Source organism: Apium graveolens, unplaced genomic scaffold (assembly GCF_009905375.1).
Source record: "Apium graveolens cultivar Ventura unplaced genomic scaffold, ASM990537v1 ctg3578, whole genome shotgun sequence".
NCBI lineage: Eukaryota > Viridiplantae > Streptophyta > Magnoliopsida > Apiales > Apiaceae > Apium > Apium graveolens.
In genome coordinates, this window is record NW_027418165.1 from 1 (window position 1) to 59,209 (window position 59,209).

General features: G+C 34.4%; 4 protein-coding genes across 27 annotated transcripts; 1 reads left to right on the forward strand and 3 right to left on the reverse strand.

Annotated features, from left to right (window-relative positions):
- Window positions 1-1,813: 1,813 nt before the first annotated feature.
- On the reverse strand, window positions 1,814-9,732 carry LOC141701205 (uncharacterized). Of its 2 annotated transcripts, none has more exons than XM_074504875.1 (8): window positions 9,576-9,732; window positions 9,181-9,480; window positions 6,028-6,311; window positions 5,608-5,736; window positions 4,817-4,939; window positions 2,762-2,869; window positions 2,259-2,437; window positions 1,814-2,161 (listed from the first exon to the last, which is right to left on the reverse strand). In XM_074504875.1, exons 1-8 carry the CDS (start codon window positions 9,730-9,732, stop codon window positions 2,038-2,040), a joined length of 1,404 nt encoding a protein of 467 aa, XP_074360976.1. In that variant the 3' UTR covers window positions 1,814-2,037. The 2 variants fall into 2 exon arrangements, with proteins under 2 accessions (XP_074360976.1, XP_074360975.1); XM_074504874.1 differs by lacking the exons at window positions 9,181-9,480; window positions 9,576-9,732 and adding exons at window positions 7,126-7,428; window positions 7,524-7,735.
- Window positions 9,733-9,786: 54 nt separating this feature from the next.
- Window positions 9,787-13,833, reverse strand: LOC141701206 (uncharacterized). 6 transcript variants are annotated; one of them, XM_074504880.1, is made up of 4 exons: window positions 11,615-12,103; window positions 11,217-11,519; window positions 10,127-10,410; window positions 9,787-9,924 (listed from the first exon to the last, which is right to left on the reverse strand). In XM_074504880.1, exons 1-4 carry the CDS (start codon window positions 11,769-11,771, stop codon window positions 9,910-9,912), a joined length of 759 nt encoding a protein of 252 aa, XP_074360981.1. In that variant the 5' UTR covers window positions 11,772-12,103; the 3' UTR covers window positions 9,787-9,909. The 6 variants fall into 6 exon arrangements, with proteins under 6 accessions (XP_074360981.1, XP_074360978.1, XP_074360980.1 ...); XM_074504879.1 differs by lacking the exons at window positions 9,787-9,924; window positions 11,217-11,519; window positions 11,615-12,103 and adding exons at window positions 12,179-12,462; window positions 13,271-13,573; window positions 13,669-13,833 and having other exon boundaries at window positions 10,212-10,410; XM_074504881.1 differs by lacking the exons at window positions 9,787-9,924; window positions 10,127-10,410; window positions 11,217-11,519; window positions 11,615-12,103 and adding exons at window positions 10,621-10,823; window positions 12,179-12,462; window positions 13,271-13,573; window positions 13,669-13,833.
- A 59-nt stretch (window positions 13,834-13,892) lies between these two features.
- On the reverse strand, window positions 13,893-24,436 carry LOC141701208 (uncharacterized). Of its 15 annotated transcripts, none has more exons than XM_074504890.1 (4): window positions 15,724-16,027; window positions 15,325-15,627; window positions 14,233-14,516; window positions 13,893-14,030 (listed from the first exon to the last, which is right to left on the reverse strand). In XM_074504890.1, exons 1-4 carry the CDS (start codon window positions 15,878-15,880, stop codon window positions 13,971-13,973), a joined length of 804 nt encoding a protein of 267 aa, XP_074360991.1. In that variant the 5' UTR covers window positions 15,881-16,027; the 3' UTR covers window positions 13,893-13,970. The 15 variants fall into 15 exon arrangements, with proteins under 15 accessions (XP_074360991.1, XP_074360987.1, XP_074360996.1 ...); XM_074504895.1 differs by lacking the exons at window positions 13,893-14,030; window positions 15,325-15,627; window positions 15,724-16,027 and adding exons at window positions 16,291-16,574; window positions 17,383-17,685; window positions 17,781-18,269 and having other exon boundaries at window positions 14,318-14,516; XM_074504896.1 differs by lacking the exons at window positions 13,893-14,030; window positions 14,233-14,516; window positions 15,724-16,027 and adding exons at window positions 16,291-16,574; window positions 17,383-17,685; window positions 17,781-18,269 and having other exon boundaries at window positions 15,446-15,627.
- Window positions 24,437-53,091: 28,655 nt separating this feature from the next.
- On the forward strand, window positions 53,092-57,897 carry LOC141701210 (acetyl-coenzyme A carboxylase carboxyl transferase subunit alpha, chloroplastic-like). Of its 4 annotated transcripts, none has more exons than XM_074504902.1 (5): window positions 53,092-53,235; window positions 56,075-56,176; window positions 56,979-57,086; window positions 57,193-57,353; window positions 57,654-57,897. In XM_074504902.1, exons 2-5 carry the CDS (start codon window positions 56,174-56,176, stop codon window positions 57,739-57,741), a joined length of 360 nt encoding a protein of 119 aa, XP_074361003.1. In that variant the 5' UTR covers window positions 53,092-53,235; window positions 56,075-56,173; the 3' UTR covers window positions 57,742-57,897. The 4 variants fall into 4 exon arrangements, with proteins under 4 accessions (XP_074361003.1, XP_074361001.1, XP_074361000.1 ...); XM_074504900.1 differs by lacking the exon at window positions 53,092-53,235 and adding an exon at window positions 55,694-55,796; XM_074504899.1 differs by lacking the exon at window positions 53,092-53,235 and adding an exon at window positions 55,712-55,796 and having other exon boundaries at window positions 56,044-56,176.
- The last annotated feature ends 1,312 nt before the right edge of the window (window positions 57,898-59,209 follow it).

Below are 59,209 nucleotides of genomic sequence, written 5' to 3' on the forward strand. Positions count from 1 at the left end.
TAGAGGAATTATGATCATAAATCTGCTGGTATCATTAGTTGAGTGTGATTGTAATGTTAACATTAACTTAATTTGTTCAGCTGCTGGTATCAATGTTTCAGTGTGATCTCTTAATTGTATGTTGAGTGTGATCTCTTAATTTATTAACCCGATTTTTCATGGAAGTTGGAACTCTACGGATCAAGAAAACAAACAACTCTTACGGAACATTAGATTTATGCTCCAGTAAACTAGGAAAGAAAATATTACTTATCTTTCATCACTAAGAGCATCTCTAACGGGGATGAACTCTTAGTTAAAATGTGTCAAACATACTATAAATATATTTTTCAGATATTATTTAAAAAATTATTTGCTCCAACAGTGCATCTTCCTTAGCTAAAAATTTAGCCAATCTCTCTAAGTCAAGGATCCACGTACAAATAGCACTTTCAGTCCAAAATAGAAATTACTAATTAAAGTCGAGGATCCAGTACAATTTACACTTTCAGTTCCAAGTACAAATTTCGTTATTAATAGTACGTGAAGCCTTGTACAAAAAATCTAGAATCGCAGAACTGCGTTCCGAAGCAGAGTAATTTGTTAATGCATTTGCTTGTTTATTGTGATTGCAGTGTTCAAGTATGATCCACCAAGCAATACTACATTTCCTCATAGCGTCTATCTACTACAAAATTATCGGAGTTTCGAGAATTGCGACCTACGACGAGCAAAAAGATTGGCTTCAGTGACACAAGGCAGAGGAAATGGATTTGAGCTGGTGCTGGAGAATTGGAAGCCTTACTACTTTGCTTGTGGTGAACACAATGACATTCATTGCAAAGATGGCCTCATGAAATTCTCTGTTATGCCCCTAAAGGTTTCTACATTGATTTTGCTAAATTTTAGTATTTTGTCAAAGCAATAATGAAAGTTTTGTTCATTTATATTATCCTGCTAAAGTAATAAGTATGATATTTCTACTCATGAGTATTTTACTACGGTTTATTTTCTATGAATTGTTTTAATTTAATGACTGGTTATGCAAGTTTATAAAATGTACAAAGAAGTTCATACTTCATTGATTTGTTATTTCAGAGAAGCTTAAAAGCATATTTGTAAATATAAACTTACAAGTTTATATAAACTTCAGATTTAAAAGCATCAATGTTTAATGCTAAAGTAATAAGTTCATACTTCATTAAATTTTATATTTAATGAGTTAGACCGTAATCAGACATATACTGATTTGTAAGTTTACAAGTCATATTTGTCAAAAAAAAAATCATATTTATTCTTATTTGGTTCATTTATCAACTTTCATGGAATTTCTTTCAAATTAACAATAACAATCAAGTTACAAAGATAAGTAAAAAGAAATTATGTACTAAGCAATATACAAATTATATAAAAACCAAAGTGAATTTGTTTTAACATCCAAACCAGATGCTCAAATACAGGGTCCTCTGTGGACTGCTGAAAGTGCAATACAACACATTTGAGGCAAACACAAATTTCAGTTTGGAACTACTACAATAGTTTTGAAATCGGCCGATTTCTATAACCGAGATATTTACATATATATTACAAATAGAGAAACACAAGGCCATATTGTGTAAATTTAAATCATTAGGCACATGACTAAAAGGAACTTTTTAGTACAGTCCATATTACAGTCCATATTGTGTTACTAAAAGATCAATACTAAGTTTGTAGAAGGGTCCAGAGAACAATCACGGAACTAAGGTAGAACTGTAGAAGTCCAAGAGGAGACGTGATTTCATATTTTTTTAAATAATTATATAAGTAATTTTATCATATAAATATTTCTTCAGGTAATGCACACTTTAAATTTGGTATTTTTAAGTTGTATTTGTTTCTTACAGTTATGATGCTAGCTAGAATAACCCTTTTAATGGGAATTTAAGGATGGAAAAGTTAATAGAAATCCACTTTGATACTCCCTAGCATTTCAGATTGTGCTGCTTGCGCACAATTCAATCACACATCCAACAAAAAACGAGTTGTATGCAGAAATTTGAAGTTTCTTAACGTGATCTATGCATTGTAGTTGTCGAGTCCTAAATCCCTGAGAGCATCCGTAGCAGCAGTTCTGCAGCTTGGATGATTTCTCTTGGCTGTCCGTATGATCTTCTCAATATCAAGACCAAGTAACAGAGTTCTGTACAATGAAAAAGTGGGTTACAGATCCAGTTAATGTGATTAGAATCCATTGACCCAACACAAACACATGAGATATAACATAGGAGGTGACTTGCCTGTTCTCTGGATTCCTAACCACAAGATTACGAATCATGAGACATGCATGTTTCTGAAGCTGAGGTACTTCAGGAAACTTATTCATAACTCGTATTGCAAGGTCTCCAGCTCCAGCTTCAATAGCACGAGTTGCATTATCAGGTGCTCTTAAGGAGAGGGTACATATGATAGACAAAACCTGTACAGAAGTTGATTTATTTGAATTACTTTGCCTTGCTTTAAAGTCACATTACAAGTTGCACAATGTTCTTCATTTTAAGAAACACATGTAAAAAGAACATAAACATCTAACAACATAAAATGTTGTTTCAGATTTCTCGTAATCTTCCATATTTCTATCTTTGTTACACTGACTTGCATAACCGTGGTTATACTAAAATGACTAAACTAGTTCAACATGTATATATTTAAATAACAGTTCATTCGCTTTAATCACAACAAAAATTTATGATTTCCACGTAACCTAAAATACAATGTCAACAATATACGAGAAGTCCTTTACCTCTTGCAGAACAAATGGGTCGTCAGAAAATCTGGTTGATAGTGTTATAAGCTTGTCCATACCTCCCTTCGCGACAATAGTAGTCTTATTTGCATCACTACCTGCCAACTAATCAAGAAATGTGCCATAAGTGCTTATGGCGCTCCAACCAGAACAAAAAATAAAAAAATCTTGCAACATCATCCAGTGTGAGCGTACAACAAATTATCTAACTCCATAGTTCTCAATGGCGAGAGAAAGTATCTTTGTAAGAACAAAAATTTACTAATAATTTTACAAGGAAACAATGATGAAAGATAAACAGTAATTTTAAATTTAATTCTATAATCATACTTGCTGCAAATTCATCAATTGTTTCTAAGCTTATTGGTTACTGTTCTGTTGTACAGCTACAGAGGAAGGAAATAACTATTTAATAATGCATTGTATCCTCTAAGCTGGTCTGGTCTAATAATAAAAATAACAATTTAGAGCATAAAGACTACTAGCACGCTATTCATTCTTATAATGCAAAACGCCTAAAGGCTACAAGTCTGCAACAGTAAAGTCGCATACCTCATTACTGGTGTAATTTGCATCATCTGCTCTCCAACTCAAAAACATCATTAAGGTAATAGCTCCATGACAATACAAAGAAGTGGATTCTAAAATACATGTATATAACCTAGAAGTGAATATGTACAAGGCCACACATATTAATGATCAACAACATAACCATTACACATGTTACTTTACTCGAAGAAGGGGTCATTTTGATTAGTAAGTGTAGTAGTGGAATTATGGTCATCAAGCTGCTGGTACCAGTTGTTGAGTGTGATTACAAATTAAGGGCCCGTTTAGGATTTTTAAAAAATGTAACTTATGACTTAAAGTTGAAAAGTGTCGTATAAGTAATATGAACATCATAACTTATAAGTTATTCAGGTGTTTGGATAATTTTATGTATAAGTTACTTATAAGTTGATAATGTGTTTGGTAAATCGTAACTTAAAAACTACAATTTTTTGAAAGAAAATAAAATGTAAATTACAAAATACATAAATTAATAATTTTAATACATGAATATAAAATAAAAATCTAAAATCTAAAAACAAGTAATAAAATTATACGATTGGAATGAGTTTTGAAATAAAATTAAAATCAAAGATAACTAACCGTCATTCAAAATTTAAATGTACAAATTTCATATCTAAAAAACTTCATCAAATTAATTTTAGAAAATTTAATAATATTAAAAATATTTTATATATCGTGCAAGTTTTAAACTAATGCAAATTTAAAAAGAAGATACTAGGAGACAAAATAAATCATGAGCCATGACAAAATGAAAATCAAGAATGGAAAGGAAATGTTATGATTTCTAACAATCCATTTGTGGCTCAAAATAGATTCCATGTGACCAATCAATTAGTTTGCCAAACAGGTTAGTAAATAGTATAATGGGCTCTGGACTCAAATGAGCCCCAAAAATGATGAGCCAAACATGCACTAAATACTAACTTAATTGTTCATCTGCTGGTATCTATGTTCCAGTAAGACCTCAAATTAATATCTCACTTGATCTGTTTACTCTATACAGCGAGACACAGAAGATATCTGAGAGATCCTCAATATATTTTCTCAATATCTAGAACCAAAAGATAAAAAAAATAAAACAGATCATTAACTTTTGCACCAAAACTACTACTCCCTCTGTCCCATTCATTTCTATATACTTTCCTTTTTGGGATGTCCCATTCAATTCTATACATTTTAAAATTTACCAAATATAGTAAAATTTTTATAATATAAAAATTAACTACAACTACACCTACTCACATCCACTACTTTCCTCCACTACACTAACTTTATACATTAAATATTGATTAACCCCGTTACTTTACCCACTTATCATACTTTTTCTCTCAACATTCCACTTTTTCTTAACCTCCGTGCCCAAATCAAACGTATACTTCTCAATGGGACGGAGGGAGTAGCTATTTTGAATAGCCCAGAGTTATGCATCATACATATACCAAGCAGAAAATTTACATAAACTTTGCTCAGAGTGCGAACCTTATTCAACAGTGAACATAGAGTTTGTGCCACGATTTGGTTCCTCTGTGCACCGCTATCATTGATGCAACAGAGAATTGCATCTATACCACCACTCTCAGCTACAGACCTACATATCTCATCCTACAATTTAAAGCATCCCCAATCAACATACTGTTTAATATGCCAAACATGTATAAGGAACTAGTGAGAGAAGAGAATGACTCCAGATCTATATACCATTATATACTCAGCATAATATTCATAATCACAGCTGTTATGAAAGTTGAACTTTAAAGATCAAGGAAACAAACAACTCATACTTAAACATAAGATTTATGCTCAACTAAATTAGGGGAAAAATTACTTTTCTTTCAACATTAATACCAGGGATCAACCAAAAATAACGTAACAGCAACTTGGAGAAAGAACTAACACTAGGGCATTGGTTTAAAAACCCAAAATAGAATAAATACAGTTCTCATCCTAGGAAATGATGCATAGCCTGATTTCCCAACCAACTATTGGCTGGCGCATGATTATACATGAAACACAAACATTAGAAAAGAGGTAAACCATAAAAAGCACTAATCATATACTATATCTTCTCCAGTATTTAATGTTCAAGATTAATACTTAAGGCTTCACCAGCTGTAAGTTTATTGCAAGTTTTACAAGTCCTAATAAATACGGTCCTAAAAAAAAGCTACATTGGTTAACTTGTCTTTCACCAAACATCATAATAACAAATTAAATAGGATACTCGATCATGATTGACATGAATGATAAGCTGACTCTATATATGAACTCACATTGACGGCAACAGCCTTCAGTGCAATGCTCGCAGATACAAGACTTGGTGAATGGATCCCATCACGAAGAGAACGCACAAGAGCTTCAGCAATCCCGATCTTTGCAAATCTTCTGGCATAACCAAAAACCTATATAATAATAAAACAGGTTTATAACTCATTTTCAGTTATATTTACTATCTATTAGATTTGAAAGAATCAATATGCTGCAACTTTTGCTTTGCTAAAGCATACCCTTTCAGCTTTCATAAAAACTCAAATTCATCATTTAAATGGGGAAAATTACAGCAAATATTAGCTAACGCCTAACTGTAAGGTTTTAAGTTCCAGTTCTTATTTTCTTTAGCAACTGTGAAAAGACATATTGATTTGCAATTTACAACAATGTACAATACTTATTAAAACAACCAATTTACTTACTTGAGAAGCCACGACTCGATTATCATCAGCAGATAATAGAACTCGTATAGCATCATAGAGACTAGAAATAGTCTCATTCTTCTGTTCTTTTAATACTGTGATCATTAGCTCATCAACTTTCAGGTCCATGAATAATTCCTTAAGGACCTCATTACCAGTTGCAGCTGCAGCAATAACTGAAAAACCACTACTCAACATTGTAACATTATCAGTTCCATCATTTAGAATGCGCATCACAACCTCTGGTCCATTGCTATTTCGAAATATTTCAGTACACTGAAGATCTGCAAACAAAAGATTTAAACGTCAATTTGAAGCTCTAATCAAAATAAGATTCAATTTCATGTCAAACCACCTTTGCTTATGACATCCAATGTCATGCAACTATATCATTTCTGGGTCTCCGACACTTTTTCTGTACATATAAATTGTTGATGAGCACATATTGCAACATCGTGCAAGTGTGATAAGTACATTAAAGGTTACGAATCCCCCGCATATTAATCATAAAGACATATAGCACATGTTTGTGATTCTATCAGTCATGTTCATTATCAAAAACAATATGTTAAAAACACTCACCATGACTCCTTTCTAGACGCTTCAAAATACTTTGCAGTAAACAGCTTATCTCTTATCCAAGTTTTCTTCATACTGTAATTATATACCTCTAAAATAACTTCAATTCCATTATAGTATGTCCTAATCACGCATATCTTCATTTTCAGACTAAATAAGAAAAATCGAGACAAAACCTCGTGCAAAATAATGTAGCAAAATTCACAAATAACTTCAATTCCATTATAGTATGTCCTAATCACGCATATCTTCATTTTCAGACTAAATAAGAAAAATCGAGACAAAATCTCGTGCAAAAAAATGTAGCTTATAGTCAACACTCGATACGGAATCCAATAACTTCTTGTTGCTACCTCACTACAACAATAACAACATTGATCAATAATGCAACACGATGAATTTTCCTAAATCCCAAATCCTATTAACCTAACACATCTCGGCAAGTGGTAACTAACAATACACACAAAAACATAAAAAACACAATACAGTTTCCAAACAATACGATAAGTAATACTTTACCATGAAGTAAATAAGCCAAAGCATTCAAACACGAAACCAAGCCCCTTCCGCAACCACTAGGAACTCTCGAACAAATATAACACACTAACTCCAATCCACCATTTCTAGTAGCAATGGCAGCATTCCCCGATCCCTCAACACCACACAACTCCGTCAATTCATTTAAAACTCCAATCACTTCCTCCAAATCAAAATCACTCTTAATTTTAAAATTATCGCAACTCGAATCGATTTCAAACTGTTTTAATTTATTCAAACACTCGATCACTGGATTACTCTCCCCCGGAACACAAGTAACAATACCTACAATATGTAAATAAATAGACACAATTACACACAGATCAGTTCAAAAGTAGCTGAATAGTTCAAAATCAGGATGTGTGTGTATATGTATGTACCAGAGAGATCGACGCCTTGAAGAGTGAGAGTCTCGATAGCGTCTTGTAGTGCTTCGGTGGGGTCCATTCCGAGATCTTCGATGTTTTCTCATCGTTGAAAGTTTGTTGTGAAATTGTACGGCCGGGGACTGTTACTTGTGGACCACCCATCTCTCTCTCTCTCTCTCCCTCCCTATCTCTCTCAAATCTCTCTCTCCACTATCTCTCTCAAATCTCTCTCTCTCCTCCACTATCTCGCTCAAATCTCTCTCTCTCCCTATCTCTCTCAAATCTCTCACTCTTTATATATCTCTCTCTCACTGTTTGAAAAGAGAAATGAACAGAGCCAGAGACGAGAGAGACAGGTGATTGCGCGAGATGGATCTGTTTGATTTGTAGATTTAAAAATCAGGAATTGGGCCGTTCGGGTTGTTTTATATTGGGGATAATTACAGCAAATATTAGCTAACGCCTACTGTAAGGTTTTAAGTTCCGGTTCTTATTTTCTTTAGCAACTGTGAAAAGACATGTTGATTGGCAATTTACAACAATGTACAAAACTTATTAAAACAACCAATTTACTTACTTGAGAAGCCACAGCTCGATTATCATCAGCAGATAATAGAACTCGTATAGCATCGTAGAGAGTAGAAATAGTCTCATTCTTCTGTTCTTTTAATAATGTGATCATTAGCTCATCAACTTTCAGGTCCATGAATAATTCCTTAAGGACCTCATTACCAGTTGCAGCTCCAGCAATAACTGAAAAACCACTACTCAACATTGTAACATTATCAGTTCCATCATTTAGAATGCGCATCACAACCTCTGGTCCATAGCTATTTCGAAATATTTCAGTACACTGAAGATCTGCAAACAAATGATTTACACGTCAATTTGAAGCTCTAATCAAAATAAGATTCGATTTCATGTCATACCACCTTCATTATGACATTCAATGTCATGCAACTATATCATTTCCAGGTCTCCGACACTTTTTATGTACATATAAATTGTTGATGAGCACATATTGCAACATCATGCAAGTATGATAAGTACATTACAGGTTACGAATCCCCTGCATATTAATCATAAAGAGATATATCACATGCTTGTCATTCTATCAGTCATGTTCATTATCAAAAACAATATGTTACCAACACTCACCATGACTCCTTTCTAGACGCTTCAAAATACTCTGCAGTAAATAGCTTATCTCTTATCCAAGTTTTCTTCATACTGTAAATATACCTCTAAAATAACTTCATTTCCATTATAGTATGTCCTAATCACGCATATTTTCAATTTCAGACTAAATAAGAAAAATCGAGACAAAACCTCGTGCAAAATAATGTAGCCCAAATAAATTCAATTCCATTATAGTACTTATGTCCTAATCACGCATATCTTCATTTTCAGACTAAATAAGAAAAATCGAGACACAACTTTGCGCAAAATAATGTAGCCTATAGTCAACACTCAATATCGAATCCAATAACTTCTTGATGCTACCTCACGACAACAATAACAACATTGATCAATAATGCAACGCGATGAATTTTCCTAAATCCCATATCCTAATAACCTAAAACATTTCGGCAAGTATTAACCAACAATACACACAAAAACATATAAAACACAATACAGTTTCCAAACAATACGATAAGTAATACTTTACCATGAAGTAAATAAGCCAAAGCATTCAAACACGAAACCAAGCCCCTTCCGCAACCACGAACTCTCGAACAAATCAAACATACCAACTCCAATCCACCATTTCTAGTAGCAATCGCAGCATTCCCCGATCCCTCAACACCACACAACTCCGTCAATTCATTTAAAACTCCAATCACTTCCTCCAAATCAAAATCACTCTTAATTTTAAAATTATCGCAACTCGAATCGATTTCAAACTGTTTTAATTTATTCAAACACTCGATCACTGGATTACTCTCCCCCGGAACACAAGTAACAATACCTACAATATGTAAATAAATAGACACAATTACACACAGATCAGTTCAAAAGTAGCTGAATAGTTCAAAATCAGGATGTGTGTGTATATGTATGTACCAGAGAGATCGACGCCTTGAAGAGTGAGAGTCTCGATAGCGTCTTGTAGTGCTTCGGTGGGGTCCATTCCGAGATCTTCGATGTTTTCTCTAACTGTATCGTTGAAAGTTTGTTGTGAAATTGTACGGACGGGGCCTGTTACTTGTGGACCTCCCATCTCTCTCTATCTCTCTCTCTCCCTATCTCCCTCAAATCTCTCTCTCTCTCCTCACTCCCTATCTCTCTCAAATTTCTCTCTCTCCCTCCCACTATCTCTCTCAAATCTCTCACTCTTTCTATCTCTCTCTGTTTAAACAGAGAAATGAACAGAGTCAGAGACGAGAGAGACAGGTGATTACGCGAGATGGATCTGTTTGATTTGTAGATTTAAAAATCAGGAATTGGGCCGTTCGGGTTGTTTTATATTGGGGATAATTACAGCAAATATTAGCTAACGCCTACTGTAAGGTTTTAAGTTCCAGTTCTTATTTTCTTTAGCAACTGTGAAAAGACATATTGATTGGCAATTTACAACAATGTACAAAACTTATTAAAACAACCAATTTACTTACTTGAGAAGCCACAACTCGATTATCATCAGCAGATAATAGAACTCGTATAGCATCATAGAGACTAGAAATAGTCTCATTCTTCGGTTCTTTTAATAATGTGATCATTAGCTCATCAACTTTCAGGTCCATGAATAATTCCTTAAGGACCTCATTACCAGTTGCAGCTACAGCAATAACTGAAAAACCACTACTCAACATTGTAACATTATCAGTTCCATCATTTAGAATGCGCATCACAACCTCTGGTCCATAGCTATTTCGAAATATTTCAGTACACTGAAGATCTGCAAACAAAAGATTTACACGTCAATTTGAAGCTCTAATCAAAATAAGATTCGTTTTCATGTCATACCACCTTCATTATGACATTCAATGTCATGCAACTATATCATTTCCAGGTCTCCGACACTTTTTATGTACATATATTGTTGATGAGCACATATTGCAACATCATGCAAGTATGATAAGTACATTAAAGGTTACGAATCCCCTGCATATTAATCATAAAGAGATATATCACATGCTTGTCATTCTATCAGTCATGTTCATTATCAAAAACAATATGTTACCAACACTCACCATGACTCCTTTCTAGACGCTTCAAAATACTCTGCAGTAAATAGCTTATCTCTTATCCAAGTTTTCTTCATACTGTAAATATACCTCTAAAATAACTTCATTTCCATTATAGTATGTCCTAATCACGCATATTTTCAATTTCAGACTAAATAAGAAAAATCGAGACAAAACCTCGTGCAAAATAATGTAGCCCAAATAAATTCAATTCCATTATAGTACTTATGTCCTAATCACGCATATCTTCATTTTCAGACTAAATAAGAAAAATCGAGACACAACTTTGCGCAAAATAACGTAGCCTATAGTCAACACTCAATATCGAATCCAATAACTTCTTGATGCTACCTCACGACAACAATAACAACATTGATCAATGATGCAACGCGATGAATTTTCCTAAATCCCATATCCTAATAACCTAAAACATTTCCGCAAGTATTAACCAACAATACGCACAAAAACATATAAAACACAATACAGTTTCCAAACAATACGATAAGTAATACTTTACCATGAAGTAAATAAGCCAAAGCATTCAAACACGAAACCAAGCCCCTTCCGCAACCACTAGGAACTCTCGAACAAATCAAACATACCAACTCCAATCCACCATTTCTAGTAGCAATCGCAGCATTCCCCGATCCCTCAACACCACACAACTCCGTCAATTCATTTAAAACTCCAATCACTTCCTCCAAATCAAAATCACTCTTAATTTTAAAATTATCGCAACTCGAATCGATTTCAAATTGTTTTAATTTATTCAAACACTCGATCACTGGATTACTCTCCCCCGGAACACAAGTAACAATACCTACAATATGTAAATAAATAGACACAATTACACACAGATCAGTTCAAAAGTAGCTGAATAGTTCAAAATCAGGATGTGTGTGTATATGTATGTACCAGAGAGATCGACGCCTTGAAGAGTGAGAGTCTCGATAGCGTCTTGTAGTGCTTCGGTGGGGTCCATTCCGAGATCTTCGATGTTTTCTCTAACTGTATCGTTGAAAGTTTGTTGTGAAATTGTACGGACGGGGCCTGTTACTTGTGGACCTCCCATCTCTCTCTATCTCTCTCTCTCCCTATCTCCCTCAAATCTCTCTTCCCTATCTCTCTCTCTCTCCTCACTCCCTATCTCTCTCAAATCTATCTCTCTCCCTCCCACTATCTCTCTCAAATCTCTCACTCTTTCTATCTCTCTCTGTTTAAACAGAGAAATGAACAGAGTCAGAGACGAGAGAGACAGGTGATTGCGCGAGATGGATCTGTTTGATTTGTAGATTTAAAAATCAGGAATTGGGCCGTTCGGGTTGTTTTATATTGGGGATAATTACAGCAAATATTAGCTAACGCCTACTGTAAGGTTTTAAGTTCCAGTTCTTATTTTCTTTAGCAACTGTGAAAAGACATATTGATTGGCAATTTACAACAATGTACAAAACTTATTAAAACAACCAATTTACTTACTTGAGAAGCCACAACTCGATTATCATCAGCAGATAATAGAACTCGTATAGCATCATAGAGACTAGAAATAGTCTCATTCTTCGGTTCTTTTAATAATGTGATCATTAGCTCATCAACTTTCAGGTCCATGAATAATTCCTTAAGGACCTCATTACCAGTTGCAGCTACAGCAATAACTGAAAAACCACTACTCAACATTGTAACATTATCAGTTCCATCATTTAGAATGCGCATCACAACCTCTGGTCCATAGCTATTTCGAAATATTTCAGTACACTGAAGATCTGCAAACAAAAGATTTACACGTCAATTTGAAGCTCTAATCAAAATAAGATTCGTTTTCATGTCATACCACCTTCATTATGACATTCAATGTCATGCAACTATATCATTTCCAGGTCTCCGACACTTTTTATGTACATATATATTGTTGATGAGCACATATTGCAACATCATGCAAGTATGATAAGTACATTAAAGGTTACGAATCCCCTGCATATTAATCATAAAGAGATATATCACATGCTTGTCATTCTATCAGTCATGTTCATTATCAAAAACAATATGTTACCAACACTCACCATGACTCCTTTCTAGACGCTTCAAAATACTCTGCAGTAAATAGCTTATCTCTTATCCAAGTTTTCTTCATACTGTAAATATACCTCTAAAATAACTTCATTTCCATTATAGTATGTCCTAATCACGCATATTTTCAATTTCAGACTAAATAAGAAAAATCGAGACAAAACCTCGTGCAAAATAATGTAGCCCAAATAAATTCAATTCCATTATAGTACTTATGTCCTAATCACGCATATCTTCATTTTCAGACTAAATAAGAAAAATCGAGACACAACTTTGCGCAAAATAATGTAGCCTATAGTCAACACTCAATATCGAATCCAATAACTTCTTGATGCTACCTCACGACAACAATAACAACATTGATCAATAATGCAACGCGATGAATTTTCCTAAATCCCATATCCTAATAACCTAAAACATTTCCGCAAGTATTAACCAACAATACGCACAAAAACATATAAAACACAATACAGTTTCCAAACAATACGATAAGTAATACTTTACCATGAAGTAAATAAGCCAAAGCATTCAAACACGAAACCAAGCCCCTTCCGCAACCACTAGGAACTCTCGAACAAATCAAACATACCAACTCCAATCCACCATTTCTAGTAGCAATCGCAGCATTCCCCGATCCCTCAACACCACACAACTCCGTCAATTCATTTAAAACTCCAATCACTTCCTCCAAATCAAAATCACTCTTAATTTTAAAATTATCGCAACTCGAATCGATTTCAAACTGTTTTAATTTATTCAAACACTCGATCACTGGATTACTCTCCCCCGGAACACAAGTAACAATACCTACAATATGTAAATAAATAGACACAATTACACACAGATCAGTTCAAAAGTAGCTGAATAGTTCAAAATCAGTATGTGTGTGTATATGTATGTACCAGAGAGATCGACGCCTTGAAGAGTGAGAGTCTCGATAGCGTCTTGTAGTGCTTCGGTGGGGTCCATTCCGAGATCTTCGATGTTTTCTCTAACTGTATCGTTGAAAGTTTGTTGTGAAATTGTACGGACGGGGCCTGTTACTTGTGGACCTCCCATCTCTCTCTATCTCTCTCTCTCCCGATCTCCCTCAAATCTCTCTTCCCTATCTCTCTCTCTCTCCTCACTCCCTATCTCTCTCAAATCTCTCTCTCTCCCTCCCACTATCTCTCTCAAATCTCTCACTCTTTCTATCTCTCTCTGTTTAAACAGAGAAATGAACAGAGTCAGAGACGAGAGAGACAGGTGATTGCGCGAGATGGATCTGTTTGATTTGTAGATTTAAAAATCAGGAATTGGGCCGTTCGGGTTGTTTTATATTGGGGATAATTACAGCAAATATTAGCTAACGCCTACTGTAAGGTTTTAAGTTCCAGTTCTTATTTTCTTTAGCAACTGTGAAAAGACATATTGATTGGCAATTTACAACAATGTACAAAACTTATTAAAACAACCAATTTACTTACTTGAGAAGCCACAACTCGATTATCATCAGCAGATAATAGAACTCGTATAGCATCATAGAGACTAGAAATAGTCTCATTCTTCGGTTCTTTTAATAATGTGATCATTAGCTCATCAACTTTCAGGTCCATGAATAATTCCTTAAGGACCTCATTACCAGTTGCAGCTACAGCAATAACTGAAAAACCACTACTCAACATTGTAACATTATCAGTTCCATCATTTAGAATGCGCATCACAACCTCTGGTCCATAGCTATTTCGAAATATTTCAGTACACTGAAGATCTGCAAACAAAAGATTTACACGTCAATTTGAAGCTCTAATCAAAATAAGATTCGTTTTCATGTCATACCACCTTCATTATGACATTCAATGTCATGCAACTATATCATTTCCAGGTCTCCGACACTTTTTATGTACATATATATTGTTGATGAGCACATATTGCAACATCATGCAAGTATGATAAGTACATTAAAGGTTACGAATCCCCTGCATATTAATCATAAAGAGATATATCACATGCTTGTCATTCTATCAGTCATGTTCATTATCAAAAACAATATGTTACCAACACTCACCATGACTCCTTTCTAGACGCTTCAAAATACTCTGCAGTAAATAGCTTATCTCTTATCCAAGTTTTCTTCATACTGTAAATATACCTCTAAAATAACTTCATTTCCATTATAGTATGTCCTAATCACGCATATTTTCAATTTCAGACTAAATAAGAAAAATCGAGACAAAACCTCGTGCAAAATAATGTAGCCCAAATAAATTCAATTCCATTATAGTACTTATGTCCTAATCACGCATATCTTCATTTTCAGACTAAATAAGAAAAATCGAGACACAACTTTGCGCAAAATAATGTAGCCTATAGTCAACACTCAATATCGAATCCAATAACTTCTTGATGCTACCTCACGACAACAATAACAACATTGATCAATAATGCAACGCGATGAATTTTCCTAAATCCCATATCCTAATAACCTAAAACATTTCCGCAAGTATTAACCAACAATACGCACAAAAACATATAAAACACAATACAGTTTCCAAACAATACGATAAGTAATACTTTACCATGAAGTAAATAAGCCAAAGCATTCAAACACGAAACCAAGCCCCTTCCGCAACCACTAGGAACTCTCGAACAAATCAAACATACCAACTCCAATCCACCATTTCTAGTAGCAATCGCAGCATTCCCCGATCCCTCAACACCACACAACTCCGTCAATTCATTTAAAACTCCAATCACTTCCTCCAAATCAAAATCACTCTTAATTTTAAAATTATCGCAACTCGAATCGATTTCAAACTGTTTTAATTTATTCAAACACTCGATCACTGGATTACTCTCCCCCGGAACATAAGTAACAATACCTACAATATGTAAATAAATAGACACAATTACACACAGATCAGTTCAAAAGTAGCTGAATAGTTCAAAATCAGGATGTGTGTGTATATGTATGTAACCAGAGAGATCGACGCCTTGAAGAGTGAGAGTCTCGATAGCGTCTTGTAGTGCTTCGGTGGGGTCCATTCCGAGATCTTCGATGTTTTCTCTAACTGTATCGTTGAAAGTTTGTTGTGAAATTGTACGGACGGGGCCTGTTACTTGTGGACCTCCCATCTCTCTCTATCTCTCTCTCTCCCTATCTCCCTCAAATCTCTCTTCCCTATCTCTCTCTCTCTCTCCTCACTCCCTATCTCTCTCAAATCTCTCTCTCTCCCTCCCACTATCTCTCTCAAATCTCTCACTCTTTCTATCTCTCTCTGTTTAAACAGAGAAATGAACAGAGTCAAAGACGAGAGAGACAGGTGATTGCGCGAGATGGATCTGTTTGATTTGTAGATTTAAAAACCAGGAATTGGGCCGTTCGGGTTGTTTTATATTGGGGATAATTACAGCAAATATTAGCTAACGCCTACTGTAAGGTTTTAAGTTCCAGTTCTTATTTTCTTTAGCAACTGTGAAAAGACATATTGATTGGCAATTTACAACAATGTACAAAAACTTATTAAAACAACCAATTTACTTACTTGAGAAGCCACAACTCGATTATCATCAGCAGATAATAGAACTCGTATAGCATCATAGAGACTAGAAATAGTCTCATTCTTCTGTTCTTTTAATAATGTGATCATTAGCTCATCAACTTTCAGGTCCATGAATAATTCCTTAAGGACCTCATTACCAGTTGCAGCTACAGCAATAACTGAAAAACCACTACTCAACATTGTAACATTATCAGTTCCATCATTTAGAATGCGCATCACAACCTCTGGTCCATAGCTATTTCGAAATATTTCAGTACACTGAAGATCTGCAAACAAAAGATTTACACGTCAATTTGAAGCTCTAATCAAAATAAGATTCAATTTCATGTCATACCACCTTCATTATGACATTCAATGTCATGCAACTATATCATTTCCAGGTCTCCGACACTTTTTATGTACATATAAATTGTTGATGAGCACATATTGCAACATCATGCAAGTATGATAAGTACATTAAAGGTTACGAATCCCCTGCATATTAATCATAAAGAGATATATCACATGCTTGTCATTCTATCAGTCATGTTCATTATCAAAAACAATATGTTACCAACACTCACCATGACTCCTTTCTAGACGCTTCAAAATACTCTGCAGTAAATAGCTTATCTCTTATCCAAGTTTTCTTCATACTGTAAATATACCTCTAAAATAACTTCATTTCCATTATAGTATGTCCTAATCACGCATATTTTCAATTTCAGACTAAATAAGAAAAATCGAGACAAAACCTCGTGCAAAATAATGTAGCCCAAATAAATTCAATTCCATTATAGTACTTATGTCCTAATCACGCATATCTTCATTTTCAGACTAAATAAGAAAAATCGAGACACAACTTTGCGCAAAATAATGTAGCCTATAGTCAACACTCAATATCGAATCCAATAACTTCTTGATGCTACCTCACGACAACAATAACAACATTGATCAATAATGCAACGCGATGAATTTTCCTAAATCCCATATCCTAATAACCTAAAACATTTCCGCAAGTATTAACCAACAATACGCACAAAAACATATAAAACACAATACAGTTTCCAAACAATACGATAAGTAATACTTTACCATGAAGTAAATAAGCCAAAGCATTCAAACACGAAACCAAGCCCCTTCCACAACCACTAGGAACTCTCGAACAAATCAAACATACCAACTCCAATCCACCATTTCTAGTAGCAATTGCAGCATTCCCCGATCCCTCAACACCACACAGCTCCGTCAATTCATTTAAAACTCCAATCACTTCCTCCAAATCAAAATCACTCTTAATTTTAAAATTATCGCAACTCGAATCGATTTCAAACTGTTTTAATTTATTCAAACACTCGATCACGGGATTACTCTCCCCCGGAACACAAGTAACAATACCTACAATATGTAAATAAATAGACACAATTACACACAGATCAGTTCAAAAGTAGCTGAATAGTTCAAAATCAGTATGTGTGTGTATATGTATGTACCAGAGAGATCGACGCCTTGAAGAGTGAGAGTCTCGATAGCGTCTTGTAGTGCTTCGGTGGGGTCCATTCCGAGATTTTCGATGTTTTCTCTAACTGTATCGTTGAAAGTTTGTTGTGAAATTGTACGGACGGGGCCTGTTACTTGTGGACCTCCCATCTCTCTCTATCTCTCTCTCTCCCTATCTCCCTCAAATCTCTCTTCCCTATCTCTCTCTCTCTCCTCACTCCCTATCTCTCTCAAATCTCTCTCTCTCCCTCCCACTATCTCTCTCAAATCTCTCACTCTTTCTATCTCTCTCTGTTTAAACAGAGAAATGAACAGAGTCAGAGACGAGAGAGACAGGTGATTGCGCGAGATGGATCTGTTTGATTTGTAGATTTAAAAATCAGGAATTGGGCCGTTCGGGTTGTTTTATATTGGGGATAATTACAGCAAATATTAGCTAACGCCTACTGTAAGGTTTTAAGTTCCAGTTCTTATTTTCTTTAGCAACTGTGAAAAGACATATTGATTGGCAATTTACAACAATGTACAAAACTTATTAAAACAACCAATTTACTTACTTGAGAAGCCACAACTCGATTATCATCAGCAGATAATAGAACTCGTATAGCATCATAGAGACTAGAAATAGTCTCATTCTTCTGTTCTTTTAATAATGTGATCATTAGCTCATCAACTTTCAGGTCCATGAATAATTCCTTAAGGACCTCATTACCAGTTGCAGCTACAGCAATAACTGAAAAACCACTACTCAACATTGTAACATTATCAGTTCCATCATTTAGAATGCGCATCACAACCTCTGGTCCATAGCTATTTCGAAATATTTCAGTACACTGAAGATCTGCAAACAAAAGATTTACACGTCAATTTGAAGCTCTAATCAAAATAAGATTCGATTTCATGTCATACCACCTTCATTATGACATTCAATGTCATGCAACTATATCATTTCCAGGTCTCCGACACTTTTTATGTACATATAAATTGTTGATGAGCACATATTGCAACATCATGCAAGTATGATAAGTACATTAAAGGTTACGAATCCCCTGCATATTAATCATAAAGAGATATATCACATGCTTGTCATTCTATCAGTCATGTTCATTATCAAAAACAATATGTTACCAACACTCACCATGACTCCTTTCTAGACGCTTCAAAATACTCTGCAGTAAATAGCTTATCTCTTATCCAAGTTTTCTTCATACTGTAAATATACCTCTAAAATAACTTCATTTCCATTATAGTATGTCCTAATCACGCATATTTTCAATTTCAGACTAAATAAGAAAAATCGAGACAAAACCTCGTGCAAAATAATGTAGCCCAAATAAATTCAATTCCATTATAGTACTTATGTCCTAATCACGCATATCTTCATTTTCAGACTAAATAAGAAAAATCGAGACACAACTTTGCGCAAAATAATGTAGCCTATAGTCAACACTCAATATCGAATCCAATAACTTCTTGATGCTACCTCACGACAACAATAACAACATTGATCAATAATGCAACGCGATGAATTTTCCTAAATCCCATATCCTAATAACCTAAAACATTTCCGCAAGTATTAACCAACAATATGCACAAAAACATATAAAACACAATACAGTTTCCAAACAATACGATAAGTAATACTTTACCATGAAGTAAATAAGCCAAAGCATTCAAACACGAAACCAAGCCCCTTCCGCAACCACTAGGAACTCTCGAACAAATCAAACATACCAACTCCAATCCACCATTTCTAGTAGCAATCATAGCATTCCCCGATCCCTCAACACCACACAACTCCGTCAATTCATTTAAAACTCCAATCACTTCCTCCAAATCAAAATCACTCTTAATTTTAAAATTATCGCAACTCGAATCGATTTCAAACTGTTTTAATTTATTCAAACACTCGATCACTGGATTACTCTCCCCCGGAACACAAGTAACAATACCTACAATATGTAAATAAATAGACACAATTACACACAGATCAGTTCAAAAGTAGCTGAATAGTTCAAAATCAGGATGTGTGTGTATATGTATGTACCAGAGAGATCGACGCCTTGAAGAGTGAGAGTCTCGATAGCGTCTTGTAGTGCTTCGGTGGGGTCCATTCCGAGATCTTCGATGTTTTCTCTAACTGTATCGTTGAAAGTTTGTTGTGAAATTGTACGGACGGGGCCTGTTACTTGTGGACCTCCCATCTCTCTCTATCTCTCTCTCTCCCTATCTCCCTCAAATCTCTCTTCCCTATCTCTCTCTCTCTCTCCTCACTCCCTATCTCTCTCAAATCTCTCTCTCTCCCTCCCACTATCTCTCTCAAATCTCTCACTCTTTCTATCTCTCTCTGTTTAAACAGAGAAATGAACAGAGTCAGAGACGAGAGAGACAGGTGATTGCGCGAGATGGATCTGTTTGATTTGTAGATTTAAAAATCAGGAATTGGGTCGTTCGGGTTGTTTTATATTGGGGATAATTACAGCAAATATTAGCTAACGCCTACTGTAAGGTTTTAAGTTCCAGTTCTTATTTTCTTTAGCAACTGTGAAAAGACATATTGATTGGCAATTTACAACAATGTACAAAACTTATTAAAACAACCAATTTACTTACTTGAGAAGCCACAACTCGATTATCATCAGCAGATAATAGAACTCGTATAGCATCATAGAGACTAGAAATAGTCTCATTCTTCTGTTCTTTTAATAATGTGATCATTAGCTCATCAACTTTCAGGTCCATGAATAATTCCTTAAGGACCTCATTACCAGTTGCAGCTACAGCAATAACTGAAAAACCACTACTCAATATTGTAACATTATCAGTTCCATCATTTAGAATGCGCATCACAACCTCTGGTCCATAGCTATTTCGAAATATTTCAGTACACTGAAGATCTGCAAACAAAAGATTTACACGTCAATTTGAAGCTCTAATCAAAATAAGATTCGATTTCATGTCATACCACCTTCATTATGACATTCAATGTCATGCAACTATATCATTTCCTGGTCTCCGACACTTTTTATGTACATATAAATTGTTGATGAGCACATATTGCAACATCATGCAAGTATGATAAGTACATTAAAGGTTACGAATCCCCTGCATATTAATCATAAAGAGATATATCACATGCTTGTCATTCTATCAGTCATGTTCATTATCAAAAACAATATGTTACCAACACTCACCATGACTCCTTTCTAGACGCTTCAAAATACTCTGCAGTAAATAGCTTATCTCTTATCCAAGTTTTCTTCATACTGTAAATATACCTCTAAAATAACTTCATTTCCATTATAGTATGTCCTAATCACGCATATTTTGAATTTCAGACTAAATAAGAAAAATCGAGACAAAACCTCGTGCAAAATAATGTAGCCCAAATAAATTCAATTCCATTATAGTACTTATGTCCTAATCATGCATATCTTCATTTTCAGACTAAATAAGAAAAATCGAAACACAACTTTGCGCAAAATAATGTAGCCTATAGTCAACACTCAATATCGAATCCAATAACTTCTTGATGCTACCTCACGACAACAATAACAACATTGATCAATAATGCAACGCGATGAATTTTCCTAAATCCCATATCCTAATAACCTAAAACATTTCCGCAAGTATTAACCAACAATACGCACAAAAACATATAAAACACAATACAGTTTCCAAACAATACGATAAGTAATACTTTACCATGAAGTAAATAAGCCAAAGCATTCAAACACGAAACCAAGCCCCTTCTGCAACCACTAGGAACTCTCGAACAAATCAAACATACCAACTCCAATCCACCATTTCTAGTAGCAATCGCAGCATTCCCAGATCCCTCAACACCACACAACTCCGTCAATTCATTTAAAACTCCAATCACTTCCTCCAAATCAAAATCACTCTTAATTTTAAAATTATCGCAACTCGAATCGATTTCAAACTGTTTTAATTTATTCAAACACTCGATCACTGGATTACTCTCCCCCGGAACACAAGTAACAATACCTACAATATGTAAATAAATAGACACAATTACACACAGATCAGTTCAAAAGTAGCTGAATAGTTCAAAATCAGGATGTGTGTGTATATGTATGTACCAGAGAGATCGACGCCTTGAAGAGTGAGAGTCTCGATAGCGTCTTGTAGTGCTTCGGTGGGGTCCATTCCGAGATCTTCGATGTTTTCTCTAACTGTATCGTTGAAAGTTTGTTGTGAAATTGTACGGACGGGGCCTGTTACTTGTGGACCTCCCATCTCTCTCTATCTCTCTCTCTCTCTCTCTCCCTATCTCCCTCAAATCTCTCTTCCCTATCTCTCTCTCTCTCCTCACTCCCTATCTCTCTCAAATCTCTCTCTCTCCCTCCCACTATCTCTCTCAAATCTCTCACTCTTTCTATCTCTCTCTGTTTAAACAGAGAAATGAACAGAGTCAGAGACGAGAGAGACAGGTGATTGCGCGAGATGGATCTGTTTGATTTGTAGATTTAAAAATCAGGAATTGGGCCGTTCGGGTTGTTTTATATTGGGGATAATTACAGCAAATATTAGCTAACGCCTACTGTAAGGTTTTAAGTTCCAGTTCTTATTTTCTTTAGCAACTGTGAAAAGACATATTGATTGGCAATTTACAACAATGTACAAAACTTATTAAAACAACCAATTTACTTACTTGAGAAGCCACAACTCGATTATCATCAGCAGATAATAGAACTCGTATAGCATCATAGAGACTAGAAATAGTCTCATTCTTCGGTTCTTTTAATAATGTGATCATTAGCTCATCAACTTTCAGGTCCATGAATAATTCCTTAAGGACCTCATTACCAGTTGCAGCTACAGCAATAACTGAAAAACCACTACTCAACATTGTAACATTATCAGTTCCATCATTTAGAATGCGCATCACAACCTCTGGTCCATAGCTATTTCGAAATATTTCAGTACACTGAAGATCTGCAAACAAAAGATTTACACGTCAATTTGAAGCTCTAATCAAAATAAGATTCGTTTTCATGTCATACCACCTTCATTATGACATTCAATGTCATGCAACTATATCATTTCCAGGTCTCCGACACTTTTTATGTACATATAAATTGTTGATGAGCACATATTGCAACATCATGCAAGTATGATAAGTACATTAAAGGTTACGAATCCCCTGCATATTAATCATAAAGAGATATATCACATGCTTGTCATTCTATCAGTCATGTTCATTATCAAAAACAATATGTTACCAACACTCACCATGACTCCTTTCTAGACGCTTCAAAATACTCTGCAGTAAATAGCTTATCTCTTATCCAAGTTTTCTTCATACTGTAAATATACCTCTAAAATAACTTCATTTCCATTATAGTATGTCCTAATCACGCATATTTTCAATTTCAGACTAAATAAGAAAAATCGAGACAAAACCTCGTGCAAAATAATGTAGCCCAAATAAATTCAATTCCATTATAGTACTTATGTCCTAATCACGCATATCTTCATTTTCAGACTAAATAAGAAAAATCGAGACACAACTTTGGGCAAAAAATTGTAGCCTATAGTCAACACTCAATATCGAATCCAATAACTTCTTGATGCTACCTCACGACAACAATAACAACATTGATCAATAATGCAACGCGATGAATTTTCCTAAATCCCATATCCTAATAACCTAAAACATTTCCGCAAGTATTAACCAACAATACGCACAAAAACATATAAAACACAATACAGTTTCCAAACAATACGATAAGTAATACTTTACCATGAAGTAAATAAGCCAAAGCATTCAAACACGAAACCAAGCCCCTTCCGCAACCACTAGGAACTCTCGAATAAATCAAATATACCAACTCCAATCCACCATTTCTAGTAGCAATCGCAGCATTCCCCGATCCCTCAACACCACACAACTCCGTCAATTCATTTAAAACTCCAATCACTTCCTCCAAATCAAAATCACTCTTAATTTTAGAATTATAGCAACTCGAATCGATTTCAAACTGTTTTAATTTATTCAAACACTCGATCACTGGATTACTCTCCCCCGGAACACAAGTAACAATACCTACAATATGTAAATAAATAGACACAATTACACACAGATCAGTTCAAAAGTAGCTGAATAGTTCAAAATCAGTATGTGTGTATATATGTATGTACCAGAGAGATCGACGCCTTGAAGAGTGAGAGTCTCGATAGCGTCTTGTAGTGCTTCGGTGGGGTCCATTCCCAGATCTTCGATGTTTTCTCTAACTGTATCGTTGAAAGTTTGTTGTGAAATTGTACGGACGGGGCCTGTTACTTGTGGACCTCCCATCTCTCTCTATCTCTCTCTCTCCCTCCCTCTCTCTCTCTCCCTATCTCTCTCAAATCTCTCTCTCCACTATCTCTCTCAAATCTCTCTCTCCTCCACTATCTCGCTCAAATCTCTCTCTCTCTTCCTATCTCTCTCAAATCTCTCACTCTTTATATATCTCTCTCTCACTGTTTGAAAAGAGAAATGGACGGAGCCAGAGACGAGAGAGACAGGTGATTGCGCGAGATGGATCTGTTTGATTCGTAGATTTAAAAATCAGGAATTGGGCCGTTCGGGTTGTTTTATATTGACCAAATATTTCATTCTCTATATACTTCAGAGAAAAAACTGAAAAATTAATATAACTAATTTCTGGACTTCTGATTTCTAACATATCAGATGACACTATATCCTAAAGGCTACAGAGTACACAAACAATTATAAAACTCTAAAAATCCTTGATTTTACAGATTAATCATTCAATTAATTGTTATAAAATATTCACCGATTTGATTTTGAAATTCAATTAATTAATGCACATTTTTATTAAAATAATATGTCAAGCTTACAAAGTTTAATATTATTATACTCTCTCATCCCAATTTATCTGTATTATTTTAACTTTTTTCGGTCAAATTAACTTAATTTTGACCAAAAAAATACATATAGTAAATAATCAAAGATATTTATAAAAATTATATCATTAGAAATTACATTTAATTTACTTTAATATGTATTTTTAATATTTTTAAATAGTGATTTTTTTTATTTACGGTCAAAATCAATTTTGACCATCACAAGTCAAACAAGTAAGATAAAATGTCACGGAAAAAGTAATGTTTTAATATAACCAATAACTAGCATAATAACCCATGCGAGGTACGGGTCATTTTATAGAGTTTTTTATGTATGCAATTATAATGTTTTTAGTTATATTCTTATTTGTAAATGTTGTATAATGTCTAACGTATTTATCTGTGTATCATTTTCATACAAAACATTACTAAATTACACAACGTTTCCAATATATCTTATTAAGAAAAATATATGTATTCTTGTTTGTGTTGTATAATTATATTTAATGAATGAATATAAACAGGGTAGTGAGTGTACGTTTAAAATGAAACAAATAAACTTAATATGTAGAATGTCGTTGGTATGTTTACAAAAAAAAATTAAAAACTAACATATATGTTGAATACAGAGTTAACCAAAATTTTTGAATTTCATTTAAATAAACTATATAACTGGTCTATATTATTACTGAGTTCTCTACTAACTTACAGCTAATTTACTCAATTTAAAAAGATAAAAAATGAATAACTGAATTCAGAATTACTTGCGATCATAATATAAAATAATATAAAATTTACATTACTGTTAATATAAAAGTCGATTTTAATGAAAAATGTTAGTTTTTGAAATTTAACATATGTATGTTTGGAAAAATGTTAGTTTTTTTACACTACTCTTAACAAAATAAGATTAAGTTATATGTGTCTATGTTAGCATGTGAATTATTGTATGTTACATTTCTTAGAAAATTACGATGGTTTCAATTATTTATATGCTAAATATCTGATTTATGTACATGTATAATCATTATTTATATCTAGTGAGGCAATTGATTACTTAAATAACATGTATTTATAATTATTCAAAATTAAAATTATGTAATAAATAAATTGCAATAATTTATATATGGTATTCACATTATCACTGACAAACAATTCATATCTGTTTTGTACGCGACCGAGTATCAATCATGTAACATAAAAATAAATTATATATTGTAAGACTTATTATTGATGTTCATGATTTTTTTCAAGAATTTGAAGGAAAAATTGTAATTATATTGTTATTTAAATTATTTTTAAGTTTCTTTTATTACAACTCTAATATTTCTTCATATAATAATTTGATAATATTGTATACTATTTTCCTAAAATTAAATATTTTTCAATTCGATAAAGTTTTATAAATGGTTAAATATCAAAGTGGTCACTCAACTGAAGGTCATATATCAGTTTAATCATCAAACTTAACGAGGTATCATTTGAATCACTAAAGTAATAATAAATATCAAACAGATACCTCAAAATATGTGCTCGAGAATTAAAATTTATTTTATGGAGTTCTAAATATTTTTCTTGAATCCTATTATACCTCAAAATATTTTTCTTTAATGTTAAATAAAATATTCTTTTAGCACACTTACATATTATGTGTATGTTGAAAAGCTCATGTGACAATATGGTGTGGTGGTACGAGTTTGTATAGAAAAATGAAGCAATCCGAGTTCGATTCCCACAAAACACAACTTTTATATAAATATTAAAAACAGAGGTAGTTTAGTCTTTTCAATGAGACTTTTTAATCTCAAAATATTATTCCCTTGTTGTGCTATTATATATAGAAGAGATATTTTGATTAATTATTCCAATATAGAAGTGATTAACATGGATGGAAAGAAACAAAGATAATAATAATTCATTTACAGCTGAGAAACAACTAGAAAAACTTGTCATCTACAATTAAGAAGAAATGAAGAGATTAACATGGATGGAAAGGAGAAACAAATGCTAATAACTGACACTTATTGCAATGATAGAACCAGCGATCTGTGTTTATTTCTTTAGAGCAAAACTCACAGTCAAACTCATGCTCATGTTTTTCGACCATGCCAGCATCATATATCAAGTCCAGTGGGTGAGGATCCCACTTGCTTAGTTACCCGGACTCTTCATTTTGCTTCGATTACCCGTGTCGGACACTCGACACTCGGACATGGGTATAGACACTTGGACACTTATTTTAGACAAAAAATATGTAAATTTTTCAGAATATTGTCGAGTCCGACACTTGGATACGAACCCATGTCTGACACTCATACCCGAGTCCGGGTAACATAGCCCACCTGTGTTTGTATGTTCTTCGTACGTAATACATCTTCCATATATATAGAACTTGCAATCATTACATCCGTACATACATCCAAACAAAGGAAATCTGCATCCATTACAATAAGCATAACGACGAGCACTTACTAAAAATTGATTGAGTTGATGAGGGTGAGCTTCGTATTTGATACTCTTGGGTAAGATCACACATCCAATACGATAAGTTCGTGCCCCACTTACACTATAGAATATACCATTGCACAAAACTCGAGAGCCATCACACCACAACAACTTGAATAATTCACTATACTTCTTTGCTAACAATGTTTTACCTGGCCAAAGGTGATGCACAATCTCTCTAGGTAACTCCGCACATATTTAATGCAGAAAAAAATTACAAGGAAAACAAGCATAACAGGATTGACATTCATCAATTCAGATGGGCTTGACACAACCATCACAAAGCAATAGTATTTCATCATCATTTTTCTGATCATACTGTTGGGATTTAATCTAAACTTATTTGTTTTAGTTGTTATTATTTAATAATTATTATGTGGAGTGTTTTATTTACATGACTTGGTCATGCAGCAGTAGAGAGTTTTTAGGAAGTTTGAATAAGGTCTCAGTAGTGGATACGTGTTAGTAGTCGTGTCAGTAGTTGTGTCTGTTTTCATGCCACCTTGTTAGGCATCAATTTCTATTTATTAACGTTGTAACCATCTTTTTTATTACCACTGATAATATATTTTGTTTTCCCAATTTTACAAGAATAAACACCTTTGTCCGTATATTTGTATTGCAGTGTTCAGTTTCTACATTTGGTATCCGAGCTCCAGGTGTTGTATGCCCAAATATCAACCTAAACACACAAATGTAATCATGGAGATAATCAAGACAAAAGAAGGCTTTGTGGGTTTAAGCTATCCAATTCTAACGAAAAGTAACTATACAACATGGTCCCTGAAAATGAAAGTTTTCATGAAGGCTCAAGGTGTTTGGGGTGCGATCGAAGAAGACCCAAAGACTGTTTTTGATGAGAGGACGGTACAGATAGCTCTTGCAGCTATATACCAAGGCGTGCCAGAAGAAGTACTACTGACTATTGCTGAGAAAGAAATCGCAAAGGAATCTTGGGAAGCCATTAAAACCATGTGTGTAGGAGCAGAGTGAGTGAAGGAGGCTAAGGTATAAATGTTAAAGGGAGAGTTTGAGTCTCTTACCATGAAGGAGACAGATAACATCGATGATTTTTGTATGAAGCTGAGCGGGATAGCAACCAACATACGGGTTTTTGGAGAAGTGATGGAGGAGTCAAGCGTTGTGAGAAAGATCCTACGTGCAGTCCCTGGTAAATTTATCCAGATAGCTTAAAATATCGAACAGTTCGGAGACATGAAAGCTATGACGGTTGAAGAGTTAGTGGGTCGTCTTAAAGCTCACGAGGAGAGGATGAAGGGCGGGTCTGAGAGCGCAGACAGACAACAACTTCTCTTGGCATCTCAGAATCAAAAAACTAAAGGTGGTTATTTCCGTGACAAGAGTAGGATCAGGTGCTACAACTGTAACACCTTGGGACACTATGCATCAGAATGTAGCAAATCACGACGGGAAAGAGATAAAAGGTAGGAAGTAAACATGGCAGTCGTCGAGGATGATGAACCAGCATTATTATAGCCATACAGGCTCAGATTAATAGCCATACGGGCTCAGATTATTAGCCATACGAGCTCAGTTGAATAGCCATACGGGCTCAGATTATTAGCCATACGGGCTCAGTCGAATAAGCCATACGGGCTGGAAGAATTGCATGAGACAAGTTTAGATTAAGGGAGAAATTGTTGGGATTTAATCTAAACTTATTTGTTTTAGTTGTTATTATTTAATAATTATTATGTGGAGTGTTTTATTTACATGACTTGGTCATGCAGCAGTAGAGAGTTTTTAGGAAGTTTGAATAAGGTCTCAGTAGTGGATACGTGTTAGTAGTCGTGTCAGTAGTTGTGTCTGTTTTCATGCCACCTTGTTAGGCATCAGTTTCTGTTTATTAACGTTGTAACCAACTTTTTTATTATCACTGATAATACATTTTGTTTTCCCAGTTTTACAAGAATAAACAACCTTGTCCGTATATTTGTATTGTAGTGTTCAGTTTCTACACATACAACTAATTAGTTGTAATGAGTTTACGATCATGTTCTTCATGAGACCAATGTTTAATGTAATTCGTTGCACTAAAGATGCTATTACTGTTATAAGAATCCGATAGAGTAATCTTATCCTTGATTAATCGCTCAAGCAATAGATTTAGGGATATTTCATCAGCTGCTGGAAGGTGCACCAAATCAGGATATGTTTCGTTCTCACTAGAGATGAAAACCAAAAAACATAGAGAATTAGTATATAAAGATAGATGGATAGATATATAGAAAGACCGATAGATGTAAATATACATGTTTAAGTAAAGTACCACCTCAGCATTGGACTTGATCTAGCACATTGAAAATGGGTAAAATATCTGCAACTGCGACAACAGTAAAGCCATTGGATCCAATACAACCTTCCCTTACATATTCTACAAAACTGATAAAATGTGCGGTAGACTTCAGGGAGAAAAAATGAAAGGATGAGAGGGTGTTTATGAAATTGAAATTGAAAAGAGTGAGGTGCATCTCCACAACTTTTGTGAATCCAAAACTGACATTTAGTATATCTATAAGATGAGTTTAATCTATTATCATCATTATTGCATACAAAACATTGAAATGAGAAGGGATGCTGGATTAAGGGTAATGCATGACGATGACCTGGATGCACAAATACAGAATCCTCTTTGGACTGTTGAATTTGGAGCATCGCACATATGATGCTTACATAAATTTTAGGATTGAAACTACTACAATAGATGAAATCCTCCCTATCACTTAGTAAGCCACAAATTATACAACTTGTAGGCTTTGACTCCTCACAAAGCTCAAAAAAGAAAATTTCATTCTGGTCGGTTGGGTTTTCAATCTTTAGTATTCATGATCGAATACTAGTCAGATGTAGTAAAACATTAGTTTGACTGTTAAAATGGAAAATCAAATAAAATTATTTTGATATAAAATTTTGGTTGTATCACTAATATATATATCTGGTGACATCCACACGGTTGGATCGTTGATATATATTTTTAAAATAATTGTAATACTAATTCAGGATTAAACATTACCTAGATGTACTTGTCAAACTGATGTTTGACTGTTAAAATGGCAAACCAAGTAAAATTATTTTGATATGAAATTTTGGTTCTATCACTAATATATATATCTGTTGACATTCATATGATTGGATCGTTGAAAAATATTTTTTAAATAATTGAAACACCAATTCCTGATTGAACACTAGTTAGATGTACTAGTCAAACTGATGTTTGGCTCTTAAAATGGCAAACCAAATAAAAAAATATGAAATTTTGGTTGTATCACTAATATATATCGTTAGATATATTTGTGATTTCATGGCTAATATGATTTATGTTTAGTTATTTCAGATCTTATTAAGCAGGAAAGATCAGTACTTAACTGAAATCAGCATTTATACTGAAGACAGAACTTAAGTTATCGGTACTTAAGGTTCATGAGATATTTATCAGAAGATAATATCAGGACTTAAAGGAAACGTTCAGATAAGGAAAGCAGCTGATTGAAGGAAGAGAAGAACGAGACAAACATAAGAAGAGATATGCATGAAGAAGGAATTCTATGAAGAATAGAAGACTTGGAATAAAAGATATCTGATTGATATATTTTAGGAAGCAGAATTATATTCCATATCAACTAGAAGATCTTGTAACTGTGTACTATATAAACACAGACATAGGGTTTACACTATAAGTGTTATTATCGAGATTATTATTCATTGTAACCCTAACAGCTCTCGTGATATTTGTTCATCACTGAGAGAGGACAGTTCCATACTATAACAGAGTTTATTGTTCTAAATAAAGTTTGTTTTCTGTTACTTGAGTTATTAAAGTTCGATTTGATTGTGCTATACACTGTATTCACCCCCCCCCTACAGTGTGTGTGACCTAACAAGTGGTATCAGAGTCTATCTGTCAACACACAAACAGTTTAAGATCAAAAAACAATCATGTCTGAAGCTAGGGGTGTGCACGGGTCGGTTCGGTTCAGTTTTTATCAAAAACCGTTACCGAACCGTACATGTCGGTTCGGTTCGGTTTCTACCTATTAACCGTAACTGAACCGTTCGAAACGGTTTTTTTCGGTTCGGTTAACCGTTTGTCGGTTTCGATTTTTATCGGTTTTTATTTTAACTAAAAACTATTTTACAAATTTAAATAATAATAATTTTTAAGATACTATAACTTAAAAAGTAAAATAAAAATTGATACACTTTCTATTATCACAAAATTACATACGAGTTTATATTGAAACGCTAATTACTGTTACAATGTCACTCACTGTATATAGTTTTAATATGTATATAGAAGTAATACAGAGAGCATTCAGGAGTAAGACTAAAAAACTTCAACACGCCGGGCATTAGAATTAAATTAAAGCTTCTGCTAAACAGTAAAGGTATTAAACATCCTCTGCTGCATTACTAATTATATTAGGTCTTATATATTAAATTATTTATTATATATAATTATATTATTTATTATTTAATTATATAATATTATATAAGCGGTTCGGTTTTTCGGTTCGGTTATAAGGATAAAACCATAACCGTTACCAAACCGTTCCATCGGTTCGGTTCAGTTACGGTTTTTTCGGTTTTTGTCGGTTTCGGTTTTTTTCGGTGCGGATTTTCGGTTTTTCGGTCCGGTTTCGGTTTTTCGGTTTTTGTTTGCTCACCCCTATCTGAAGCAGAAAATCCAACTAAGCCCACCACAATTGAAGAACCTCCAAAGACACAAATTCATAGCCGATACGAGGCTATTAGAGTTCCCATATTGAGACCATCTGAATATCCCATATGGAAGGTGAGGATGACTATGTTTCTGGAAGCTACAGATCCTGAATATCTTGATATAATCAAGGAAGGGCCTCACAAACCAACCAAGCTCGTTGTTGCAGTTGCAGGTGAAACAGCAAAGTCAGTACCAAAGGAGAAGAGTGACTACACTGCTGAAGATATCGCATCAATTGCTAAGGATGCTAAGGTACGACACTTACTGCATAGTGCCATTGATAATGTAATGTCAAATAGGGTAATAAACTGCAAGACTACAAAGGAGATATGGGATACCTTGGAAACAAGATGTCAGGGAACTGATACGATTAAGAAGAACAGGAAGACAATACTCACTCAAGAGTATGAACACTTTGACTCAAAGGCTAATGAGTCATTGACTGATTTATATGATAGATTTTTCAAACTCTTGAATGATTTGTCACTGGTTGATAAGGAGTATGATCTTGAAGATTCAACCCTTAAATTCCTGTTGGCTCTTCCTGAAAGTTGGGATTTGAAGGCAACAATAATAAGAGACAACTATAATCTTGATGAAACGACTCTTGATGAAATTTATGAGATGCTCAAGACTCATGAACTTGAGATGGAACAAAGAAGCAAGAGGAAAGGAGGAAAGTCAAGAACAGTTGCTCTTAAGGCTGAAGAAGAATCCCCCAAGGCAGCTACCTCAAGGAAAGGCAAGGGTAAAGCTCTCTTCACAAAGTCTGATACTGAGTCATCAAGTTCTGATAGTGATGATGACTCAGAAACCGAAAGCTTGTCTGAGACAGATGCTGATGAAGAGATGATGAAGCTGTGTGCTCTTATGGTGAAATGAATCACAAAGATTGCATACAGGAAGTTCAGGAAGGGAAATAAGTTTTCCAGGAGAGGTACAAGTTCTGATAAGAAGAATTTCAGAAAATCTGAAGGGAAAGGAGGAAAGTCTGAAAGAGGAGATTATACAAATGTCAAATGCTACTACTGTGGTGAAAAAGGCCACATATCTCCTGACTGTAAGAAAGTGAAGAATGATAAAGGCAAGGCTCTTGTCACAAAGAACAAAAGCTGGACAGACACTTCAGACTCTGAAAGCGAGGAGAACTATGCCTTGATGGCAAATGCTGATATGGCAAATGCTGAAAGCAGTACTGAAGCTGCTGAGTTAAAGGGTAACAGGAAAAACATCCTAGTTCCGGACAATGGATGTTCAGGACATATGACTAGAAATAAAGCCCTGCTATCAGACTTTGTGGAGAAGGCTGACCCAAGTGTTTCTTATGGAGATGGCAACATTGGAAAAACGTTGGGATATGGCAATATCAATCTTGGGAATGTCATCATTAAACAAGTAGCTCTGGTCTCAGGACTTAAACATAATCTGTTGAGTGTTAGTCAAATCTGTGACAGAGGTTATCATGTGGATTTCTTTGAAGAACACTGTGAAGTAGTAAGTAAATCAATAGGCAAAGTTGTTCTTCAAGGATATAGGCATGGTAACATTTATGAAGCCAAGCTTTCAACAAGTACTGATGGTTCTGAAATCTATCTGATGAGTAGAGCATCAATTGAAGAAAGCTGGAATTGGCACAAGAAACTCTCTCATTTAAATTTCAACAATATAAATGAATTGGTCAAGAAAGATCTTGTGAGAGGACTGCAAAAATCAGTATTTGCTCCTGATGGCCTTTGTGATTCTTGTCAGAAGGCTAAACAAAGAAATTCTTCATTCAAGAGCAAAACTGAATCATCAATTCTTGAACCTTATCACCTACTACATGTTGATCTATTTGGTCCAGTGAATGTCATGTTAGAAAGAAGAAATATGCTATGGTCATAGTGGATGAGTTCACCAGATACACATGGGTGTATTTCTTGCACACAAAAAGTGAAACTGCATCTATCTTGATTGATCATGTCAGGCAACTGGATAAATTGGTCAAAGATTCTGTGAAGATAATAAGAAATGATAATGGCACTGAGTTCAAGAATTTGATAATGGAAGAGTTCTGCAAAAACCATGGAATCAAGCAGGAATTTTCTGCTCCTGGAACTCCACAGCAAAATGGAGTTGTTGAAAGAAAGAATAGAACTCTTATCGAAGCTGCACGTACAATGCTTGATGAAGCAAAGCTTCCAACCTATTTCTGGGCTGAAGCTGTGCAGACTGCTTGTTTTACCCATAATGCAACACTCATAAACAAGCAAGGAAAGACACCATATGAGATGGTGAAGAAAAAGAAGCGAAATCTGAAGTATTTTCATGTATTTGGATGCAAATGTTTTGTTCTTAAGACTCACCCTGAACAGCTATCCAAATTTGATCTAAAAGCTGATGAAGGAATCTTTGTTGGATATCCACTTTCCACAAAAGCCTTCAGAGTCTATAACTTGAGAATAAGAGTGTTCATGGAATCTATTAATGTCTCTTTTGATGATAAGAAGATTACAGGACTTGAAGATTTCAATGATCATGATCAGCTGAGATTCGACAATGAAGACTTAAATTCTGATACTGAAACTCCTGATAGTCTAAATTCTGATACTGCAAATTCTGATGGATTAAACTCTGCTGTTATTGAAACCGTGGTGACTACGCCAAAGGAAGATACACCTATGCAGGGGGAGCATACTTAAGAAATAACCACATCTCAAGAAGCATCGGAACATACATCTGGCTCTTCAAGTTCTGATTCGTCAAGTTCTAATAAGCCAAGTTCTGATAATTCTGAAAATCTAAATTCTGAAGGATCCAACTCAGAGAGCATAGTTTCAGGGGGAGCATCAGAAAATGTTGATGAAGATAGCATGGATCATGGGGGAGCATCCAGTTCTAGAGAAAACCTTCCATCTGCAAGGAAGTGGACTAAATCACATACACCTAATTTGATAATTGGAAATCCTGATGCAGGTGTCAGAACTAGAACAACTACTTCAAGTGAATGTCTTTACAACTCTTTTCTTTCTCAAACTGAACCAAAGAAAATGGAAGAAGCTCTTCAAGATGCTGATTGGGTGCAAGCAATGCAGGAAGAGTTAAATGAATTTGAAAGAAACAAAGTCTGGACCTTAGTGCCAAGACCAAAGAACAGATCTGTTGTTGGTACAAAGTGGGTGTTCAGAAACAAAACTGATAGTGATGGCATAATTACAAGGAACAAAGCAAGGTTGGTTGCAAAAGGATATTCTCAACAGGAGGGAATTGATTATGATGAAACATTTGCACCAGTTGCTAGATTGGAAGCCATAAGGATATTTTTGGCTTATGCTGCTCACAAAAAGTTTACTGTCTTTCAAATGGATGTGAAAAGTGCTTTTCTCAATGGAGAATTAGAGGAGGAAGTATACGTTGAACAACCTCCAGGCTTTGTAGATCCCAAATATCCAAATCACGTCTACAGGCTTGATAAAGCACTTTATGGCCTTAAGCAAGCTCCAAGAGCATGGTATGAGACTTTAGCTCAGTTTCTTCTGGAAAGTGGATTTAACAAAGGAACTATAGACAAAACACGGTTTTACCTCAACCATGGAAATGACTTACTTCTGGTTCAGATATATGTTGATGATATCATCTTTGGTTCTACAAATGACAGACTTTTCAAGAAGTTTGCCAAACTGATGCAGTCAAGATATCAAATGAGTATGATGGGAGAGCTTAGCTATTTTCTGGGCCTTCAAGTCAAGCAGGATGAAGAAGGCACTTTTATTTGTCAAACCAAGTACACCAGAAATTTGCTGAAGAAATTTGGAATGCAAGATTGTTCAAGTGCATCCACTCCCGTGGCCACTGCAACAAAACTGGATAAAGATATTGGTAAATCAGTAGATATTACTGATTACAGAGGTATGATTGGCTCTTTACTTTATCTAACTGCTAGTAGATGTGATATCATGTATGCTACTTGTCTTTGTGCAAGATTTCAAGCAGATCCAAGAGAACCTCACTTAACAGCTGTGAAAAGAATTTTCAAGTATCTTAAGGGAACAGCTGATCTGGGATTGTGGTATCCCAGAGAATCAGATTTTAAACTAATAGGTTACTCAGATGCAGATTTTGCAGGTTTCAAAATTGACAGGAAAAGCACAAGTGGAAGCTGTCAATTTCTTGGAGGCAGATTAGTTTCTTGGTTCAGCAAGAAACAAAAGTCAATTTTCACATCAACTGCAGAAGCAGAGTACATTGCTGCAGGAAGCTATTGTGCACAGGTTCTTTGGATGAAGAATCAGTTACTGGATTATGGGTTAACATATTTCAAAATTCCTATTTGCTGTGATAATCAAAGTGCTATTGATATGATAGGTAATCCAGTTCAACATTCAATGACAAAGCACATCAGCATTAGGTACCACTTCATAAGGGAACATGTGGATGAAGGTACAGTGGAGTTGCACTTTGTTCCAACAGATCAACAACTAGCAGATATCTTCACAAAACCACTATGTGAAGCTACTTTTACAAGATTGGTAAATGAACTTGGAATGGTTTCAGGTTCTTTCTCTAAATCTGCTTAGCTTTTGTTCTGATGCATCAGACTTTATGATCAGTATTTACAGAAATTACTCTACTTGTGTATTCTGTGCTTAATTGAAAATTGCTTAAGTATTGATTGTTGTCTGATGTGTATTTCTAAACTCTGATAGTGATATGACTGTTTCTGTGACTATTCAATCCTATGAGGATAACTATGCTAGATGCTGACCTAGTAGTCTTTAATATACTAGAGATCCCATGTTAGAAGTAATTATTTATGTGGAAATCTATTGACACAAACAACTTCTAATATTGAGCTTAGTCCAGTTTACTTTGTCTATCTTATTACTAAGTCACAAACTAGAATAATGCTTCTCATATGTTAAGTTCTGATGTTAGTAAATCTGGAGAATGTACTAAGTGCTGATACACCTCACTTATAAAAAAAACAATAATAAAAAAAAATCAGGCACTCCTTTGAGATCTAGAGTAAAATTGTGGAAGGGAAGACCCAAGTGCATTGCTGGTATTAAGTAATATGCATCAGAAAAGCAAATAAATATTTTTCTTGGTGACTTTTCACACTCTATGATTACTGGAGAAATACTCTGATAAAAGCATAAATTCTGATAAGCAGTCGTGACTCACTTACACTGGGAAGCCACTGTAAAATAGAATATGTATATGATATTTAGCTTAAAGCACACACTTACACTCCATATGAATGATGAAAATTAATGTGGTGATCAATGTTGTTTTAGATGAACAATTTATGTGTCAGATTGCATAAAATCTGAGGACAAGTTCCGATGGAAGTTCTGATGATTAAGTTCTGAGGAAACCATATCAATATTTGTGTGAAGCATTACAGAAATAAAACATTCACTTTTCGAGTTAAGAAGTCATGTCCTGATGACTGTGAAGTTCTGATATAAGTCTAAGTCCTGATAATAAATTGTGATTCGTTACTTGACTTATTTGTGGTTACATATGTAACAGTCCTTCTTGACTTGACTTATATTTTGGGAAACATATAGACAGTCACATATTTTGGTTAGTGGCACTTGGATATGTACAGTAATTTCTAATTATTTCGTGTGCTCATTAACTCCTGTTTTAAGTTCTCAATAGTTGTCTTAATTACTCATTAATCTCGGGAGACAAGGTACAATTAATTTTACCTGTACCTCTTCACGTTCCTTGTGTCTCCTGATATTCAGTTGGTTATTTATACCAACATCTAATTTCAGCCAACACATCTTTCATTTTCTCAATACTCACTCCTAAAACATGGTTCTCTTCAACTTGTTTTTAAACTATGGAACCTACAACGTAGTGTTGACTTGTGCTGATTGGCAGCAGGAGTGGCACATCACTGCCATTCTTGAAGAAATCTGGAACTCTGTTCCACAGGAGGTCCATACTGACCTCTTGTTCTTCGAGATGGACTACCAGCTCCATCTTGATCGATTGGAAGAGGAGAGGAGAGCAACTCTTCTTCAGCAAGAACAGCTTATTCGTCTTGTAGTGCTCTTTGTCAACAGCAGGAGGAACTAGTCGATTAGGTCTTCTTAGCCTAGGACTAAGGCTGTTGATGTTAAGTAGCATAGGACTATCTTGTTATTTTTGCTTGTAATTGCTAAATTTCATGAAATGTACTCAACTGATATATCAATGGAATTTTCCTTATTGCAAGATTAGTCTTTTGTTTCTCAAATTATCTGACTGCGCATGATCTATTGCAACTTATTAATCCTTACTTCATCGATTTTAACTTTATCTTCTGATGAATGTTTTGATTAAATTATGTTGATTTGAGGAAACGATTGAGAAACAGGTTTTCATGTCAGAACCTGTTGAAGACTGAAGCAATATTCTGATGACATTTAAATTCTGATAATAATCAAGTTCTGATGCTGACGTGGCGGTATTTTGTTACTTGTTTTATTTTTGGTCATTACTTGAACGGTCATATTTTTTTTCAGAATATTGATTGATGTGAGAAAAAGTAGGGATAATCATTAAGAGTTAGTGGTTAACGTGTTTGCCTTGAAATACTGAATGTGCTAGGTAATTATTGCTTATTTACCGTGCCCATTACTTTTTGCCTTATCTATGTATGACAGTTGTCAAGGTATGCTCCACTACTTTTAACTGCAGTCACGTGGGGTGTCTAAGTAAAAGAGATAAAAAAATTTCAAATTTTTTATTGTCATTTTTATTCTATTCTCTCTCTTTTCTTATTCTCTCTCACATCTACTGACGATTTTTCCTTCTAGACATTTTCTCAAACACCTTACAGGCAAACTTTTTCTCACTTAATTCTGATGGCGCCTAAAGATTTAATATTTGATGGAGCAAAGTTTGTACCGAATAACTACTCTGCAATCCTTAATAAGGGTGAAGCTCCATCAGATCTACACTTTGTTCAAGATTTCTTGGCACAAAGTGAGATTGGGTACGCTTTGACTGCACCCCAATCAATTTCTGTCAGACAAGTGCTGACATTATGGCGAACTGGGTTATATGATGATGGTGGTGTTGCTGGTTCTCCGAGCATAATTTTCACATCAGGAGATGTTGAGCATATGGTTACTCTCTCAACTGTTCGCAAAGCTCTTCACTTATCTGAAGACTGTACATTCTCAACAGCAGAGGAGCCGATTTTACAGCAGCTTATGGCTAACTTGGGTTATGAGCAAAGCTTGGGAAATCTGGGTCAATTGAAAAGACCACATATAAGAAAAGAATGGAGCTTTTTCTTTGATTGTAGTACCAAGGCATTCGCCAATAAATGCTCCAACTTTGATGCTATTCCGATTATGAGTCAGCAAATTGGGTATGCTCTTATACATCAAACTCACTTTGATTTTGCAAGTTCTGTGCTAGGTTTCATAGGGGATAGGATGACAGAAGATAGGAATGTAGTTTATTTTGCTAGATTCTGTCGGCTTATATACAGTTTTTGTTGTGATGATGACCCTCAACTAGCCAGTGATTCAATTTCACCTTTTAAACTTGCAAAAAGAGCCTTTAATGATCTGTTACATGCTGATAACAAGAAAAAGGTGCTGAGACCTTTACAAATTCCTCAGTCAGTAAAACAGGTCTTGGTAAATGCTGATCCAGGAACCTATACATCTTTCTATCCTGATGTACAACCCACCACCAACACCCAGACAAATCAACCACCATCAGAACATACCACACATATACCTCACTCTGTTCAACCATCTTCATCATCAGCACATAAAGTGAAGCCTTCATCTTCCAAGCCCAAGAGGACAAAGACTGTACCTCAAACACCACTGAAGAGAAGGAGGATTGTTCTGAGTGATGAGTCTGATAATGAGGAACAGGTTCGTGTATCAGAACCTGTCGGTAAAGTAGCTGAGAAGGTCTCTTCTCAGAAGGATACTGGTATTGGGGGATCTAAGCTTCTCAAAAGGCTTAGAAGAATGTCGTATGCTGAACCTCCCAAGGAAACTCCTTCTTTAAAGAAAAGAAAGAAACAGAGAGCTCACATGCCAGTTTCAGAGAGTGAAGGTCAAGAAGCTACGGAAGGAGATCAGGAATCTCTGATCTCAACAAGGCCAGAATTTACTCAAGCTACTGTTTCTCCATCTTTATTGTCACCACCTCGGGAAGCTGCTACAGATCAAGTCACTACACCACCTGTGTCTCCTGTACATGAACCAGTATTTCCTGATAACTCAGGCATAAGTGCTGAAATTGATATTCACAATATAGTTGTCCTGAGGTTCTTTACTTAGAAGCTCCAACAACAATTATTTCGTCAACAACACCTTTTACTGATGCTAATCAAACTCCATAATTGTCTCCAACACCTTCTCTGCATCTAATTGTTGATGATCAGAATATAGGTGAGCATCAGGATATGGCTGTTGATCAGAACTTGGAAGCAGCTCAGCACTTAGATGATGATGTTGAAGCCTCAATTGCTTCTCATACTGTTGTTTTATCAGAAGATGTTGATTCTGATAGTTCTGATTCTTCAAATGCTGATACTACTGGTGATGCTGCTATAAATGTTGATGCTGATGCAGCTGGTCCTTCAGGCCATGCACCTCAACAGACTGTCTCTAAATCTATACTAGTAAAGAAGTTTGTTCGAGGAGAAGCACCAGTACCTTGGAATGAAACTCCTAGAGGAAAGGAATGGACTAAGGAATGGAACTCAGTTACTTTTGTTCCATCTGCAACTATTCTTGCTGAGCACTTGGCAAAAGCTGATGAGATGTTCATTAATGATGATTTCAAAACACAGCTTCGAGTCACTGCATTGAGTACTAGACATCTGCAAGGTCTCCATTCAACAACTCATGCAGAGTTACATAAAATTCAGGAAGAATTGCTCAAGCAAGAAACGGTTAAGAAACTTGAAAAGAAAACTTTCTTCCAACCTACCTTTGACAGAGTTGCTTACATTGAGAAGACCCAAGAGAAGCAACAATCTCAGATTGCTGAAATTTTGAAAAATCAAGCTTCTCAGCAATCTCAACTCAATGAAATCCAATCCTTAGTGGAATTGCTTGTCTCTCTTTTCTTACCTGCTGATGCCAAAAAGGGGGAGAAAGTAATTAAGTCCAAATGCAAAAATGATCAGATACTGAAGGGGAAGGATGATGAAAAAGATGACCATGGAAACTCTGGAATGGGTGAAGGTCATGGTCAAGGTCAAGGTAGTGGTTTCTCATCAAGAAGAACTGAAATTACAAGTCACAGGACAAAGTCTGATACTGGAAAAAGAATTACTTCTGTTACTGGTAAAAGGATAAGTTCTGATGAACTTTTGGATCTTGATGAAGAAATGTCAAGACAGTTATTTCTTAAGGAAAATCCCGGAATGGACTTGGAGAGTTTAATGGAAGAAGAAGCCAAACTTAAATCAGAAAAAGTCAAATCTAAATCTGAAGATTCTGGTAAAAAAACACTTCCAAAACTCAAAGGCATTGTGATAAATGAAAGGACAAATCCTGAAGCAATGAAGGCTAAATCACAATTTCAGATAGATCCAAGGTCTAAGGGCAAAGAGAAAGTTGGTGAACCTGTAAAGGTTTTGTTAGGAATATATGTGCATTAGTTTGATGATATGTTTAATAAAATACTTAAGTAGAAGTCTAGTGTTTGTAGCCTCAACGGATAAGACCACTTTGGCTATCCGTTGATGGTGTAGCTTTACATAGAAATAAGTCTAGTGTTGTAGCACATTTCAGTCTCTGAATTTAAGATATTATTCTTAGAAGTTGAGGGAAATTATAAGTCATGTTGACTACTAGAGGATATGCAGATAGGAAGGCCAATTGTAAATATTTCATGCCTTGTAAATTTGTATAAATGAAGTGGTGTCAACGGATAACTTAAAGACCTTCAACGGATGAGAAACAAAGCTTCAACGGATGTCTCTAAAGCTTCAACGGATAACATCCTTCAACGGATGAGTGCATCAACGGATAGAGCTTCAACTGCTAACACATCAACGGATAAAGCCATCAACGGATGTTCTGTTAAATAGCAGTTGATAAGTGGTAGTTGTAACTGCAGACAGAGGCACATGGGTAAACAGAGACAACTGAGATGTGGCAGCCTAATTTCAGGAACATCAGAAAAAGCAGCCGTTCTACTCTAGTATAAAGAGGCAATAGTCAACAATGTATTGGAGTGAACTGGAGAAGAAACAAGTGGAGAACTTATTTTATTATTTTATTTTATCCTTGTCTTCACTTGTAAACTTGGTGATATATAAACCAAGTAGCAGCTAGTAATTAGATAAGAATTTTTCCAGAGCTGTTTAGAAAAATCTTGAGAGAAAAATTATCTAGTTTGTACTAGGACGCAGCTGTGATCAAATTCTTAGATCACAGATTTTCTGAAATACCATCTCTGGTGGAACAACAATCCACCAGAAAAGTTTTTAAGGTCTGTTGTGTTCTTTTCATTAGTGTTTGAATATATATCTGTCTGTATTAGCTTAAAGCAATTCACACACTTGTTTATCTTGAACACTTAGCCTTTAAAACTGCTCAAAACTTGAAAAAGTTTTGAGATTTACATTCAACCCCCCTTCTGTAAATCTCATTGTTATGTCATGAATGGTACAGTGGAACTACATTTTGTTCCAAGTGAACAACAAATTGCAGACATATTTACCAAGCCACTTGATGAATCAACATTCACAAGATTAGTAAGTGAGCTAGGTATGCTTAATTACTCTTAAAATTCATGTCTTTATTGCAATTTGAATTGAAGCCTGAAATGTATTAGCTGCTAGAACAAATTTGATTTTTAACACAGATTATTCCATCAACGGATATTTCCTATCCGTTGAAAGTCAAAATTGTTCTGTCAACGGATGTTCATTATCCGTTGAAAGACATATACTTTTCTGGAATTTTTATCCGTCAACGGATAAAACTGAAGTGCTCTTCAACGGATGACAGTTTACCTTATCCGTTGAAATGTCACATCAGTCGATTCAGGTGTTTCACAGCCGTTGATTCTATTTTCTTAACCGTTGATACTCATACATACAGCTGTATGTATTTGTTTTAAAGGTAGTTATTAGAATACTTACAGTTTATTCTTAAACGGCTTAAATTCACTTACATATATTTATTGTTTAATCTTTTATTTATGCTTTTTAATTTGAGAAAGTATATAAGCCCTTCTGATTTTTCATTTTTACTTTACGCTTTCTTGAAATTTCAAAGCTTTTACCATTTTCTCTCTGCAAAACCTTCAAGTTATTCTCTGCAATTTCTACTCACAACAATGGCACCAGTAGTAAAGATTATGTCTCAATCTGGGTTCATCTATGAGAAGAACAATTTCATAGCTTTGGTAGAAAAGAATGAAGCCCACTCAAATTATCACAAAATGATGGACTTCATCAAAAACTGTAAACTTAGCTATGCAATGCTGGAAGCCCCAACGATTTACTGTGAAGTAGTTGAGGAGATTTGGACAACTGCTGAGTTCAACTCCATAGATATGACTATCTCCTTCACTCTCAAAGGTAAAAATCACTGTTTTAACTGTGATGATTTACAAGCATGTTTTAAATTACCTGAGAACAATGCCATGACACCACACACTGATAATGATGTATCCAGCATGTTAGATTCCATAGGTTATTCTCTTAATTCTGCTAGTTTAGGGAGTATTAAAAGAAAAGGCCTTAGGAAAGAATGGAGTTTTCTTGGAGATGCCTTTATCAAGGTTTTCTCTGGGAAAATTAGTAATTTTGATGCCATAACTTCATCTCTTGTTAATATGCTCTATATGCTTATTTCTGACAGGTATTTTAATTTTAGCAACTATGTGATGCTATAATTGGGTACTAGATTAGGTAACAAAGCTAATAGACCTAATAACATCTATTATGATAGATTCTTTATGTTATTGGCTAACCATGTTGCTGAAGGTTTGGTCATAACCAATGAAAATAATAAACTCAAGTGCTGGGCACAAGAGAAAAGAGTTCTTGCAGATTTAGTGAGAATGGATCTCAACAGCAGTGTGCCATTGGTATATCTACCAATCATGAATGCACCTCAGGTAAGTGAGGTAACTGCTTCTACAACTCCTACTTCTTCCAACCCCTCTATTTCTTTATCTTCTAGTGTGGCCATGGAATCTGTGACAATGCCCCAACAGATTCCTACCAAGGTCACCAAAACTAAACTTTCAAAATCAAAAACAAAGAAAACCACCTCTGTTGTTTCTCAAAAGACAACAGTTGTAACACCTACCATTAACCCTGAGGGGAGTGAACAGGGTGTGAGTGGTGAGGGGAGGGGTGAACATCAAAGAAACCCCCAGGATAAGGAAGGAGAGATAAGTGCTTCCCAAGCTAGCCAAGCCACAGTTTCTCAAAAAGCTGTGGTGGTTGAAAAGGTATCTAGCATATCCCTAGTTGTATCCTCCCAAAATGATGTAACTATTGAAAATAGTTCCCAACCAGGAACACAGAACAAACGAGGGAGGGACACTGAAGCCAAACACTCACCAACAAAAGCTTTTATTAGAAGAAAGAGGGCTAGAACCCAATCTTCCACACAGGGTGCACACACTGCACAGATACATCCATCTGTATCTATGCCTTCTCAAACTCAGTTTGATGTGGCTCCAACAAATGTGGAGTCACAGCCCCATTCTCTCACAATAAACACACATCAATCACCACACACTTCATCACCATCTCTGGATGTGGATATGTTATTCCCATCAATTCCTGATTCTCCCTCTTTACAACTCAGGGAGGAGCCCCACTCAAATACAGGTGATCATCATCTTTTAGATGATTTGTTGGATCACCCGCAAATTCTTTCAGATGTAATTGAAGGATCTGTGTCACCAAATCTCAAATCAATCCACACAGATTCAACAGTTATATCACTTTCAATTTCTACTTCTTTTCCTTCTTCAACGGATAACACTCATCCGTTGACAAGTGGTTGTTCTTCAACGGATAAGCTTAACAGCAGTTATCCGTTGATACTATCAGTTTCACCTTCAACGGATACTCCATATCCGTTGATAGTCTCTACACACTCAACTAAAACAATTCCAAGTGTAGAAGACATGATTACTGTACAATCACTTCTAGGACTGAGGGAAGGGAGTGATAATTTGAGTGAGAGGCTGGGTTGCTCCCAGGCAAAAGGAGAGATTGAGAGCTCAAATATGCATGCTATTTCTTCCAGCATGGCAAAAGTAAGTGAGAGGAGTACCACCTTAGTAGGTGAAGGTGAGGGAGTGAGTTGTGTGAGCCAGGGGGAGCCCCTGATGCAAGAAAATAGAGAAAATGAGAGAAAGGCAGGTACAACAGATATAAGGGTGGATCCAGCCATTGCTAGTGAGTCAATGATTGTGGATGATGCTGAAAAGGAAAGACAATTTCAGCAACATTACAAAGCTGTAATTGATAACATTTCCTTGAATGCTGACACTTTTACTCATCCTGTGCAAGCCTATCAATTGTTGGCTGCTCAGGGCAATGAGGAGGCAGAATAGACACTACATCTAGTACATACAACAACATCTCTTCAAAGAGATAAAACTGCTATTAACAAAATGCCTTCTACAGCTGGTGAGTCATCTGAAGAATTTGGAGTAAATTCTGATGATGATGACTCTGTTTCTTCTGATGGAAGCATGAACTTAGGGGGAGATGAAGGCCCTAGTTCTATTCCAAATTTACCTGAATGGGCCTTGACAAAGGAGTCTACACCAGGGCAATTCAATGTCTCCTTAGTCAAACAAATCAGTTCTATCCAACAGGCCATTCAGAAGACCTCCCATGCTGGTACCAAGGCAATCCTTACAGCTCACCTGGACTCACTGCATCTCATGAAGTTGCAGCAAGTAAGACAGAATCTGAGTGTGGATGAACTCAAGAAGGATATTGCTGACTTGAAGACCTACAATTCTGAAAAATTGGATTCAGTCATGCCCTATGGTACAATGCAAGACTTATTTTTGAGATTGAAAAAGGAATCAAATACTGAAAAGAGGCTGGCCAAGTTGGAAGACAGAGTTCAAGTTATTGAAGATTCTGTGGCCACCATTCTTCACAACCAACAATCTCAAACAAGTCTACTTATGCAGCTGGCAAAGGCACAGGGCTTGACCCCTCTCCTTGATGATAACAAAAAGGGGGAGAGTAAAAGGGAAGGGGAAGGAGAGCCATCTACAAAAATTCAAATATCTAAAGTGCTAGTTCCTGCCATCACTACTTCTCCAATCATTCAGATCAAAGGAAAGCCTGATGGAATTGATCTAATTCAGCTAGCAGCAGCTGAAATTCAAGTGAAAGAGCAAAGGAGGAGAATTGATGAAAGGGTGCAACAGATGTTTGGTTCTTCACTAGATAAATCAATATCTGTGAAACATAGCACAAAGATTGAACCAATCATTATGGAGCACAAGCCAGAAAGGAGAAATAAGGTTGGAGAGACTTCTTTCAAGAATTTTAAACCTATGGTTCTCAAGCCCAACACTAGATCCAGCAAGGACTCCACAAAGAACCCCTAGACTTTGCTCAGATGAAAGAAGTGGACTTTCCTCTTCCAAAGCCTGATGAAGACAAAGTTTTGGGTGCTAGCATCATAAAACACAAGGAGACCAAAGACATAGCTGAGAGAATGAACATGGCCATTATCTATAGAGAGGGAAAGAGTATCTGTGTGATGCAAGGACATCCCAAATTTCCAAAGGCCAAGAGGGAAGAAACCAAAAGGTTGAAGAAAGAAGCTGAAAAACTCAAGGCTGACAAAAGAGCACAAGCAAAGCTTGAACAACAGCTAAAGTCAAGTCAAGTTGAAGAAAAGAAAGGAATTGAAGTCAGGGGTGAAGACAAGATTGCAAACTTAGATGAGGTTCTTGGGAGTATATTTGGTGAAAATATGGAGGAAAGAGAGGAATGGCAGAAGGGAAACAGAAGAAAGGCCAAGGCACATAGAAGGAGTGAAGATAACACTGAAGAAACTAAATCAATATCTAAACCACTACCTTCCATACCTGAACCCTTTGTTGCTGATCCCACTATAAACATCCATGGTGAACCAATCATCCCAAAAGAGGAACCTATTGATTGGGACAACATCAAATTGCCTACCTTTTTAACCACTCTTCCACTACCAAAGAAACAGAAAAGAAAATCCAAATCTACACCTCCCATAACCTCTAAGAAATTCACTCAAAAACAAAAACCTAACCCTAAGCCACCCATTTCTAAAGATGATTATGTTCACATCTGTGACATAAAAGAAATTTCAGACATTGATCTCTATCTGGATGAGCTGGAGGATGTAAGGGGAATAGCTGCCTACAGACAGCTACCAGAGAGATTGGTGTTCAGATACAAAGGAGCTGGGGAAAGAACATGGTCTCTCTACAAGATTCTGAATGAAGGCTACTCTACCTTGATCAGAGTCTATTCAGCCATACAAAAGGATTATGGCTTTACCAGGGCTGCCAAGACTGAAATTCTCAACAAGATTGCCAACATAAGGAAAACTTGGAGGGAGCCCAATGCTTTGCCCATAACTTTACTCATTCAAGAAAGGGGAATTACAATCCACAATTCACCTCATTGGTTGATGGAATTCATAGATGATAAAGGAGTCAGAAGATTTTTCAGACTTGAAGACCAACTCAAGATTGCCAGCAATGAAACTCTCAAGGAAATGCAATCTAAGTTGGATATCAATGATGAAGATGAAGCTGAATTCTACAGACAACTCCAACTCCAAATTGAGGAAAATGACAAAGGGCTAGGAAAGAAAATAAGGGAACAAAGAAGAAAAAGATGATTTGCTCAGGCTCAAGGAGCACCCTTGGAAATACTGTAAATCTTCAATTACCTCCTAGTACATACACTTTTGCAGCACTTTTAAATTTCTACTTAGTTTCAATTCATATATTTGTTAAGTGTTTTGTTATCATCAAGTTAACCCTGAATTTATGCCTACAATTCTTATAGACATAAATAGGGGGAGATTGTTAGGAATATATGTGCATTAGTTTGATGATATGTTTAACAAAACACTTAAGTAGAAGTCTAGTGTTTGTAGCCTCAACGGATAAGACCACTTTGGCTATCCGTTGATGGTGTAGCTTTACTTAGAAATAAGTCTAGTGTTGTAGCACATTTCAGTCTCTGAATTTAAGATATTATTTTTAGAAGTTGAGGGAAATTATAAGTCATGTTGACTACTAGAGGATATGCAGATAGGAAGGCCAATTGTAAATATTTCATGCCTTGTAAATTTGTATAAATGAAGTGGTGTCAACGGATAACTTAAAGACCTTCAACGGATGAGAAACAAAGCTTCAACGGATGTCTCTAAAGCTTCAACGGATAACATCCTTCAACGGATGAGTGCATCAATGGATAGAGCTTCAACTGCTAACACATCAACGGATAAAGCCATCAACGGATGAAGGCTTCAACAGATGTTCTGTTAAATAGCAGTTGATAAGTGGTAGTTGTAACTGCAGACAGAGGCACATGGGTAAACAGAGACAACTGAGATGTGGCAGCCTAATTTCAGGAACATCAGAAAAAGCAGCCGTTCTACTCTAGTATAAAGAGGCAATAGTCAACAATGTATTGGAGTGAACTGGAGAAGAAACAAGTGGAGAACTTATTTTATTATTTTATTTTATCCTTGTCTTCACTTGTAAACTTGGTGATATATAAACCAAGTAGCAGCTAGTAATTAGATAAGAATTTTTCCAGAGCTGTTTAGAAAAATCTTGAGAGAAAAATTATCTAGTTTGTACTAGGACGCAGCTGTGATCAAATTCTTAGATCACAGATTTTCTGAAATACCATCTCTGGTGGAACAACAATCCACCAGAAAAGTTTTTAAGGTCTGTTGTGTTCTTTTCATTAGTGTTTGAATATATATCTGTCTGTATTAGCTTAAAGCAATTCACACACTTGTTTATCTTGAACACTTATCCTTTAAAACTGCTCAAAACTTGAAAAAGTTTTGAGATTTACATTCAACCCCCCTTCTGTAAATCTCATTGTTAGTCCACTAGGAATAACAGGTTTATGTGCCTCCTGAGATTAAAAAAGTTTCTGTTGAAGATGCTAATCTTACTCTGGATTCAAAGAAGATTTCTAAGACAACCTCTGACATGGCTCAAGTTGTTCAGAGTCAAGATGTAGTTAGTTCTGATATGAAAGTGAAGTAAGCAACCTCTGAAAAAGCTCAAGTTGGCTTGATATCAGAAGATGAGTTGAAAGGTAAGTTAACCTCTGACGTTGCTCATGTTAAACCTGCTACAAGTCTCCTACTAGGATTCACTAAAGCTAAACAGACTCAACCTTTGAAGACTGCAACAAGTGGCTTTGAAGCAAGGGTTGTTATAGGAAAGGAAGCTAAAGACAAATCTGGATTGGGTAGTTTAAGAGAGAAAAGAATAAGCAACACTATCAATAATCCAACTTCCTAGAGTGAACCAGGTATTGGAGCAACTCCTGACAGTTTGAACTTATTGGAATTTGTACAAATGGTTTACCATACAGTCCTGAAAGAATATGTCATGCTGTATTTTATGACTGATGGAAGGGTTTACCATATTAGGCGAAGAGATATACCACTGAAGTACTATGAGGAATTAGAACATGTATTATTCTTACTTCAGGTGAAGAACAGATTTACAGATAGTGCTACAAGTTATTTGAAGACTCAAATTGAAAGGTAGAAGAAGCTCTACTCTGTAAAGTCTGATAGCTCTTATTGTCCTAAGTATAGAGATCACAAGGGTGATATTGTTAAGATGATGCCTAATACTGCAATGATCAGAACATATCTTGGTATTAAGGGGCTTGAGTTCAACTTAGAGTCTGATAAAGCTTTTGTCATCAGACTAGATCAGGAGATAAGAAAGGCAAAGATAAATGATCTCAGAGCAACTATCTTTCAAACTGGAGAAGATACTGCAGAGCTTAAAGATGCTAAAAGGAGGATGATTGATGAACTAAGATATGCTGAGAAATGTTTGTTAAAGAACTATCCCAGAACAACTCCTGACATCAGAGAGATCAGTGATTGAAGCCAAGTCAGAAACTACAACTGCTCAAATTATGATATGAATACAGACTGAAGTTGTTATCAGAAATTAAAAGTTGGTAAAGCTTTAAGGACTGTAAGTTGTAGTTATCTAATCAAATTCTCATGCATTTGTACTTAATATTTTTGACATCATCAAATATTTGTTGAACTTGTATATTTTGCTAATTTACAAGTTGGGGGAGATTGTTAGATATATTTGTGATGTCATGGCTAATATAATTTATGTTTAGTTATTTCAGATCTCATTAAGCAGGAAATATCAGTACTTAACTGAAATCAGCACTTATACTGAAGACAGAACTTAAGTTATCAGTACTTAAGGTTATGGAGATATTTATCAGAAGATAATATCAGGACTTAAAGAAAACGTTCAGATAAGGAAAGCAGCTGATTGAAGGAAGAGAAGAACGAGACAAACATAAGAAGAGATATGCATGAAGAAGGAATTCTATGAAGAACAGAAGACTTGGAAGAAAAGATATCTGATTGATACATTTTAGGAATCAGAATTATATTCCATATCAATTAGAAGATCTTGTAATTGTGTACTATATAAACGCAAACATAGGGTTTACACTATAAGTGTTATTATCGAGATTATTATTCATTGTAACCCTAGCAGCTCTCGTGATATTTGTTCATCACTGAGAGAGGACAGTTCGATACTGTAACAGAGTTTATTGTTCTAAATAAAGTTTGTTTTCTGTTACTTGAGTTATTAAAGTTCGATTTGATTGTGCTATACACTATATTCACCCCCCCTCTATAGTGTGTGTGACCTAACATATATATCTGTTGACATCCATACAGTTGGATCGTTGAAAAATATTTTTAAAATAATCGAAATACTAATTCAGGATTAAACACTACTTAGATGTACGAGTCAAACTGATGTTTGACTGTTAAAATGGAAAACCAAGTAAAATTATTTTGATATGAAATTTTGGTTGTATCACTAATATATATCTCTTCACATCCATACGGTTGGATCGTTGAAAAATATTTTTAAAATAATCCAAATACTAATTCAGGATTAAACACTACTTAGATGTACTAGTCAAATTGATGTTTGACTGTTAAAATGGCAAACCAAATAAATTATTTTGATATGAAATTTTGGTAGTATCACTAATATATATACATATATATCTGTTGACATCCATACGGTTGGATCGTTGAAAAATAGTTTTAAAATAATTGAAACACCAATTCAGGATTAAATACTAGTTAGTTGTACTGGTCAAACTGATGTTTGACTTTTAGAACGACAAACCAAATAAAATTATTTTGATATGAAAATTGGTTATCAGTAATATATATACCTATTGACATTCATACAGTTGGATCGTTGAAAAATAATTTTAAAATAATCGAAACACCAATTCAGGATTAAACATTAGTTAGCTGTACTAGTCAAACTGATGTTTGACTGTTAAAATGACAAACCAAATAAATTATTTTGATATGAAATTTTGGTAATATCACTAATATATATATCTGTTAACATCCATACGGCTGGATCGTTGAAAAATATTTTTAAATAATTGAAATACTAATTTAGGATTAAACACTACTTAGATGCACTAGTCAAACTAATGTTTGACTGTTAGAACGGCAAACCAAATAAAATTATTTTGATATGAAACTTGGTTTATGAATAATATATATATACCTATTGACATCCATACAGTTGGATCGTTGAAAAATAATTTTAGAAAAATTGAAATACCTATTCAGGATTAAACACTAGTTAGCTGTAACAGTCAAGCTGAAGTTTGACTGTTAGAATGACAAATCAAATAAAATTATTTTGTTATGAAGCTGTTAAAATAGCAAAACAAATAAATTTATTTGTTTCTGAAAATTTTGTCATATCACTAAGATACGTAGATGTATAATTATTTTTTATAAAGAAAAAATTACGTGATAAAATTATTTTTTATAATGAAATATTATTTGAACGAGTAAATACTTAATATTGTCATGACACTATCCCACAAAATTAATTGGATTACATATAGGATAATTTCTTAAAATATTAATAATTTTTTTAATAAAAAGACTGGCTGCAAATATTAATGATTTAGACACGTATTTGACTATAAAAAATGCAAAATTAAAATGTAAGGGCAACTCCAACCACATAGTCACCTTAGCTAAAAATCATTAATACATACTATAAATAAAAAATATAGAAATTATGTAAAAAAAAATTCATATCCAATGGTGCATTCCCCTTGTCTATTAATATAGCCAACCAACCTCTTGATGTCGGCTATATTTTGTTGAACCACTACAGACCTGTAAGAAAGCTGTAAAAAAATAATAATCACTTATTACCATATTAAAGTAATGTATTTTATTTATAACAACATAAAATTTTAATAACATACTATTTTTAAAATATAGTTAATCAATATAGCCAATACCATCGAATTACAATACCTTACATGTGCAACAAATTTTAAATATTATCCTAGAGGCCCAATTTAGCGGACCAATTACTCTAAGTAAATAAAAATTATAAACACAGCTTCTAAAGCCCAAATTCTGTCGATTACAAAGCCTAACATATCGGGTATTGGCCCTTAATCTCATAATTTGAGAGTAAATTGTCCAAAATATCACAATCCGGAAAAATGGCCCTTTTATCATTTAAAAACGCATTTTTTATTTTCGTTTGTACAAAACATATTTTTTATTCACGTTCATATTAATTTCAGAATATAAAATAAGTTTTATAAAAATAAAAATTAAAATTAAAATTTTGAAAACGCATTTATAGGATGCGTTTATGGGGTAACGCATTAAAACAATGCGTTTTTCAACCTAGAACGAAGAAAAATAATGCGTTTTCTTAAAATTTTGCAGGCCCAACTTCAAAGCCCAATACAAAAGGAAGTCATGTTTGAGTTGATTGATAAACGTGAGTAAACCTTGCGTTTATTAGTGATAGTAAGGGCCATCTCCTTCACCTTGTGATAATTTGGACCATTTAATCTCAAATTGTGAGATTAAGGGCCATTATTCTAACATATCTCCTCTGAAAAGAAAAGTAGTGCGGCCACAAATTAGGGTTTCGACTACTGGTTCAGTTAAGGGGGTTCAGTGTTCCATTTGTTAGCTTCTATTTTCAAATTCGATTGAGGGCTTATATCTTCAAGTATGTTTATTTCTCAATTAACGGGGTCAATTTAGGTATCCTTCAATTCTCTCTTATCTCGATTGTATGTATATTTGCTTTAAATTGTATGTAAATGTCTCGATTTAGGTCTTGATTTCTATATGTGTGCTTTGGTATTTGTTAAAACATGTGTTGTTCCTAAATTGGTTATGCCTCTCTCTCTCTCAAGTAAAATATGCTAGAGAGAAAGTTTCTTATATCTGATTTTAGGTTGAAAAATATTTTTAAAATAATCAAAACACCAATTCATGATTGAATACTAGTCAGATGTACTAGTAAAACATCAGTTTGACTGTTAAAATGGAAAATCAAATAAAATATTTTGATATGAAATTTTGGTTGTATCACTAATATATATATCTGGTGACATCCACATGGTTGGATCGTTGAAATATATTTTTAAAATAATCGAAATACTAATTCAGGATTAAACATTACTTAGATGTACTAGTCAAACTGATATTTGACTGTTAAAATGGCAAACCAAGTAAAATTATTTTGATATGAAATTTTGGTTCTATCACTAATATATATATCTGTTGACATCCATATGGTTGGATCGTTGAAAAATATTTTTAAAATAATTGAAACACCAATTCCTGATTGAACACTAGTTAGATGTACTAGTCAAACTGATGTTTGACTCTTAAAATGGCAAACCAAATAAAAAAATTTTGATATGAAATTTTGGTTGTATCACTAATATATATATTTGTTGACATCCATACGGTTGGATCGTTGAAAAATATTTTTAAAATAATCGAAATACTAATTTAGGATTAAACACTACTTAGATGTACGAGTCAAACTGATGTTTGACTGTTAAAATGACAAACCAAGTAAAATTATTTTGATTTGAAATTTTGGTTGTATCACTAATATATATCTCTTGACATCCATACGGTTGGATCGTTGAAAAATATTTTTAAAATAATCCAAATACTAATTCAGGATTAAACGCTACTTAGATGTACTAGTCAAATTGATGTTTGACTGTTAAAATGGCAAACCAAATAAATTATTTTGATATGAAATTTTGGTAGTATCACTAATATATATATATATATATATATATATATATCTGTTGACATCCATACGGTTGGATCGTTGAAAAATAGTTTTAAAATAATCGAAACACTAATTCAGGATTAAACACTAGTTAGCTGTACTGGTCAAACTGATGTTTGACTTTTAGAACGGCAAACCAAATAAAATTATTTTGATATGAAAATTGGTTATCAGTAATATATATACCTATTGACATCCATACAGTTGGATCGTTGAAAAATAATTTTAAAATAATCGAAACACCAATTCAGGATTAAACATTAGTTAGCTATATTAGTCAAACTAATGTTTGACTGTTAAAATGACAAACCAAATAAATTATTTTGATATGAAATTTTGGTAGTATCACTAATATATATATCTGTTAACATCCATACGGCTGGATCGTTGAAAAATATTTTTAAAATAATTGAAATACTAATTTAGGATTAAACACTAGATGCACTAGTCAAACTAATGTTTGACTGTTAGAATGACAAATCAAATAAAATTATTTTGTTATGAAACTGTTAAAATAGCAAACCAAATAAATTTATTTGTTTCTGAAAATTTTGTCATATCACTAAGATACGTAGATGTATAATTATTTTTTATAAAGAAAAAATTACGTGATAAAATTATTTTTTATAATGAAATATTATTTGAACGAGTAAATACTTAATATTGTCATGAAACTATCCCACAAAATTAATTGGATTACATATAGGATAATTTCTTAAAATATTAATAAATTTTTTAATAAAAAGACTGGCTGCAAATATTAATGATTTAGACACGTATTTGACTATAAAAAATGCAAAATTTCAATATAAGAGCATCTCCAACCACATAAAACCCTTAGTTAAAAATCATTAATACATACTATAAATAAAAAAAATAGAGATTATGTAAAAAAAAATTCATCTCTAATGGTGCATTCCCCTTATCTATAAATATAGTCAACCTCTTGATGTTGGTTATATTTGTTGAACCACTATAGACCTGTAAGAAAGCTGTAAAAAAAAATTAATCACTTATTACCATATTAAAGTAATGTATTCTATTTATAACAACATAAAATTTTAATAACTTATTATTTTTAAAATATAGTTAACCAATATAGCCAATACCATCGAAACACAATATCTTACAGGTTCAACAAATTTTACATACTCCCTCCGTCCCGTTGAATATTATACGTTCACTGTTTGCACGTATTTCGAGGCTTCTATAAAGTATAGTTTGATAATTTTTTTCTCAATTTTATTTTTTTTGAATAAAATTTTAAACATGAAACTTTTATTTTAGAATTTTTTTTTAAAAAAATATTGTGGAGTTATGTTTTAAATGAATATTGAAAAGCGTGCCGAAAAATAACGTATAAAAATGAATGGGACAGAACATGCCCAACCAATTATCGCTAATCGGAGATGCTCTAAGTAAATAAAAATTATAAACATAGCTTGCAAAGCCCAAATTCTGTATGTATGTATGTATGTTTTTTACTCAATTAACGGGGTCAATTTAGGTATCCTTCAATTCTCTCTTATCTCGACTGTATGTATATTTGCTTTAAATTGTATGTAAATGTCTCGATTTAGGTCTTGATTTCTATATGCGTGCTTTGGTATTTGTTAAAACATGTGTTGTTTCTAAATTGGTTATGCCTCTCTCTCTCTCAAGTAGGCTAGCAGAATAAGGTTTCTGAAACTTTGACTATTTTAAAAAAATTTTGTGATTTTTCTTATATTGTTCTCTGATTTTTTGTTTTTAAGTTGGATAGCTCTTTTCAAACTGGTTGTGCAGAAATGCAGAGAGCAGTATTGATAGAGTGGTTAAATAGAACATTTTCTGATGTCAACGTGCCACTACATTCTGCTGATGGTTAAATAGAACATTTTCAAAATGGTATGTATGGTTGTGTTGTTTCTTTTTTATGTTCGTATGTTTGTTGGCTATTGTTTGGATTATTTGCCTCTGATTCAGTGTTTTCATGTTAAAAGAAGTTAAAGATAATAAAAATGGGTGATTTGGGAAGACTTAGGATGTGTAAAATATGTATAATGAGCTCTATGCTAGAGAGAAAGTTTCTTATATCTGATTTTAGGTTGATCTTAGAGTCTTCAACAAAGCTGAAAGGATTATGAAGTACTTGAATGTGAAGGTTAAGAGCTCCAAACTTGAATCTTACTATAGCATGTGCACGATTGTAAAAATTGAAATTGGGTTTATATAACCTTTTTTTTTGCAATACTTCTTGTATTGCTTATTTAATTAAACTATATGTTGTCCACTCGTAGCAGAAAAGATAATAGCAACAAAGAAAATGGTAGATTATTTTTGTTTTTGAATGGATGTGAGATATGGGTACATAAAGTAGCAGAAACCAAAAGATTCATGACAGAAATGGCAAATTGGAGATTGTGTGTCAACTGATTGTACCTTTGGTACATTGTTAACGTTAAGTAGTAGTTAGACAGACGAATGGTATTAAGCTAGTGAAACTCTGTCCTGATGCATTTGAGTTTATTAATTTGACCTTTCCTTTGTAAATAGCTCAAATAAAATGTTGCTTATAAGTTTTGCAAGATTTGCCCTTTTAGATGTCGATATTACTGAGTGGGAATTTGGTGTTCAACTTCGAATGCAATACTTTGTTTCGACATACATGTCTCTATCAACTCTTCTCACTTTGAAACATAAATTGCAGGCTCTCAAAGATCTCTACACACATTTGACTCCAATACAACGTGTAAATATTGCACGTCATCCTAATAGGCCAACGTGTCTTCACCACATATTTAATATTACTGAGAAGGTATTAGTAAAGGTTTTTTTTAATTCTCATGCTTCTATTTTTCTTTAGTTAGACTAACAATGATATTCTAAAAGATCCCTTAGTATTTTATTTTATATCTCTCCAGTTTGTAGAGCTACATGGTGATCGAGGAGGGTATGATGATCCTGCAATTATCACAGGTCTTGGATCAATAAATGGAAGAAGCTACATGTTCATTGGTCAACAGAAGGGTAGAAACACAAAGGAGAACATTATGCGCAATTTCGGAATGCCTACACCCCATGGGTATGTATATATGGAGGTGACTTGAGCATCTATTTGTTTACTGTTTCGTGATTTAAATGTGAACTGCTAATGATGAAGGAAAGTTCCCTAATTAGTAAACAGAAAAAGGGTAAAATAACAGTGTAAAAATATTTCTGTCACATCGAAAAATTTGGCACCAAGCCTTTTGGCATATGCAGCATTATGCCTACCAATTGGATATTCATTACTTCTTAGTTGTTAACTAGTGAGATTAGCTTCTTAAAGTGCAATTGGATTCTTTATTATTATTTGATTATTTCTGTAATCGTGCACTTGTAGGTGGTATACACCATCATGGGTTGTCCTGCTGGGCCAGGTACAAACATTTCAAATCTGTAGCTTTTGTTGGAATGGTAAACAGTTCTGAATACTGCTGTAAGAGTCTAACCTAACGGTACAAATTAAACCTGCTTTAAGCTTTATTCTATAGTTTTGTTACTAAAATACCAGCCTTCTATAGGCAAACCTTATTTTCTTTTGATGGCCTGCGTTCGAGGGTTTCTCTATTAATGTCCTTGAGCCATTTTTGGTTTTCCAATTTGTATCTAGACATACAACATCAGTTAGGATGTATTTTTAACCTAGTCTGACATGATTAATCGTGACATGGCCTAAGAATGCAGTTTCGAGACATTGACCGTTTCTTTACAGTAATGTTGATTTCTTTTGGTCCAGTATGCCATCTGTTTTTTTTAATTCTATTTGTTTCCTCTCTAGCTTATTCATCAACAAAGCTAGAGAATTCGATTTAGGCTTTATAAAGGAAATAATCCCAATCAATTAGGCTTGATTACATTTATTGAAGAAGACAGGAAAATGTAGATGCCACACATTTACATTGCTCTGCAGGTAATGCTCGTTTTCATAAAAATTGGTACTCCTTAGGGTTCCTGGAGCATTTTATATATTCTACATGTACCAAACTTTAGCTTCCACTTATAGAAGCTAATCCTCCAGCTTCTAAATTAATATTGCATAAAGCCAGCTGATAAGAACTCTAATTACTCAAAGTACTAGATATCATCATATTGCAGGAAATGAAAATTTTAATACCTCTACTAGCGCTTGGTAGGATTATAATCATATTACTTGTGAGGATTCATATTTACTCGAAGTATTAGATATCATGATATTAGTATATGACTGTCAGGAGCATCAAAAGTAAATATATTTATAATTATTAATTATATCTACTGTGTAAATCAGGAAACCTGATTAAGTATTAATTAGTTACAACCATATTCAGGTATAAAAAGAGTCATGTCCGCATAGCTAAATTTACTACATTTTAAGTATTTTTTGGGAATAAAACTGTTGAGTTACATTATAAAATTGTTCAAACCACAATATGATTACAATTCTATTTTCGTAAAACTCTAAATTATTTCTTGATAGGGTACTTGGGTTTGGGTTCATCTTAGTACATTACACCATATTTTGGTTTCACCCTATATTTCTCTTTCATGTAGAGTTTTATGTTGTTTTTTAACAAAATATAGATTGAAAATATTATAATTACAAATTTTCTATTTTTCGTACAATTCTTTTTTATTTTTTATTTAAATAATAAAATGGAACCCTTTAAACAGTATTATTATTAATTAATAAGGAAACCATCGTTTGAGGGATACTTTGTTTCACCCCTTTTCGGTTTTACGAACTTTCGGTTTCACTCCTTTTTAAATCTTACTATAGCTATAAATACACCATTTTTATTTTTATTCATATATGACTTATAATTTTATATGTAATATTTTATCCATTTTTGATTCTATATCACATATCTATATTGTTTTTATTTAGATATAAACGAATCGTAATACATGTAATTTCTA

Coding starts and splice junctions, on each gene's coding strand:
- LOC141701208 (XM_074504886.1), bottom strand. CDS start 15,880: ATGGGAGGTCCACAAGTAACAGGCCCCGTCCGTACAATTTCACAACAA. Junction 15,628..15,723: donor TCAAGGCGTCGATCTCTCTG/GTTACATACATA, acceptor TACATATTGTAG/GTATTGTTACTTATGTTCCG. Junction 14,517..15,324: donor TTTGGCTTATTTACTTCATG/GTAAAGTATTAC, acceptor TTTTGTTTGCAG/ATCTTCAGTGTACTGAAATA.
- LOC141701210 (XM_074504902.1), top strand. Junction 57,087..57,192: donor TATTTAATATTACTGAGAAG/GTATTAGTAAAG, acceptor ATATCTCTCCAG/TTTGTAGAGCTACATGGTGA. Junction 57,354..57,653: donor GGAATGCCTACACCCCATGG/GTATGTATATAT, acceptor GTGCACTTGTAG/GTGGTATACACCATCATGGG.
- LOC141701205 (XM_074504875.1), bottom strand. CDS start 9,732: ATGGGAGGTCCACAAGTAACAGGCCCCGTCCGTACAATTTCACAACAA. Junction 9,481..9,575: donor TCAAGGCGTCGATCTCTCTG/GTACATACATAT, acceptor TACATATTGTAG/GTATTGTTACTTGTGTTCCG. Junction 2,870..4,816: donor TATGTTCACTGTTGAATAAG/GTTCGCACTCTG, acceptor TTTCTTGATTAG/TTGGCAGGTAGTGATGCAAA.
- LOC141701206 (XM_074504877.1), bottom strand. CDS start 11,771: ATGGGAGGTCCACAAGTAACAGGCCCCGTCCGTACAATTTCACAACAA. Junction 11,520..11,614: donor TCAAGGCGTCGATCTCTCTG/GTACATACATAT, acceptor TACATATTGTAG/GTATTGTTACTTGTGTTCCG. Junction 10,411..11,216: donor TTTGGCTTATTTACTTCATG/GTAAAGTATTAC, acceptor TTTTGTTTGCAG/ATCTTCAGTGTACTGAAATA.